At 47.2% G+C, this 70,303-nt stretch overlaps 2 protein-coding genes, 1 long non-coding RNA gene and 1 other non-coding gene across 7 annotated transcripts; 2 read left to right on the top strand and 2 right to left on the bottom strand.

Annotated features, from left to right (window-relative positions):
- Positions 1-8,148: 8,148 nt before the first annotated feature.
- Positions 8,149-8,220, bottom strand: TRNAE-UUC (transfer RNA glutamic acid (anticodon UUC)). The gene has a single exon. It is a non-coding gene; the product is annotated as a tRNA-Glu (tRNA).
- Positions 8,221-10,177: 1,957 nt separating this feature from the next.
- Positions 10,178-36,769, top strand: LOC116839979 (ras-related GTP-binding protein A). 2 transcript variants are annotated; one of them, XM_032806312.2, is made up of 10 exons: positions 10,178-10,256; positions 12,822-12,855; positions 15,399-15,498; positions 16,441-16,507; positions 17,352-17,574; positions 24,023-24,118; positions 25,833-25,955; positions 27,696-27,787; positions 28,984-29,099; positions 31,276-36,769. In XM_032806312.2, the coding sequence occupies exons 2-10, from the start codon at positions 12,829-12,831 to the stop codon at positions 31,287-31,289; spliced, it is 858 nt and encodes a 285-aa protein (XP_032662203.1). In that variant the 5' UTR covers positions 10,178-10,256; positions 12,822-12,828; the 3' UTR covers positions 31,290-36,769. The 2 variants fall into 2 exon arrangements, with proteins under 2 accessions (XP_032662203.1, XP_032662204.1); XM_032806313.2 differs by lacking the exon at positions 31,276-36,769 and adding an exon at positions 30,476-31,014.
- Positions 36,770-38,524: 1,755 nt separating this feature from the next.
- LOC116839977 (uncharacterized) lies at positions 38,525-62,373 on the bottom strand. 2 transcript variants are annotated; one of them, XM_032806301.2, is made up of 7 exons: positions 62,150-62,370; positions 48,103-48,265; positions 46,298-46,441; positions 45,141-45,263; positions 42,890-43,129; positions 41,951-42,076; positions 38,525-39,581 (listed from the first exon to the last, which is right to left on the bottom strand). In XM_032806301.2, the coding sequence occupies exons 1-7, from the start codon at positions 62,290-62,292 to the stop codon at positions 39,294-39,296; spliced, it is 1,227 nt and encodes a 408-aa protein (XP_032662192.1). In that variant the 5' UTR covers positions 62,293-62,370; the 3' UTR covers positions 38,525-39,293. The 2 variants fall into 2 exon arrangements, with proteins under 2 accessions (XP_032662192.1, XP_032662193.1); XM_032806302.2 differs by lacking the exon at positions 42,890-43,129 and having other exon boundaries at positions 62,150-62,373.
- Positions 42,084-49,841, top strand: LOC116839981 (uncharacterized). Of its 2 annotated transcripts, none has more exons than XR_012656406.1 (3): positions 42,084-42,922; positions 43,400-43,553; positions 49,318-49,841. It is a non-coding gene; the product is annotated as an uncharacterized LOC116839981 (long non-coding RNA). The 2 variants fall into 2 exon arrangements; XR_004377290.2 differs by lacking the exon at positions 49,318-49,841 and adding an exon at positions 43,700-45,134.
- Positions 62,374-70,303: the final 7,930 nt, after the last annotated feature.

Here is a 70,303-nt window from a genome sequence, read left to right as displayed (position 1 = left end):
GAGCATCTAAGAAGAGTCACCACCCAAGAAATGTACACACACCACTACCTTGGAAAAACAATTCAAAATGAAATCATGCATTTACTGGCAACGAAAGTCAAACAGAAGATTGTGGCAGATCTGAAGTCAGCAAGATATTAATCTGTTATTCTGCACACCTGACATCAGCCATACGGAACAAATGACTTTAATGGTGCATTTTGTAACAACAACAGAACCGAGTGAAAATGTCTCTGCAATGGTGACTGTCAGAGAGCATTTTCTAGAATTTATTGACATTGATTTTACTACAGGAGCTGGTATGACAAATGTGCTTCTTAAGAAGCTGAAAGGTATGGGAATTGCGATAGCTGACATGATAGGCGCCAACTCCGTAGGTGCTCTGGTGCTCGAGCACCCATGGGGAAAAATTAGTGGGTGCTCTGCACCCACTGGCAGCTCCCCGCCCCAGCTCACCTCCACTTCCGCTCTGCCTTCGCCTCCTCCCCTGAGCGCATCGTTGCATCCTGCTTCTCCCCCCTCTCTCCCAGCGCTTGCACCGCAAAACAGCTGTTTCGCATGGCAAGCCCTGGGATGGAGGGGGTGGAGGAGGAACATGCCGCGCGTGGAGTACTCGGGGAAGAGGTGGGGCTGGGGATTTGAGGAGGGGTCCAATAGGGGCAGGGAAGGGGCAGAGGTGGTGGTGCAGGGCTGGAGGCGGGAGGGTGCAAGCACCCTCCGGAGCCAAGGAAAGTGGGCATCTATGGCTGACTTTAGAAGTCAGGGCTACAATAATGGAGCCAACATGAGAGGAAAGAACAGTGGAGTGCAGACACAGATCTGAGAGTTAAACACTTGAGCTTTTTTTGTCCCATAAAGTTCTCATTCATTGAACTTGGTGGTCAGTGATGCAGCATCAGCTTCTAGTGAGGCTGCTGAATTTTTTAATGTAATTCAAAGCATCTATATTTTTCTCTGCATCAGCTCATCAATGGGAAATTTTGAAGCAACATCTGGGAACATCCTCTCTGACACTGAAGCCACTGAGTGTCACACAATGGGAAAGTCAAGTGGAGGCAATAAAGCCTATCAAACACCAAATTGGGAAGATAGATGATGCCATAGTTGCCATTATGGAGGATAATGCTATGACAGGAACTGTTTCTGGGAGAACAGTGGCAGAGGGAAATAGAATCACCAGAAACATACATAATTTCAAATTTCTGTGTGGCTTAGTGTTGTGGCATGACAACACTTGTTAGAAATAAATGTTGTGAGCAAGAGACTCAAGGTGTTGACTTTGATATATCTGGAGCAATGGAACAACTGGAAAAAGCAAAGTCATACTCACAGTCTTACCGGTCAGATGTGGGATTTCAAAATATTCTGAAGAGTGCACAGAAGTTGGCAGAGGAACTTCACATGAAGCTATCCCCATCCATTCAAGAATACAAGAGTCACTGAAGAGAAGACATTTTGATTACTAGGCACAGGATAATCTCATAAGAACCCAAACAACAATTCAAAGTTGATTCTTTAACCAGGTGCTAGATTGTGCAATACAGTCAGCTGAAGAACATTTCATGCAGCTCAAGGAACAGCATATATTTGGGATGTTAATGATATTCCAAACTCCTCACTATACCTGAAGAGACCTACACCACAATGCAGGGCACTAGAGACAGTGTTGACACATGATGACATGGAGCGATATTGATGCGAGTGATTTAGGTGATGAACTGAAAGCCCTTTCAAGATACATTTCAGCAGGATCAACTCCAAAGGCTGTCTGGAAAATAGGTGCACAAATAAGATGACACCTCTTTCCAAATGCTTTTGTTGCTCTGTGCATACTTCTAACACTTCCTTTAACAGTTGCTATCGAGAATGCAGCTTCTCCAAGCTGAGTTAAATAAAAACAACTACGCTCCATAATGACACAGGAGAGGCTGTCGGCTTGCAACCATCTCAACAGAGCATGAGCTGGCCAGACTGTGGACTCAGGAAGCAGTTCAACTCTTTGCAACCAAGAGGCACGAAAGCACCTCTTTATAGTCAAACAGATAAAAATACCAGTGTTTACTATGCGGACAAGAAAAGTTACATTTGCTGTTCAGGTGTTTGAAGTTAAGTGTTACTTAAAAATTTTGAAATAAGGCATTTTAGTTAGTTTCTCCTTTATTGGGAGGTAGCAGAGCAGTGCAAGAGAGAAGTGAACAGGAAGAAGGCAGAATTGAGACCTTTAAAAGTTTTGGCCCAGGGAGGGGACATGGGGGTGTCATTGAGCCCCTGTCTCAGGTGCCAAAATGTTGTAGTTGGCCCTGCACGTCCCTGCGGCCTGGGGGATGGGGAAAGAGGGGTCTGTGTGCTGCCCTCACCTCAGGCACACCCCCCCAGCTCCTGTTGGCGGGGAATGGAGACGGCGGCCATTGGATCTTCAGAGGATGGTACCCGTAGGGGAGGGCAGCATGTGGAGCCTTTGCCCACCCCCCACCCCAGGGGCCACAGGGATGTGGTGCTGGCTGCTTCCCGGCAGTGCTGCGGCGCGAGGCCAGGCCCGCAGGAAAGCTGTCTTACCCACTGCATGCCGCTGCCAGGGCCGTCCTTAGGCATAGGCAAAGTAGGCAAATGCGTAGGGCCTCACTTTGCCTGAGGGCACCACTCTGCAGGCAGCCAGACAGACGGGAAGCAGTGGAGCATGTAGTAGCAGGGCTGCTGGGTCCTAGAGAGAGCAGAATGCTTGACAGTCTGAGGAATGGGATTGGCTGGGTTCTGGGAAGGGGAGGGGGTAAGCTGGGGAAGGAGCTCACCTGTGAGTGTGACTCTTTCCCCCGGCTGAGGTGAGGTGAGCAGGCTCTGTGGCTCTGGAACCAGTATCCTTTTTGTCCCCATAACATCCATTCTTCCCCCACCGCCCCACGGAGCACCTCCTCCCCAGAAGCATCCCTCTTTCTCTCCTCTCCCCCTCCTCAGGCTGGGTTGGTGAGGTGCTGGGGGATAGATGGGGGAGGGCAGGCTGGCTGCCTGCTGAGATGAAAGTGAAAGTAAACTCATTCCTCGGCATGAGCCGGGATTGAAATGTCACACAGGGCTTGGCTGGGATTAGCCAGATGTGTGAAAAATCAGGATAGGGGATTGGGTACAGTGATCAGATACCCTATTTTATAGGGACAGCCCAATTTGGGGTCTTTTTCTTATATAGGCTCCTTTACCCCCCCCCATCCTGTCCTGATTTTTCACACTTCTGTCTGGTCACTCTAGGTGAGGTAATTGGTGCCTATATAGACAAAGCCCAATATCGGGAGGCCCTATAAAATCAGGACATCTGGATCTGGCCACCCTAGCTGGGAGTGCCTCTCCCCGGGCTGGCAGCTGCCAGCGATCCATCTCATCCGGAGGGAGCTGCACAGGGCAGGATGAGCTGTTGTGGCTCCATGGCGCCTGTCCCTGAGATCAGATCTGGCTAACTTCACCATGGTCATAAGGCTGGTGGTGGTGCCCATTGGCGTGTGGATTGGACCTGAGGGTTGGCTGCTGCTGTTGCGACTCTGCACCCCAAGAGGGTGGATTTTGAGGCTGCAGTTTTCACCATCTCCTCCTCTACTGCAGCTGTTGGACCAGCAGGCTGGGGGGTGAACAAAGCATGAAGCAGTACTGTGTTGCCATTTAGATTGTCATTTAACAACTTTTGTGTGCCAAAAATTCTTGCTAACAATCCTGAATCCAATTTCAATATTTTTTTAAAAAAATCAATATTAGCCAAAACAGAAAATTAAGTTGTTGACAATTATTAGTGACAGGTTTGGTTGAGGCAGGGAGTGGGCCAGTTTTCATCAGAGAAACAAAAAATGTTGACGACTTTCTATAGCCTGTTTATCCTGATAAGGCCCTCATAACAACTGTAATATGCTCATCTCCTTACTAGTGTATAAAGCAGGGCGGCAACTACGGCACACGTGTCAAAGGTGCAGGTGAGCTGATTTTGATGGTATGCAGCGGCAGCTGGCGCGCTCAGCCATCACTGCTCTGGGTTCGCTGCTGCCCTATTGCCAGCTGGGATACCAGCCATCGGCCCCACTCAGCACCTGCTGCTGGCCTGGGGACCCCAAGGAACCCCAGGCGGGCACTGGCTGAGCAGGACCGGTGGCCAAGACCTCAGATAATAACAATAGTTGAGATATCAATCTGAGGAAGTTATGAAGCATTGGTTGTATTCGGAAGAAGCCAGAGATCCAAAAGCTAAAAGTGAAGCACAGTCATGGCCTCTGAATATCCAGCTTCAATGTTCTAACATCTGTCGTAATCTGGTTTGACATTCTTGTTAAAATCTCAATGTAAGCAAAATAATGCAGTCCAATGATGCAGCTTGATGAACACTTACCTTACTAAAACAACACAAAGACTTTTTAGTGAAATACAGAGAACATGGATTCAAAGAAGCCAGGTTACAGCAAGAAGCTTGCACAGGCACTCGGTGTAGAACCAAAATCCATGTGCAAATGTGACATAATTCAGGAAAAAACGACAAATAGAATATGAGGAGCAGATGAGCCATAGACGATCCAGAAAAGAAATTTGAGGTTGAATTTTTTAATGTGTGATGGAAAAAGCAGTATCTGCTGTTGATGGAAAGGTTATACCTTGCAAGTACACCATGAACAGTTGGATTTTTGTATGACATAACTAAATCAACGAAAATAGGAAAAACAAGAGCAACTATATGACAAAGTGCAAGAACCTAGAGAGCCTTCTGAAGCACGGTGATAGTTTGATTTAAATGGACTTGAACTGTACGAGAATTGAGTACACTGTCATCATGTTGCCACACGCAAAATCGGTGATGACATTGTACAGTTATTCATACCCGCAAACTTGTTGACATATATCTAATGTGTACGTTGCCACTCGTATTCTACTGACAATTCCTGAACAGTAGCACAGGAGAACGGAGTTCTCAGAACTAAAGCTCATTAAAAACTATCTCTGCTCTACAATGAGTCAGGAACGTATCTGTCTTGTTATTCTTGCAGTCGAACAAGACACGACTTTGTCTTTGTCATACGATGACATTATACTGATTTGCAGCCAAAAAGTCAGAAAGATTGCTTTTAATTAAAAACAAATCTTTGTTTCAATACCTCTTCATATAAATTTCAATAAAATTTTGATAAATAAAAAAAAAAATATTATTGCATCATTCTGTCATAATCAGAATTTTTTCTATAGTGATTTTCTTTAATGCTAGTCCATCAGCATTACAGTGTGCTTAATTAAGTTAAACTGGTTTTAATAACGTGAATGTGGCAAGTTTTCCAATACTGTAAGCTTATGTTTGTGTTGCTAAGAGCAGATCAGGCACAGGGGACCAGTTTAATAATCTCGCTAGGGCACCATAAATCCTAAGGCCGGCCCTGGCCGCTGCTACCCGAGCTGCTCAGGTAATTGGTGCTGGGGTGGAGCCCACACCCTGCACCCTCCTGCACCCCCACCCCTCCTGCACCCAACCCCTCTCTAATCCTCCTGCTGCACCCCTCCTGCACCTCAACCCCTGCCACATCCTTCTGCACCCCAACCCCCTGCCATGAGCCCCCTTATACACTAGCACTCTCCTGTGCCCCAACCCGTGCCCTGAGTCCCTTCCTGCACAATGGCATCCCCTCCCACACCCTGCACTCCCTCCGTGCATCCACACCCCTCCCCCTACATTGATGGCTCTGCATGCAATTTCCCCACCCAGATGTGGCCCTTGGGCCAAAAAGTTTGCCCACCTCTGTCCTAGAGACTGTTCTAAAACCGAGGCCATAGCACCAATGACCTTGGTGATGGGACACTAGATGGCGATGGCTCTGAGTTACTATAAAGAATTCTTTCCCAGGTGGCTGGCTGTCTAGTGGGTCTTGCCCACATGTTCAGGGTCTAACTGATTGGCCTATTTGGGGTTGAGAAGGAATTTTCCTCCAGGTCAGATTGGCAGGTAGGGGTTTTTAGCATTGCTCTGCAGCATTCAGCATGGGTCAGCTGCAAGTTTAAACTAATGTAAATGGGGGATTCTCTGTAACTTTGAAGTCTTTAAATCATGATTTTCAGACTTCAATAACTCAGCCAGTGGTTATGGGTCTATTACAGGAGTGTGGGGGTGAAGTTCTATGGCCTACAATTGCAGGAGGTCAGACTGATCATGATGGTCCCTACTGTGGCTTTACAGTCTCTAAGTATGAGCACTGATCCTGTGGATCTGTGACACATGGCTACACTCAAAAGTAGCACCAGTATAGTTAAAGTGGTACAACCGTGTAGTGTAGACACAGTTATACCAGTATAAAGATGCTAATGCCAGACTAGCTTTTTTCCATAAATTTGTATTAAATACCTTTATACTAGCAGCCACACTAGGGCCAGGCCTACATTACTAGCTTTGCTAGCATAGCTCTGTAAAAGCAGCAAAGAATCCTGTGGCACCTTATAGACTAACAGACGTTTTGGAGCATGAGAGCTTTCATGAGTGAATACCCACTTCGTCCGATGCATGTGGGTATTCACCCATGAAAGCTCATGCTCCAAAACGTCCGTTAGTCTATAAGGTGCCACAGGATTCTTTGCTGCTTTTACAGATCCAGACTAACATGGCTACCCCTCTGATACTTAGCATAGCTCTGTCATTCAGAGGTGTGATTTGTGCCCAGTGTAGCTGTGTCACCAGCAGCCCTAGTGGAGAAGCAGTTACACTGGTAAAATGGCACTTTTACTGGTATTATTCATTTTGCTAGAGGGGTTTGGAATAAGTTATATGACCAAAAGTGCAGTTTTGCCAGTACAAGTTGTGTCCACACAAGGACCCCTCTGCTGGTGTGGCAAAGAAGCATAGCTATGCTGGCAAAACTCTCCTAGGGTAGACCTGGTCTACAGGTTATAATGATTAAATGTTTTGATAGAAAATCACACCCTTAATGGAAATAATTAAGTAGGTACAAAAACCATATATGGACCAAGGCTCGTTACCATATATTTACAGTAACACACAACTTTCTATCAGTCTAATTGTATCTACCCTAGGAGTTGTACTAATATAATTCTCCTGGTATAAAATCACACACACCCAGCCTACGCAGATAAATCAGTACAAAAACTGTGTATAGACCAGACCTAAGTGTTAGTGAAGCACTCAGAAAATGTAAAGAAGTGCTTAGTATTGTTGCATTTAAAAGTCAAGAAATACAAAGGGGCATTGTCAGTGATGCAGGAGCTCAGGCAGTAGAGCAGTGTTCACATCTCAGAAGAACATCTGCCCCAGGGATGGCCAAGATTATTCTTCCTTTTTATTTATGTATGTATTTTACTATGGATTCTTTTTCATGTATGTAGATTTTAAGCCCCGGGGGGGGAGGCGCCTTTTGGTTCTGTATCTGTACAGCGCCTAGCACAACGAGGTTCTCTTCCATGACTTTGGCTCCTCCTGGGCACCACTGCAAAAACCTATAATGCAGGTTCTGCATGGATCCAAAGAAGACAGGGCTGATAAACTGTTTTTGCTTTCAAACATGATCTGTGCCTGAGGTCAGGTGAAAGCAGCCAGCATTTCCAGATGCAGCACCTCGACCTGGGATGGATTTTTGCAGCTGGGGAAGTTAGGAACTGGTCTCCTGATCCCTTCCAATATCCCTCCTGGGGGGAGCTGTACCAAGAAGGGTGAAAGCACCTCAGATCTACCTGAGCAGGATTCCTTAAATCCAGTATGGGCAGTTTGCCAAATAAACTACAATCATTTATCCCAAACCCACCGGTACTAAGAGGAAATCAGCGAAGGTATTTGGTATTATCTGCATCTCAGGTTGCAAAGTCAGAACACTGAAGAGTCCATTCCTATTCCAGCAAATAAGAGAGAGCAGGGATCTATAACACATCCTGTGCCCAGCTGGGCTCCAGAAGGTCCTTTGCGTGGCTCGGGCTATGCACCCTTGCATGGACCGACGCATCATCGCCTTCTAGTGGCCACATGCCGCCAGCGTCTCGGCTTTGCGCCTTGTTTCCAAGCCCATGTTGCGCGGGTTTTACCTGCTTAAAGCACCGTGGTTCACCCTGTAAAAAGGGAAGTATTTGTTTGGGGGGGTTAGTGTGCCTGATTAAATATAATTTTGGAATCTATGCAATTATATGGGTAAAAAGCGAAACTTCCCATACCGGGAGTCGAACCCGGGCCGCCTGGGTGAAAACCAGGAATCCTAACCGCTAGACCATATGGGAGGTGTTGAGAAGTTCTTGTATCTGCCTTTCTTACAGTTGTACTTTGCTGTTTCATTTGTTTTTCTCGTACTGTAATTGATCTGTTAAGTCCATTTCTACTTGCCTTTGGCTCTAGCAAACAAGGCTATGCATCCGAAGAAGTGAGTTGTAGCGCACAAAAGCTTATGCTGAAATAATTTGTTAGTCTCTAAGGTGCCACAAGTACTCCTGTTCTTTTTACAAGTACAGACTAACACGGCTGCTACTCTGAAGCCTATGAAATGACTGTAGCACTCCCTTATAGAGGCGATAGGCATTAGGGCTAATCATATCACCCGAGGTAAAATTGTCCTCTGTGTCTAAACTGAAGAAAAGTGATCATATGGGGAAAAACTGATGATTCTTGAATAATACTGAGTCTTTGGTAAATGCAAACCTGCAACATTCCTGCAGTGTGTATGCACAAGCCATGTCTAAACAGCTTGATTTGCCCTAATGCACACCATCTAGACATGCCCACATGGGATTATAACAAGCATAGCTTTACACACACCTGTACTCACCTCAGACATAAGTTACATTGTATTATCTGTGCTACTGGATGGAATAATAAATATGCTCCCAGGCTGGGCGTGAACTAAAGTCCTGTACTGAGTCACCCATACACCTGGATCCAAATTTTGCCACTGGACTGGTCCAGTCTCTATCATGGGCTGAATTAAAATCTTGGAGCCAAACACCCCCAAATGGTGCTGATGTTTGGAAATGTCTTTTTAATGGCTGAGACAAATTCTGTATCCAAACAAAATCTTGGGAAAATCTGGATCCAAACTTTTCAGCTAAGGCTCATTTCTAATATGTATACTTGGGGCCTGATTCTGCAACTGCCTCCCCTCCCTGCAATGATCCTACTCCTGAGGCCTGATGTCCCATGTATGTGTAAATCCTACCCTCTGAGCCTAATTCTGCACTTTGTACACGTGCCAATCATACACGTGGGGCTTGCTTCTACTACACTCTAAGCAGGTGTCAGCCATGAACATGGAACTGGATCCTGCACATCACACACTATGCCCACACAAATGCACCAATCATACCCCTGAGAACTTATCATACAGGACCTGGTACATGCACCAAACATACACACAGCATCCAGTTCTTCACTCCATGCACTATTTATTTCATGCATGTTCCAATCGTTCCCATGGGGCCCAATCTTGTATCCCATCAGCTACAACCGATACATGCTAATCATACATGTGACCTGATACTGCACCCCATACATGCATCCATCATACACACACGACACGATATGCACTGCATATGCCACATCCTAGATATGCTCTAATCAAATATATGGGGCCCAATCCTGCACCACATACACAGTCATACAGCCTGCATCCTACACACTGTCTACCACAGGTGCCCCAGTCATGCAGCCAAGGCCCGAGTCTGTACCCTACATGCACACCAGGCTCTCTGCAATCGTACACTTCAGCCCAGTCTTGCAAGGTGCTGAGTACCCATGACACCCATTGACATCAGCGGGCTTGGTGCTGCCCCCCCAGTGACCATGCCTAGGACTGAAGCAATGTCTCACTTACGGGCAATTTGCCCTCACGCAAGATGGCCGCTCCGGCTTCCCCCCCCCTTGGCGGCCTTGCGGCTGTTCTCCCCCTTCCGCCTTCAGTCACCTGACGGGCGGGGGCGGAGAGCTGGGTGGCTGTTCACGTGACCGGCTGAGGCAGCCTAGTCCCGAGTCTCGTGAGCCAGGGGCGCAGGGGTGTCCCGGGGGCCGCATCCGAAGGAGGGGAGACCCCGCCGGGCGGCTGGCTCAGGCAAGGCCGAGGCCTCGGAGACTAGCAGGGGGATTGGCTCTGTCTGCGCGCCGAGCCCTGCCCCCAGGACCCCCCGCTGGGCGCGGGCCGGGAGAGACCCCCCCACCCCGGCGCGCTCGCACAGCCCCCGCTCGGCAGGAACGCGGCCTGGGGCGCAGAGCAGGGACCCCCCGCCCCACCGCGGGGTCGGCCCGGGAGGCGCCGCGCTCAGAGCCAGAGGTAACGGGGCCGGGGGGGCAGCGGGGGAGAGGGAGCAAGGTGTGGGGGCAGTGGGGTCTAGGGAGAGGGGGAGCAAGGCGTGGGAGGAGAGCGAGGTATGGGGGAGACAGGCGTGGGGGGCAGTGGGGTGGCTGGGGTCATGTGATCTCACTGGGGCCCTGGGGCTGGCAGCTGATCAGCTGTTTGGCTGGCTAGAAGCACTAGGAGGAGGGAGGGAGTTGAGAGGAGCCAGTGATGGGTGAGGGGCCTTGGGGAAGAGGTGGGGCAAGGGCAGGGCCTCGGGGGATGGGGTTGAATGGGCACAGGGAGCATCCACAGGGAAAAATAAAGTCAGCATCTGTGGCTTGCATAGCCCAAACACGCACCCAGGCCAACCGCGCCAAGAGCCCATTACGGAGCGCCGGGACCCCGCAGACCCCGGCATCTCAGCAGCTCTGCACGAGCTAACAGGCGGCTCTTAGGGAGAGAGGACAGGCGAGAGAGGCACAGACATGCCACGGAGAAGGCCTGGCTGCGAAGCAGAATGGGCAGGGAGCCCACGAACTGGAGCAATACGCCTGCTCTGGAAGGCAGTCCAGCGAGGGAGAGAGCGCACGACCGCTCTCCAAGAAATGCGCCCGCGAGGGCAGGCAGCCGCCGTAGGCAGAGAGAGAGGAGCAGAGGCACACAGGCGCTCCGCGAAGGTGCCCTGCAGCGCGCAGGAGGGCGCCTAACGCCGCGCACGGACACATAGCATGGCCACGGCTGTAAGAGCGCGCGCGCGACGCGCGGCGAGCTATACGAGCGGCGCGAGCGAGAGCGCAGACGAGAGCGAGCAGACGGGCGCTGCGGGTCAGGCGGTCGGCTTCGAGACCGCGGAGAGGGGGCGAAGCCGGGGCGGGCAGTCGGGGACCTGGCAGGATGGAGCAGGGGTAAGGCGTGGCGGCAGCGGGGGTCTACGGCGGCGAGGTTAGGAGGGGCAAGGCGCGTGGGGGGCGCAGCGGAGTCGGCACGGAGGAGGGAGGGGCAAGGCGTCGGAGGGCAGAGCGCTAGGTCAGGAGGTGAGGAGGGAGGGTAAGGGCAGGCACAGAGGCGCACTTGGAGGGCAGCGAGGTCTGTGAGGAGGACGCAGAGAGCGAGGGGCAGTGGGGAGAGCGGCGGGCAGATGGGCTGAGGAGGCATGGAGCGACGGGGTCTGTGAGCAGGGCGAGTGAGCCCGGCGAGGGCAGAGGAAGAAAGAGTAGACCGCGGACGAGCGAGATGAGAGGGATGGGGGGCACGCGGGGTCTGGAGGAGGCCAGGGGGAAGGGGAGCGCACGAGCCTGGTCGGGAGCGCAGCGGGGGCGGATGCAGCGGGGTCTGGGGGGAGGGGAGGAGGGGCAAGCGTGGGGGGCAGCGGGCTTCTGGAGGAGGAGAGGAGGAGGGGGCAAGGCGTGGGGGCCGCGGGTCTGGAGTAGGAGGAGGAGGGGGCAAGGGGTGGGAGCAGGCGTCTAGGGAGGAGAGGGGCAAGGCGTGGGGGGCGCAGGGTCTAGGGAGGGAGGCAAGGCGGTGGGGGCGGGATGGGGGCACGGTGTTGAGGGGAGCAAGGTGTGTGGGGGCAGCGGGGTCTAGGGGAAGGAGGAGGGGGCAAGGCATGGGGGGCAGCGGGCTCTAGGGGGAGGGGGAGCAAGGCGTGGGGGAGCAAGCTGTGGGGGGCAACGGGGTCTAGGGAGAGGGGGAGCAAGGAAGTAGTATGGGATTGCTGTGGGGATGCGGTGACTAGAAGGGGGTCAGTGTGGCTGGGGTCATGTGATCTCACTGAGGGTATGAGTAACTGGGTTTAAAAGACATGAGGTAGAGCAGGATCACTGACATTAAGGGAGAGTTAGCAGGGTTCAGTGTGTGAATGGCTATGTAACAACTTGGAGCGGGGGAACATTGTTTAGGGTGTAACTGGGGGGGTAGTATAGGGCTAAAGATTAATTTGCTTAGGGTGTAATGTCAGAGTTTGCGGGGTGGTTAGAGGATAATGGGGGATATTAGAGTATGTGGGAGCATGTGACCAGTTTGTCTTGGGGTTAGTATGTACATGAGTGGCTGATGGTGAATGGGAAGGGTCATGGTGGTTTGTGTGTTTGGCTGGAACTAATTACTGTTGGGGTTTAGAGAATGGGTAATATGTGGAACAGTAATGTGGGGGTTAATTTATATGTGGGAATAGAAGTGTTGCTAATTAACAGTGCTGCAGGGGAATGGAAAGGAAAGAGAGTATGTATGTGTGTATTAGGAGTTTGACGTGCTTGCGGATGGTGTCCGGCAGTGTTGTGGGGCTGCTTTCCACCACACACTGAATTTATCTTGCTTATGTCTATTTTTGCTTTTATTTTAATACATAACTAAGAGACTTGTAAGCATGGGCATTTTAAAGATCTCTTTATGAAAGGATGTTTTTTCCTAAAGATTCATTCAGCTCTTTTGCGTGGGACAAAAGTTGTAAAGTGCCTTCAGTAGCTGGCCCTGTTACCTGCTTTGGGATGAAGTTGTTAACTGGACAGAGGAAAGTACAGCAGTGTGACAGAGATGCTTGTCTTTGTCTTAAATCTGTAGGTGGGTGATGCCAAGCACAGCCATGAAGAAAAAGGTAAGAATTGGATTACACACCCTCTATTTCTTTACTGCCTACATTGACAAATGCTGATCAAGTTCCCCTTTGAACCTATAAAAATACCTTTGAGATCCCAAAGTGCTCATCAGATACCTTCTGGTGAGAGTGCTTGCGCTAGTCTCATGATATGATCTTCGTGATTGTCAAGTGACTATTAATATTCAAAGACCCTTTTGCATCCTGTGGTAGTGATGGTTGCTGTGTCCTTCAGTTAACATGATAGAACTTGAAAATGAGTATTTTTGTCAAATATTTTGATAATCAGTGCAGCCGGGCTTAGGCAAAGTGGAACCCTCCACAGCAATCTCTAATTGAAACACCTCACTCGTGGCAAATACTCAGGTAAAAATTTAGTGTTAAGGGGAGAAAATGTGTTATACTCTAGTTTATATGTATGTAATCAAACACTCCTGATCTCTATCAGAGAAATGTGCTTTGGGAAATTATATTTGCACTGAGGGGTTCAAGTGATATCTTACCTGGAGAGGGAAGTTTGGTTGTCTTGGATAGTGATTGGGAGCCAACGATGGAATTGTAGCTCCTCTACTCAGAATTAGGAGTGTAGATATTACAGTGATAACTATATTAGAAATGCCTAAGATTGTTAACTAAAGAATGTGACTACTCTTGTATGTTTTACTTGGATCAGATTTCTCTTCTTCCCCCACATATTGGGGTCTAGTCCCTTTGAAAAGCCACCAGGGGGATTGGCGGTGGAATCTCACACCTTTGAATTTAGAGTCTATTTTAAATTGGATAGCGCTATGCCTAATTATTACAACAGGCTGAGGGCTCATACAGACATTTCTTCACCAATTTTGTTGTGAAACGAGATCAGGTATCTCTCCTTTTGGCCTGTTATATGCAGTCACCAGAAAACACTATACTTAGCGGTTAGCTTCAAAGAGTCTGAGGCACATTACGGGGCCTGTCTGCTTCTTTGTTTGAAGAAGAGTATGTTGCCATTCTTCTGCTGCGAAGTCCACCAAAGCCTGTTAGCCTGAACTGGGTTATGCTGTGGGAGCATATCAACTAATTTGTGCCTTAACCATGTGGTGAGCTGCTTTTGGAAGGGAACTAGTTAGCCTATAAAAGCTGACTAAAAATGGCAAAGTGGGATTCCATGTCAATTGGTTGTCTGAGATTTGTTTTCTAGTTGTAAAGCATGCTCTGAGATCTGTAAACTCTGGGATCTGAGAGTCAAGTGGGTGTCTTGCTGACTTATACTCCATTGCCAGTCAAAGATTCTGTAGGACAGCTTCAGCCTAGAGTTGCATCTTTTCTTTTTCTTTTTTTTTAAAGCCCTGTTGTCTATAATAGCCAAAGGCAGAACTTTGTTTTTGTACTGGAACTTGGCTAACGATTCTTTTGATAGTGTGAGCCAATCCCTGCTGCTGTCAAATCATTTAAGGTTGCTATTGAGCCATTCAAATGATTTCCCCACCCCGCCCCCCAAAAAACAAAAACCTAATCACAGTGTCTCCTGCTCTTTCATGGCCTGCTGACCTGGGAAGCAAGAGATTGGGATTGCATCTGTGCCTCCTGTGTAGCAGTATTGGGTAGTCAAATTATACTGGCCCATCTGCTTTTAAACTTCTTTCTGCCTTCGAGCATGTTCACGTGTAAAAACCATACTTGGATTTTATTTCACAGTCAGGGAGGAGAATCTAATTCTTGTATTGTGAGGTGGACAGTACAAAACATAAGAGTGGTGAGGGGAGGACAGAGGACATTGAATGGTCAAGTGTTTGTGTCTGGTGAAGTGGGTTTTTTTGGTTTTGTTTTTTTAATGTTTGTGATTCAAATGTTTTTGGCTCATCAAATCTTTGTGCTTCTGATGAATCAGGAAGAGCAAGCTTTCATCTTGAAGTGCCAGTGTGTTTGGAGAACGTTTGGAGGCTGAGGAAGTGAAAGATTAAAAATTACTTCAAAAATAAATGTAGCTCTTCACTGGACGTCTGAAATCCAGCAGTGAACTCTGCAAAGTGCCTTCTCAATGTATCTAGCAGAAATGAGCTCGGGTTGACTTCCTCTGTGTCACGTTCATGCGTTGTGATTGGTTTTTATTGGCATGGTGATCAAGATGAGAATGTATAAGCTTCAAGAAGCGCAGTTACTTTTCTTCTGGATTTTAGGCAACTATACAGTCAATACTAGGGAGAGGGTATGCAGTTCCCACAGTGTGATCTGACTGGGGGAAAGGAAGAAAGCAAAAGCCAAGGAAAAGAGGAGTGGTCCATTTGTGTGGAAAGCATGTAAAGTGACAAGAGTTTTATGGTGTGTAATGATATTCATGGTCAATGAACCAGCAAGGAATTAAGAACACACGTCTTCCAGTCATTCGGGCTTTTGTTTGATAGCTTTTTCTGAGGGGGCCAAATCACAATATGCACAAGTCCTCTGTGCATGGGGCTACTGAAGCCTTTTGTCTTTACACCATTAGCATTTAGCCATTAAAGGCCACGGAGAAGCCAGTATTCATTGTGGTTTAACTCTTTTCTCTTGCCTTTCCTTACCAGGTGCTATTGATGGGTAAAAGTGGGTCTGGAAAGACCAGCATGAGATCCATTATCTTTGCAAACTACATCGCCAGAGACACACGGCGCCTTGGTGCCACAAGTAAGAGCTTGGTCTCTTATTGACTCCTAAAGCTTCTGCTCTGGAACTCAGGTTAACACTTAAGACGATCTGCACAGAGATGCAAGGCAGTTACCCACTGGGACTCTCACCTTTCCTCTGTGGATGGAGTAATAGGGTGTCTCCTATGTCTGCTGGGCCCCTCCATGAGGGTTCTAGCTGAAAATCTGTGCCGAAGTACCTCAGATGTGGGTGAGGTGGAATGATCCTTTCCCTTTAAGCTGTGGGCCAGAAAGTGACTAAATGTTGATGCAAATAGAGTTTGCAAGCTAATGCTTTTCCACTGACCCTGCCTGCTCATAAGGTGTTCAGAATAGCTGATGAACCCTCCAGAGAAGACCTGACTTCTCTATGCCAACAAGATGATTTGGGGGCAGTAATAAACTGCTTGCTAGAGAGTGGGGCTCAGTGGTCTTAGCAGAAAGACCTCTGCATGGATGATTATGCAATACGCAATATTTAATATCCATTGAAGGTAGGACATGGAGTCTTAATCTGCAACAAGGGAGATTTAGGTTAGATATTAGGAAACATTTTCTAAATATAAGGGTAGTTAAGCTCTGGAATAGGTTTCCAAAGGAGACTCCATAAATGGAAGTTTTTAAAAGCATGTTGGACAAACACCTGTCAGAGATGGTCTACGTTTACTTAGTCCTGCCACAGCACAGGGGGCTGGACTTAATGACATTATGAGGTCCCTTCCAGCCCTACATTTTTATGATTCTATATTAATCCATGACAGAATATACCTAGTAAAACTGAGAAGCTGGAATTCCACACTTTCAGCTCTGGGCTTTGAAGAGTCACCACAAATCATGTTTTCAACTGTGTTGGATGGTAACTTCCCAATAGTCTCCCTTATCAGTTTTTCTGTGTTTCATGTACATGTGGTACAGTTACTAGACTTCTCTTGTCTCTTTCCAGTTGATGTGGAACACTCCCATGTTCGATTTTTGGGAAACCTGGTGCTGAACCTGTGGGACTGTGGAGGGTAGGTGTTGTCTGTTCTTTTGCTTGTGAAACCCATGGAGGTGGCTGTGGCAACTAGGATGGTGGTGTGATACGTTAGGAGGCTGTCCTTTTAGCTACAGTGGGGTAGGAATGCTTTCTGTGCATCCAGTGAACTGTTGATGAAGGCTTACAGAACTGTAGATGGTACCATATAATTAATAAACCCCACATCATAAACTCAGACTTGGGGTTGGGTGAAGGGGGCTAACTTGATAATCATAGATCTCAAAGTTACCTCTCCATGGGACAGGGGGTGTAGACTGCCTCTCCCTTCCCTCACTGCCTCTTTCTCCTGTCAAGACAATGTCTCTAAGCCTTCCAACATGGATGAGCTTCCTCTAGGGCTGCAGAAATTATTATTGGAAATGGATTACAGAACCTTTTGTTTTGGGGTCATTGCTTCAGATTGGACCAAAGTGGTGGTGTTGGACCATTAGCTTTTGTTAAATGAATTGGGAGTGATACTATCATTCCTGGTGGGTAGCTGTCTGTAGAAGAAGCCCTCTCGTTGACACTCAACAGAGATAGGAAAGGCATAAAGGCTGAACAGTGTTCTGATGAATGGACTTGCTTTCATATAAAAAGTTGATATACTCAAGTGGAGCAGGGATCAGGCTCGTTTGGAAGAGTAAGCTTACAGCATCCATGCTGTACGGTGGTGTTCTGTGGCTAAGGAGAGGACTTCAGTCTCTACAGTTGCTGTATTGATAGCTCAGTCCTCATACCTAATAGACTTTCTTAGCAATGCAGACATATGGGTAAACCATGCTGGTCTGATTGATCTAACTGGAGTCCCTTTGCCTTGCTGCTGTGCCCCTTTTCAGACAAGACACCTTCATGGAGAACTACTTCACCAGCCAGCGGGACAACATCTTCCGCAATGTGGAAGTCCTGATCTACGTCTTCGACGTGGAGAGTCGTGAGTTGGAGAAGGACATGCACTACTACCAGTCGTGTCTGGAAGCTATCCTGCAGAACTCTCCTGATGCCAAGATCTTCTGCCTAGTGCACAAGATGGATCTAGTGCAGGAGGACCAGCGTGATCTGGTAAGGAGCTGAGCATTGCCTTATCAGTGTGGGCTCTGTAACAGAGAGCATGCATAATGATGTTGCCATCTTTCACTTTAAACATAGCTACACCAGCAAGTTCTCCAGAAAGCTTTTTTCAGGTTTGTATGTGGGGAAAATCTCTGAAAAGTTGAGTTGCTCCCAGCCTCCAAACCTATAGTCCCCATGCTACTCCTGGCCCATTTCGTATAATGCCTGTCTAATGGCCTACATAGAAGAGAGACTCTCTGTGCCAAATTACCTGTAATCTCCTTTATGGTGTCAGTTTTAGCATCATTACTAATTTTTGGGATATGGGGGACAAAGAAAAACCCAAAAGGTTTAATCTCCCTATTGTACTTCAAAGGATTAGGTGATCAACTCTGTCACTACTATGCTGCTGGTTCAAATCCAGATCAGCTGTGTATTGAATAAAAATAGATACCATGTGTCAGCTGTTTAGCCTGTGTTTTAAATTGAGGAAGTCTCAATTCCAGTCCTAGTGCACAGATGTCCACATCACAGTTGGCACTAGCCAACACAGAGACTGACAGTTATAAGCAAAGGGGCCATGAACTATGAAGTCTGACCTACCTTCTTGCTCAGATGGAGTCTCTTTACGGGCTGGCTAAAGTACAGCCAAGTATTTCCAATGCTCAGTGCAAAACCTGCAGCAACACTTAGGGATGGAGTTCCAAAGTGCCCAGCAGCTCCTGTTGTTCCTAGGACAAATGAGATTCCCCAATCTCCTCAGTGGGAGCTGTTGGCTGCTGAGCTTGCTCTTCAGTCTGGGCCATGGTAATCTTTCAGCCAGAAAGCTATACCCAACTCCTGGTGTTAGATGAGAAATTAACTTTGTGGGTTAGATACTTTTTCTTTATGCACACCCCTAGCTCTGCGGTTGATCATCAACCTGGTTCAGACCTGGAGATTACTACTTTGGTCTAGTGCAGTGGTTCTCAAACTTTAGTAACCCGAGGACCCCCGTTTTGATTTAAAATTTTTGCCACAGACCCCCAAGCCTGCTGCTCAGTCCCAGACTCCATCCCCCAAAACCCCACCCCACCTTTTTCTGCTCCCATTCCACCCTTGCCCTTCCTCTTCCCTGCCTCTTTCTGCCTCCTCCAAGTGCCACCCTCCCTCCCAGCATCTCGTGCACACTGGGAGGGAGGGGGGAGGAGTTGATCAGTGGGGTCAGTGGCCCCGGACATGATTCCTCCCCCTCCCTCCCAGTGCCTCCTGCATGCTGGGGAACAACTGTTCCCCGTGTGCAGGCGGCACTGAGAGGGGAGGAGGAGGAGTTGATCAGCAGGGTCCATGGACCCCAGTTTGAGAAACGCTGGTCTAGACTACTCAACACACTGAACTCTTTCTTGTCACTTCCAGCTTGATACATCCCTATCCAGATGTGCAACGAAGGGCTCAGAAAAGAGCAAGAAGGCCGCGTGGGTGAAGCCACAGGCTGGTCTTTCCTGGGTAGACAAACTTCAGTGAAACAAATTGGCTCATAACTCAGCAGATACTGGCTAGTGTTCTGAGCCTCATTTTGTCACTCTGGCTCGATCTGGCTGTAACTTAAAGCATTTTCCTTCTGGAGCTTGTTTGAATATTACCTTCCATCCTCCCCAGGAAGGGATCAGGAATGTCCTGGTCTCTGCATAAGTTAAATGAAAGCTAGTTTCATAGGGCTGTGATGCTTTGTATTTCAGTTTGCTGTCCAGTAACTATTAACATCAGTATCCATATGCAGTTGGTGGGTGTAAATTCTAAGCATTCCCTGAAATGAGGAAGGGCATGGGGGAGTGGAATCATGCAGTGACACAACTTGAAAGCATTGCAACCCCTCTAGCAGGAACTCCTTCTAAGTATCTGCTAATCTCCTTTGAGTCAGGGGTTCTGTCTGCTTGCTTGGACCTAACTGTTGACCTGACTTGAAAGTAGTGCCAAATTGTGGACCTTGGCATCTTTTGTGTGTATTGGGTTATGTAGTCAGTTAGGAGGTTTCTGGATGTTCCCTGCTTTCATGCTCCTGAAAACAGACTAAAAATAGCTTGTGGAAATCAGGAAGATCAACTCTGACATGGATCAGCTTTCATGTTGGGGCCCTTTTTAAGCATACAAATCTCAGATGTCTTCTTAAGGTTGGGGTCTCTTATGGATTAGAATATCAGAGAAAGAGAGGAAAAACCTCAAAGAAATCAAAATGCTGTTAATCTTCAGCATGTTAACACAGTGGCCTGGGACAGAAATTATTTTCCCCTATCCCTGTTCATTCCTAATGTCCACTTCTGAGACTTCCTGCCTTATAGATGTGGGTGGAACAGACAGTCTGGATTTTCCTAGTGAATTTACTGTGAATAGTTTACTTTTTCCACACCAGGGGTTCACTGCTAGCTGTTTACCTTGCTTTGTAACGATTTCTTAAGTTCTGATGTCTTGGGAAGTCTTATTTTGACCCATCTCAGCTATTTTTAAACCATAACCTATAAGAGCGGAGTAAGGAGTGGGACTGTGCAGTTACGCAATGACTGCTTAATCCATGGCATCTTAGTTAATGCAGCACACTTCATTGTAGGCAGCGGCGTATTATCACCTAGGCCGCCAAGGCCAAGGCCTAGGCCAAGGCCTAGGCCTAGCAAATTTGAAGGGACGGCAAATTTGAGCACCCACGGAGAAGCTCCCCTCCCCGCCCCACCTTCCCACTCCAGCTCACTTCTGCCTCCTCCGCAAGCGCGCCGCTGCATCTTGTTTCTCTCCCCTCCTTCCCAACACTTCCTGTTTCATGGGGCAGGGAGGGAGAGGGGAGGAGGGGGAACATGATGTGTTGGGGGAGAGGCGGGGCCGGGGCGGGAATTTGGGTAAGGGATCCAATAAGGGCAGAGAGGGGGCGGGGTTGGGGTGGGGACTTTGGGAAGGGGTTGGAATGGGGGCGGGGAAAGGGTGGGGTTGGGGAGGGGCTAGGGCTGGGCGGTACGGCAATTATTTTAGGGCCTAGGGGCGGCAAAATCATTAATCCGCCTCTGATTGTAGGGTTTTTTCTCATCCTCTTTTAACCTGAATGCCTATTAAGTCTATGAGCAGGGTCCTTCCAAATTCACCATCCATTTTCACAAATTTCACCATCATAGCATTTAAAAAACCTTGAATTTCACGGTTTCAGATATTTAAATCTTAACTTTCAGTGTTGGAATAAAGCATGAATATGTATTTAAAAACAGCAAAAGATAAATATGTAAAGTCCTTAAGTCAGCATTTCTTAAACTAGGGGGCCTGATCCAAAAGGGAGTTGCGGGGGGTAAGAGTTGCAAGGCTTTTGTGGGACGGTCGCAGCATTGCCACCCTTACTTCTGTGCTGCCTTCAGAGCTAGGTGTCTGTAGAGTGGTGGCTGCAGGTTGGGCGCCCAGCTCTGAAGGCAGCACTGCTGCCAGCTGCAGGGAAGAGTGGATCTGCTTTCAGAGCTGGGTGCCCAGCCTGCAGCCGCCCAGTGAAGAAGTAAGGGTGGCAATTATGTGATCCTCGTATGATAGGCTTGAGACCCCTTTTTGGGTCAGGACCCTCAGTCTGAGAAATGCTGGTCTCCCCTGTGAAATCTATATAGTATAAGGTAAAAGTATACAAAAAACAGATTTCACAGGGGACACTAGATTTCATGGTCCATGATGTGTTTTTTCACAATAGGGTAGGGCCCTATCTATGGGTATGTCTACACTACAGGATTGTTCCAATTTCACAGAAACCGATTTTTGGAAACAGATTGTATAAAGTTGAGTACATGCAGCCACACTAAGCACATTAATTCAGCGGTGTGCATCCATGTACCGAGGCTAGCGTCGACTTCCGGAGTGTTGCACTGTGGGTAGCTATCTCATAGTTCCCGCAGTCTCCCCTGCCCATTGGAATTCTTGGTTGAGATCCCAGTGCCTGATGGGACCAAAAATTTGTCGCGGGTGGTTATGGGTAAATGTCGTCAGTCAGTCCTCCCTCCGTGAGAGCAATGGCAGACAGTCATTTTACGCCTTTTTGCCTGGATTGCCCGGGCAGATACCATAGGACAGCAATCATGGAGCCTGTTCAGCCTTTCTTCACTGTCACCTTATGTCCACTGGATGTTGCTAACAGACACGGTACTGCAGTGCTACACAGGAGTATCCGCTTGCCTTTTGCAAGTTAGCAAAGATGGTTACCGGCCATACTGTACCGTCTGCTGCTTTGCAAGTTGACAATGACGGTTACCAGTCATGCTGTACCATCTGCTGCTGGCATGGGTGCTCCTGGCCGGCCTCGGTGAGGTCGGCCGAGGGCGCATGGACAAAAATGGGAATGACTCCCCAGGTCATTCTCTTCTTTAAGTTTTGTCTAATGGAGAGTCAGTCCTGCCTAGAATATCAGGTAAGGCTGCTAAAGAACCAGAGAGGCAAATGGCCGTTCTGGGTCAGAGCCCCAGACATCCCACAGAAATAATGAGTTGCATGGCATTCTAGGGGGTGTCCCTGCAACAAAGCCATCTGTTGCTTCCCTCTTTCCCCCACCCCTCCTGGGCTACCATGGCAGTTATTCCCCCCATTTGTGTGATGAAGTGATAAAGAATGCATGAATAAGAAACAACACTGACTTTATTGCCTCTGCAAGCAGAGATCAAAGGGGGGAAGGGAGGGGAGGGCAGCGTCCAGCTGCCATGATATTCCGGGCAGGAATGAATCTCCATTAGACAAAACTTATAGAAGAGAATGACCTGGAGTCATTCCCATTTTTGCCCAGGCGCCCCTGGCTGACCTTACTGAGGCCAGCCAGAAGCACTCACGGGATAGCGATGACAGATATCAGTCCTACTGTGCCGTCTGCGTCCGCAGGGCAAAGGAAGGGAAGGGGATGCTGCTGTGTAGCGCTGCAGCATTGCGTCTGCCAGCAGCATCCAGTAGACATACAGTGATGTTGAAAAAAGGCGAGAGAGGATTTTTTTCCCTTTGCTTTCATGGGGGCGGGGGAGGGGCAATGACACATACCCTGAACCACCCATGACAATGTTTTTGACCCTTCAGGCTTTGGGAGCTCAGCCAAGAATTCAAATGGTTTACAGAGAGTGCGAGAACTGTGGGATAGCTACAGTCATCAGTCGCCCCTCCCTCCATTTGATTCTTTGCTTTCTGGTATGCTTGTCTCAGCTCCTTAGTTTCACACAGCACTGTGTTGAGTCCCTGTTGTGGCTTCTGTCCATCATGGCCTTGGAGATTTTTTTCAAATGTTTTGGCATTTCGTCTATTGGAACAGATTCATCTCCCAATACAGAGATCAGATTCAGTAACTCCCATACGGTCCGTGCTGGAGCTCTTTTTTGAATCTGGGACTGCATGATCACCCGTGCTGATCAGCTCTCCATGCTGGGCAAACAGGAAATGAAATTCTAAAGTTCGCAGGGCTTTTCCTGCCTACCTGGCCAGTGCATCCGAGTTCAGATTGCTGTCCAGAGCGGTCACAATGGTGCACTGTGGAATAGCTCCCGGAGGGCAATACCTTTGAATTGCGGCCACACTAACCCTAATTTGAAATGGCAATACCGATTTGAGCGCTACTCCTCTCGTCGAGGAGGAGTACAGATATCGATATTAAGAGCCCTTTATATTGAAATAGAGGGCTTCGTTGTGTGGACGGGTACAGGGTTAATTCGGTTTAATGCTGCTAAATTCGAGAAACTCGTAGTGTAGACCAGGCCGAAGAGTGAATTTAGAACTCATGAAATATAACATGACTAATGATCATTGCCAGAGCCAGGCAGCAATTGTGCACACTTTTCCTGCACAGATCTGCCAATTCACCTGGTTCCTAACCTGTAGCACCCACAATTTTTCAGTCCTGAGATCTCACTCAGGTCTGCTGATGTAACTCCGTCTTGATCTGCAGCCCCCTGTTCTTGCAGTCATGGGTCCCTCAGGCAGCTCTGCTAGTGCACTTTCATCCTGGCCTGCAGCATTCTCAGCTGCTTTGGGATTGGAAAACATTGTGCGCCTTTGTTCTGTTTTGAAATGCAAAATTCTTACTATAAATGCAGTAAAATAACCACAGCAGAAGCATTCACCAAAAACAGAAATGTGTGTGTTCATCTAGGACAGTGGTACTCAGACTGGGATTCAGGAGCTGCAAGTGGCTCTTCGATGTCTCTCTTGTGGCTCTTCGCAGCACATGATATTAAAACACTGAGTGATTTTAATTATTAACCAATCTAAGCTATTAACCAGCCAGGATGCTTTCGCTGTGTTATTAACCAATTGTTGATAAAATAATAGTTGGTCAGAATAACCAAGAAAAAAGTTATATACATAAAAATAGTAAATGAAACAATGAATTCACACTACTGTTGCTCTTTTGGATAATGTTAATCGCTGATTTGGCTCCTGAACCACTGAGGTCTGAGTATAGTTGATCTAAAAATATCAAACTTCTGTCTTCCAGATTTTTAAAGAGAGGGAGGAAGACCTGAGGCGACTGTCCCGCCCCCTGGAGTGTGCATGCTTTAGAACGTCCATCTGGGATGAAACACTTTATAAGGTTTGAATGGCTGCTTTTCTTCATGTGTGGCATTTCCATTTATCTTCCTCCTGCTCTACTGTTGTGTAAACTGCATTGTCAGTCACTACAGAGTTCCATAGCTTTAACTTCAAAATGTTTTCTGAAACAAGTGGTTCCATTCTGGCTGTTCAAGGGCTGGTGCTGATGGCAGTTAAATTGCTGGCTTCTGCCATCAGTATTATGGTTCATAGTCCTATATCTTCCTGTTAACATTGCCCACACTCTCTGCCCAATTCATTTAGAAGGAACCTCCACCTCACTTACCACAGTAATGTGTTCAGCCAAGTGCAGAATTGTTTCCATGATATATTTTCTAGGACATTGTCAGGTATTCAGTGACTAAAGTGACTGGGCTTCCACATCTGCCTGGGAGACTACTTCATACTCTGGAAGTTTGTCTTGATATCTAGCCTAAACTTTCCTTACCTTCATGGCTTCCAGTTACCTATTAAGATCTCTCTCCAGATATTGGGGTGATGGATGTTAAATGGGTCAAATTGAGAGCAAATTACGGTTCTAAGTGTCACAAATGTGCCACAACCATCTCAATGGGCAAAGGTGGTGAGAACCCATCAGCCTTCTTGTTAGACTGACATTAATAGGCGTTGATTTTCTGGCAATCCCTTTGACTTCAATGGGAGGTGAAGCTGAGCACCTTTTAAAATCTATCCATGAGTACAGAGAATACCTCAGGATACAGTATGTAGCTTCAGCCTGAATGAAGCTGGTCCAGGCTACACCCTCCTGAAAATAGATTTTCTGTGTCTTTAGTGTGTACACTGATCCCATACTGTAGGCAGTTAGCACATTTCCCATTTGAGAGCCAACGAGGTACAGATTGGCTAACCTTTCTTCTTAAATTGATCCCTGCAGCCAGTCAGTCATTGTGGATACTCTTGTTTATGCTTCATATTGACATGCCCAGAGGCAGAACTGCATCATTCTAGATATAGTCCCATAAGAGCTTATATTGAAAATGAATATTTTGGCCCTTCTGCCTTCAGACAAAGTGAAACCTCAGCTGTTCCCTTGAGCATCAGAGAAATGCCTATTAAATGTATAAAGCTTTGGTTTTGCCCAGTTTGCTTGTATGTTGGAATTCTAATACACAAGCAAATCGCTATCTGTATACTGTGCTTGGCATAGGCAGTGAGGTGAAGCCCCTACAGACTCAGGGCCTGATCCTGAGATGTGCTGAACTTCACTGGAGCCAGCTGTAATTGAATGCTTGGCACCTCTTGGGATCAGTCCCTGAGTTAAGGCAGTGGTTCAGAGTCTTCTGCTGTTACTTCTATGGGTACACAGCAGAGATCTGCTTATTTACAAGCAAGAACATGGAAAACTGTGAATCTTTAGCTGGGAGCATGGGTCCAAATTCAGCCCAGACATCACCTGGCAATTAGATGGTATCAGACTAGTCCCTGCAAGATTTTTGCCCCGTGTCATAATTTGACATGACTGGTAGATTGTTCAAGAAAAAGTGTGTGACTGGAACACGCGTGAGGGCCATAACCATAATTGAAGTGTGTGGGCACAGAGATGGGAGAAGCTTGCATAACTCATGTCTCTGCTATCATTGACTGTAGCCTGAATTCGCTGACTCTTACAAGCACTTTGCATAACAAGAGAGGGAGGATGGTGATGCCCTTATGCAATCCTCATAGCACTCACTTTACATTTTGTTTTCTGACAGGCTTGGTCCAGTATAGTCTATCAACTGATTCCTAATGTCCAGCAACTAGAAATGAACCTGAGGAACTTTGCTCAGATTATAGAAGCAGATGAAGTTCTTCTGTTTGAGAGAGCCACTTTCCTGGTGAGAACTGCCATCCCTGCTCTTTGCTGGGTCCATTTGCTCCTCTGCCCTGTCCCTTAAGGGGGGCAGATTCATGATTCTAAATTGCTTAGGGTTCCTTGTGTGAAAAGCATTGTAGAGTGCAAAGCATTCAGATGGGGTTGTTGACCGTAACGCATGCTAGGTGGAAGTTCCAGGTTGCAGAACTTTTCATTCAGTACCTTTATGACAAAGAGAGTAAGGGCTTGCTTACACAGGGAAGCTATTCTGAAATAAGGTAGGATATGAATTTAAAGCACAATAGCTATTTATGTGGATTAAGCTAAACCGAACAAAGGTGCACTCAGTGTGGAATAAATGTGTCCACGTGAAAAAATGAGGCGTCCTTGTGACACCTTAGAGACTAACAAATTTATTTGGGCCAAGGCTTTTGTGGGCTAAAACCCATGGGTGAAGTGTGTTTTAGCCCACAAAAGCTTATGCCCAAATACATTTTTCAGTCTCTAAGGTGCCACAGGGATGCCTCGTTGTTTTTGATGATACAAACTAGCACGGCTACCACTCTGAAACCCGTGTCCCCATGGAGAGTTATGACGGAATAGCTATTCAGGGCAAGTTCCCTGTGTAGACAAGACCTAATTCTGTTGCTTTTGACATGAACCAGATACTCCTGTGACATTCCTGAAACACCCTCTAAGAGCAGTTAGGCTGTGAGCATTGTTAAATGCATGATTCACCTTTACTTCCTCCAGTCTGTAAGGAAGTTTCACATCTCCAATGCCTGGTCCGTTCTTGGAATTTTCAGAGAATTTCCTTCTGTACCACGCAAGGGTAAAACCTTATTCTGATTTGAAAAATCTGCAGATTTTCACTTCCTCCCAGGTGGTACTTTAACTATTCAGGGTCGCTGTCTTGCTGAGTTCCTGATCCAGTATAAACCTAATCCTGAGAGCTGGGTGAAAACTTTCCTCAAAACTTTCTTCTTGACACAATGTCCTACTTTTAAAGGAAAACTTTTGTAGAAATTTATTTTGTTTGAAACTTTTCGACAAACAAAGTTGTTGTTTGGGGGGGAGGGGTTGGTTTTTTTGTTGTGGGGTTTTGGGGGGTTTTTTGTAATGGAAAATTTAAGGAACCACATGTCTCGAAAATTTTCTTAGTAAATACTTGCCATCTTCCAACATGCTCTACTAGTTTCTGAGGGGTTTTGTAAATGAGTATGGCATTAATGATCGATGTGATTGACAGCATTATAATGCACCCCTATTTTCACATAACTCTTGAAAACAGCTATTTTTGGGACAGAAGCTTCATGTTCACAGCTTAAAAGTGATATTTTTACAAAAAAATATAAATTTCTGGATGTTTAGATTCTCTTTTCTGCACTCTCATATCTTTATAACTTCCCCTGTGGACTTAGTCCTTCTTGAGGAGAAATTCTTTTGAAATATTTGAAGAAACTGTTGAAAAACATCTTTATGCAATCATACTGCACATGCATACAGTGTGAGGGTTTGCTGAGTCCAGATACATGCATGTTTGTTTGAATATGCAATCAGATTTTTTTTAATTTAATAATTTAAATTATTTAAATTGTATTCTTGACAACTTTCTAAAAACATTGTGTCTGTTCTTGTGGGGGCATGTTGAAGCATGGGCAATTGCAACGCAAGGAAGAGGAGATCCTCAGGACTCATTACGAGATGTGGTGGTAGATGGGAACTTCTGCTTTGATTGCTGAGTTAGTGTTTTTCCTTGCAGGTTATTTCCCATTATCAGTGCAAAGAACAGCGCGATATCCACAGATTTGAGAAAATCAGCAATATTATTAAACAGTTCAAGCTGAGCTGCAGGTGAGATGGATTATCTGTGTAGTCATGTTACTAAGAAATGGAAATCTTTAGACTGTGGGTGAGTACCATCAGCCCGACTTGTCTGTGTTGATGTCCATCTACGCTGACTAGACATAAATGATAACTCTGTCAACCAGACATGCCTTGTAAATTCTCTGTAGTGCATCCTGGCCTTGAAGTGAGTAATGGTTCTATGGATAATAGGCCACCAGAGAAGTTCTCTTATTCAAAGAGGTATTAGAATGTATCCTGTCTAATCATGACTCGGTGTTTCATGCCTTTCTTCATCTTTTTTTTTCTGGTGTTCATTGAAAGAGGTTTGTTCTGAAACATTTTTCCTCCCATCCATTTTCTTTTGAGTTCTGCAAAGAAGTTATAGTACTGAGCTTGTGACCTACTGGCAGTTAATGACAACACTTTGTGGCACTGCAGATTTAAGATAAACGCTTAGTTTTGGCGCGAGAACCAAAAAGCTGGTTTGAGAGAGGAAGCACTTGCTCAAACAAATTTAGCAACAGTCACAAAAGGAAGGCAGAAGACTTAAGACAAAGTTAAACTCTGAAATAGTTTCCCTCCCCCCCCGCCAAATTGCTCCACTGTTGCCCTTCCATCCCTAATACTTTAAAAGATTTAGAACACTCGTAGGGTAGGAGCAGCTGAATAGCTACATGCATGCTTTAGTAGGCTGTTTTCAGAGTCTTCAGTTTACTACTCTCTTCTGTTGCTGGTCCCCAGAGTCATTCTGCTATTGTTGACTTTCTGTCTGTGCTGAATGGTTCCAATGTGGACTGGTCAGGAGACACTAACTGTTAGGCAAACAAACAGGTGGCAGTTGCTGTTGTGAGGTGCAAAAGCTTTTTTTTTTTTTTTTTTTTTTTATTGAGTTAAATGTAGAAAGAGAACACTAACCTACCATGGCTAGTCAGTACTGAACAGAGGGCCTTGCTTAAAGTGTATTCAAGTTTTGTAATGTGAAGTAAATCAAAAAGAGCCACAGATTTTTGTATCTGTCAAAAACAAACAACCTAGTGTCACATACTGGCTTAGTTCTTATTTTACAAACAAAGCTGTGCAGTTATGTACACATGATATGTCTAAAGTGATCTCTAGATATGAGGTTCTTTGTAAATAAAGCACTTGCTTTTGAAATGGTCACATAACAGGAGTTAATTCACTTTTTTCTTTCCTCCTTACAGTAAGCTGGCTGCTTCTTTCCAGAGCATGGAAGTCAGGAACTCTAACTTTGCTGCTTTCATTGACATCTTCACATCAAATACATATGTGATGGTGGTCATGTCCGATCCTTCCATACGTAAGTTTAATAGAGCATAGGCATCTATTGTGTCGCTTTGACAGGGACCAAGAGCTAGTTAAACTTGCATTGGCTCTTGATACCATAAATGAGCACCCATCTACACTGTATAATCAGCTAAGCCCCCAGGACAGTTGAAACAGTTTAATTCTGGAACTGTGGATAGGACTAATACGTGTTAACTGTGCTGCACCGTGGTTTGGGAACATGGGTTAAAAGATGGTTTGATCATGTAGTGCAAACAGCACTAGACTTTGCAAATCAAGTTCTTCTCTGCTGTTTCTCAACATGGTGATTAATACGGATGGGAGTTTATTCAGGCAATGTCAGTTAACATGTCTATTCTAGTGGAGCTGAGCACAGTAAATATTTTTTGCCAGATCTAATCTGGCAGCTGGGCTGTGAGTTTTGGGCGTAAATTTTGAATCTGAGCATTTTCTATGTGAATTGTTGTGCTTTTAGTTCTCCAATTATGGCTGCATTTTCCTCTTTAACTCAAGCAATTTATGGGTAAAACTACATTGCTTACAGCCAAAGAGTGCAGGCCCCCTTGTATCTTCTTTGGTAACATGTTTTCCTATTGCTCGCTATGAAACTGTTTTTTGTATTACACTATTTGAGGATTTTAAGTGAGACAGCCATCTGGCACATGGTTTCCCTGAGCAGAAAATACCTTTAAAAAACTACTTTTCTGTATTTGGTTAGCCCCATGCGTTTAATCCTACCAGACTGGGGGCTTGCTACCAGCTGTGACATCCTTTTGGAAGCCCACAGATGGGAAGCTAAGAAAAAGCTAAAGCAACTTTCTTCCATAATCACAATTCCTGTTAACAAACCTTGCATCGGTACAATGTACCTCCCTTTGGGTCTCAGACAGCACCACTCTGGGATCATCCAGCACAGCAACCCAATCTTGCCTGCTGTGCCCCTTACATTACATCCTCAGTGGCCTGGGAGTAGCAGAACAGATCTGGTAGAGCTCACGGTTTAGAGTAGTGGTACTTTTTCATAAGCACTAGGCCCTTTAGGAAGGAAGGTTCTGTTTTCATATGTTAGTTTTCCTCTCTAGAGTTTGATCAGTGAAATCTGACATTGGTCAATGTAAAATATTCCCTTGTCAGTGCTAAACAAGGTGACATCTTGCCGTGTTTGTTTCACTCCTGGTGAAACCTATAGCTGTGGAGCTTTAGGGGAAACACGAACCAAAACCACACAGAGCTTTATGGCTTCAGTCCTGCTGCTATGAACCAAAACTCCTGCGTTTTGCACTACAGGGAACCTTCCTAGCTAACCTTTCCAGGCAACTTTTAACTCCTGGTGATCTAATTACTCACATCCTTTCTGTTTTTTCCTCTCTTGCCCCTTCTTCCCACTAGCTTCTGCAGCTACATTGATCAACATCCGCAACGCTAGGAAACACTTTGAGAAGCTGGAGAGAGTGGATGGACCAAAGCACAGTCTGCTCATGCGTTGAACACTGGCTAAACCACATGGTCTTTGGGGGAGAAAAGTTGGAACTGCAGTTTTTTTAGGAGAATCTAACAATGTGGGTGTCTTTGTGGGCTTTAAAATGAGTGTGCTGCTTACCACCGCAATCTTCTTTATTTTTTTTCTCCTTTTAACATTGGACACTAGTCACTGGGATGATGTCTGGATACACAGTGGACCTTTAAGAGAGACTTCCTGGCACACTAGGGGTTGGGGAAGAAGCAAGAGCAGGTGATTTGCACTTGGCCTGATAAGCCTAGTTGCCATAGTCACGCACACTGAAGCCTTTGTGGATGTTTTCCTGTATTCCAGATGATCATATAAATCACAAGGATGGAATATTACTATTTTATCAGCAAGTTGCTAGGATACATTTATAAATTTCTCATTGTCTTCAGTCATGAAAATAAATTTTTGCTACCAGGGACTTTTGATTCCCAGAGCTCTGGAAGTGGTTATTTTTTCCTTTTTAAAATCTTGTGAAGCTTTGCCATTGGACAGGCAAACAGGTACATAGCTGCATTTCTCCTTTCTCATTACCTGGGCCTTTTTTAACCAGATACTCATTTGAGAGAGAGTTTCTACTGTGTACAAATTCATTTAATCCAGAAGAATCATAGTGAGAATGACCGTTCATTAGTCATCTTAATCTTTTTTTTTTCTGTTCTTTTTTTCTCTGTGATTTTAGGCTTGCGCGAATGAAGATCATCCTTGTTATATGGAAGTAGCTGAAAGTAATACTCCCACTTAACAAGATCGTAGTCCTTGCATTCAGGTCTTCCTCCTCCTGAGCAGGGAGATGCTGAGAAGGGCAAGGGACAAGTGTATAGAAGTCCGATGAGATAACAGATCTCATTGCCCCGCTGAAAATGTTGCACTCAGTCATCTGTGATCTCAAAAAGGCAGTCTGACAATATTAGACACCAATGTGACTCTACATTATGGTCTAACTTGTTTTACTGGACTTGTGCTTGATTCTCCATTAAACATAGGAAAACAAAAGCACTATCAACTGGGAAAATCTATAACCTCTAAGAGTTGTTGAATGGGCTGATATTCCTTTGAGCAATTATTTCTGCATACAGAGTGATGTTACTCTAGGAAAAAGAGGACGTATTGAGTCTAAAAGAGGTGTGGCACTTGTTTTATATAATCCCTTACTCTCTCATGTTGTCTCAAAGTCAGCCTAGTAGAAGGTAAGTTTTTTATGTGAGCACTAAAATGTGAAGTGCGTATCTTCGCTTAAGACAAGCTAATAGGATGCCGCCAAATTTTTATCATCTCTAAATCTTTGCATTATTTTATACTAGTACCCCAAACAGCCTGTTTAACAAGCATGTTTATATAAAGATCCTGTGTGACTAGCGCGATCTTCAATCCAAAGAGCTGTCATGCCAGCATCCCAGCAAGAGTGGAATTGTGTATTACCCATGTGTATATTGAAGAGTCAGGCATTTGAGTACCTGGGAGACTTATGACTGGATTATGAAAGTACAATAAGGTTCTTAGTTGTCTGTAATCCTTCTAGGAAAAAGGATATGGAGGACAGTGGCAGGACGAGGAATGTGAAGTGTTGGTGTGGCATATACCAGCCACTACAAACTCAAGCTGGCCCCTACTTCTAGCAGCAAGCAGTGAAATTGCCATGCTTCCCTCCACCTTATTGACTACTATCTCTGTTCTAAATTCAATCAGTGGAGTTGTTCCTGATTTTTTTTTTTTTTTTTTTCCCCACCCAAGAACTATCCTCAGTGCTTATCTCCTGTGCTAACATGCTGGCTGAATTCAGGGAACTTCAGCTAGTGAAACCTCCAAACAATTAGCAAGAAGGATTCTGACCCTGTACTTGAGAGCTTTCCTTCTGCAAACTTCAGACATTGCAGAGGAAGCAGAAAATGGCCTGTAGCTACAAATTCTGAACATTCTCCTCTGAAGGCTGAGGCATCCGTCATTCTGACTTAGATTTAATCTCACCATCCCCTGATGCAGCTAAACAGTACTTTCTTCTGGGTAGAGCAGGTTGGAGCTGTGTGTTGGGGAAAATGTTTGAATGCTGGATCTCTAAGGATGAAATATTATGAGATGGTGGCAGAAGTAGAAAGTTCCACAGTTACTTTTCCATGATTACTAAAATGAATGCTAAAAAATGGAAAAGTAGCTCTGAGTTTAAAAACTCTTTCTCTGGTTCCCATGCAGGAAAGCTTAATGAGGCTGTGGCTAGCATGTGAAAGCAGAACAATATTGAAAATGTTATCTGCCCTGGAAGTGGTCCTGTGATATAAGTTCTGTTCCTCATTCCACATACCTGTGTTTACTGTACAGATCAGTGTGAGCCTGAAAGGAAGCCCAATGCTCAGTTTTGCACACTGTAAACTCCTCAGGGCAGGTCTTACGATAGAAACCCACAGTGGTGTTAACTGGGGCACTGTAAGTCATGTGAGGTGCACGTGTGCTTAGTAAGGGGCCTTTCAAACAGGCTCCTATTCTGTGGCTGCCAGGCTACTGACACATGCACTTTTCATGCTAGTGTGCCAAAGCAGCAGCATCTGGACATGGATCCTTCAGCTGGAAGGTCTTTTATGTCAATTTAAACAGATGCGAATTGCACACTGAATTGTGATGAAAGTGGGCTAAACTGTGGTGGTTTTTCCTTACTTTTCTGAATGGTGCCATCCCCCAGCTGCTGCAAAGGCTGGATTGCTACTGGATTACTCTGTCAGTACTTTGGATGGTATTTATTTCTGTATTTGTAGTCCAATAGCAACCATTAGTTTAAAATCTGTTGGCACGCTTTAGTCAGAGCTAGACTGCTAGAGCTGCTGGCAGGGGGCAGTGTTTAGCTTTGGCATCTGTGAGGCCCTGCCACATGATGGCTGAAATTCCGAAACAGCAGCTGTTACAGAAGCAGTGTTTCACAGACCCAGATCAGCTCCTCACACACAGCTGTTCTAACAGCATTTAAATCACCATTTCAGTACCTTTGTGGCTAGCCTGGCTCCACCTCATGGATGGAACAGAAGTCTTGGTGAAAGATGTAAATGCAACTCATGTTGCAGGAACTAAATTTTAGCGGGCTCTCTGCCAGGGTGACCAGATGTCACGATTTTATAGGGACAGTCCCAATATTTGAGGCTTTGTCTTATATAGGTGCCTATTACTCCCCCACTCCCTGTCCTGATTTTTCACCCTTGCTATCTGGTCACTCTACTCTCTGCTGCCTTTGTTTCTCAGGTCTATGCAGGATTTAACATTACTCTGTGATGCCTGCATGCTAAGGGAACCGGTTAAAGATGGATACCGTGCTGCATTGGGTTAACCACTCAGATACCGGCTATATAAAAACACTCTTAATCCTCGCTGTAAAACCCCAGTGTACCTGGGTAGCTAATAACTTTTTCCTTCTAAGCTGCTCCTCCTGACCCTTTCTTCCCACGTTATCTCAGCTCTATGCTCCTGTGCAACCTGTCTTTAATCAAGACAGTTTTGCCAGGGCTGAGGCTGGGGCAGGTGTCATAGGCTCACTGTTCCCTTCTAAATTAAAAATACAGGTTATGATAGTCTTTTGGTACAAGTCTTAGGGCTATCACTTTTTGTGTTGTTCTGTAAACATTTGCTTCCCCCTGCGCTCTGAATTAGGCTACAGCATCGAGGAAAAGACTTATTATCCAAAGCAGAACTCTTACCCTTCTTTAAATGTGGCTTTATAAAAATGAGTCTTCACTTCCTATAAGAATTTTGCAAGATCAACTGATTTGATGATCACAAAGGTGTGTATGGTGGTTCTCAGAGAACCCCTTTTATTTTATAAAACTGCTCCTGCAGCCCCTTGTCCCTGTATAGCATGGGGCTGTGGGCATTTAATGGATGTCAAAGGCTGGTCATTGTCCTTGAAATGCAGCAAACATAGTTTGCAATTTTTTTCCCATTAGTAGGTAGAATGCTTAAAATTCTAGCTTGGTTCTTGTTCCCTACCTCCTGTGATGATCAGAAGTACAAAACACTGAAAGCAGCATCTCTGGTTGGGTGCTAGAGCCTTATTTCCTGATATAAGCCACCCTTACCATGGTCTTATTGAACAGTTGGCATCTCCTCCTCTTCCCCACTGTGTACTTGAAGATTAGCAAGTCCTGTATGGGCTGGCCTCTCACTGTGCCATTAGAACTGGCATTGAGTTTGCTGCTCATTTTGGATGAGTGGATGTGGGCCATCCAAAGACTTACTGGCCCAGGACACGCTCTCTGCTGAACTATCAAATGGTCACTATTATAACAATAAACCACATTCAGACTTTCACCAGCAACTGTTGGGCCTAAACTAGTACCTGATTAGACTTCTTATTTCAGGGCATTACAAGCAGTAGACTCTGGGTACATAGAAAAGAATAAGCTACTATTCAGTGGTGCTGCGGAAGGGCAAATGAACTATTTACATGTTTGATGTAAAAAATTCTAGGACTCAAAGAACCTGCAGGTACTCTACATAAAAAACCACCTTATCATTCTGCCGTCAGTGTTGATTCAGCCCTTTGTCCTCCCTGAAGTTCCATGCTGTATGTGGTTTGTGACTTTAATCAAGGACTCGTCTATTCCACATGGTTCTGTGGCGGTTTGCTGCAGTATCCTTGCCCTCAAATTCCTCCCATGTCCCTCGCTTGTACAGTGTGCTCTGTATTGATGGGTTACTGTGCTGCATTTCTGTCTATGTATGAAGTTTGTGATGCACATTTGATTGAAAGATCTTGTATAATTAGTGCAAGCAGGAAATTTACAACCTCCTTGATAGTCAAATCAGGTTTTTCATGTAGGGAATCGCCCCATAGCAAAGTAAGAGGCTTTCAGTACAATAGGGCAGGAGGCGGGGAATCCTAGTGAGCGTATGGCTGCGACTTTTGTACCTGGGATGGTTATGCAAATAGTGGGATGCTGTCTCCAACAGAACTGAAGGGTGGCATGTAAGCAGTGTTATCAGGAAGTCTGTATTTGTGCTGATTTTACGACTTGCATACATGCTCAGCACACCAAGAGTTATTAGCAATGTGCTGCATTTGGCTGGGCTAGAAGGGTCTCTGACCTGCAGAATGATCCAGTTGGAGGGGCTGAGTGGCTGTATCATAAACTAAGATTCAAATGGCCAAATCACAACTTCAATCCACAGGTTGTGGTGGGCAGGGAGGGGAGTAATTTATGGCTAATGTGCCTGCCCTCCCACATCCTGGTCCTTGCCTGGTATCCTGCTGCGATCTGTATCATGGCTTGCTGAGTTGTCCTTTGCTGTATGTTCAGTAGTGACCAGATCTGTGGTTGATGATGTTGAAACTGGAGGCATGGCAAATGCACATGAGGTTAGAACTAATTTGACTGGGGGAGATTAGATCACTGAGGGCTGCAGGTAATGGGGGAGGTTTGGCCTATTAAGTCTGAAGCTCTGTGCCACAGGAGCAGCCATTAAGCTGGTGTACCCATTGTGGGGTGACTTGATTGTATTCAGTTAACACAGCAAAGAGGAATAATGCTCTTCACTGCAGCAAATACTAGCGGAAATTCTCTGGTCTGTGTACTGTAAAGGGTCACATTGGTGCCTTCGCTGTCTTTTCAGCCAGGACTCTTAATACCCACCCAGTGTTACTACCTCATATAACCATGCACTCTCTTTTCCCCAGCAATGGTGAGCAGTCAGGACTGAGCTGCTGGAAGGAGTTGTCCCGTGGAGCACAGTTGTAAAAGTTGATATTTTGGTTTAGGAGTTCCATTCCCAGCTCGGACACTGCCTCTCTGTGTGACCTTGGGTGGGTCACACTGTCCCTTTATGCCTCAGTTCCCCCATCTGTAACATCAGATAAGGACAGCTTTCTCCCAGCAGTTTTGTGAGTGTGAATGAATTTCTGTGAAGGACTCTGCCCTCTTCTACATCCTTCTGCAGGAGGATCACAAAGTGTTGTTGGGTTTAGCATAAAATGGAGTGAGGGAAATGGGTTGAGATGGCCATTGAAGGAGAGGCTTAGTTGTGTAACTGTGAATCTTTTGGGTTTGTGTCGCCACCATGTGTGGCATTTGAACAAACTTATCTGGGAAAATGCATCTTTCTAAAATACTACAGGAGTTATGCCAAGAGGCAGGGTGACGGCTGGGAAGAAGGGGACACATGCTCTTCTATTTAATAAAGCGTTTCTACTTAATAAGCAATACTGAGATACTTGTCATGCTGGTATTCAACTGCCAAGATACAAGTTTGGGGGCAAAAAATCATTTAGAAAAGGCTCATCTAATTATTTTTAAAAAACCCAATGCCTTAGGAAGCAGCCGCACTGACACCGCCTTTGTACTGCCAAGGCAGATGGGTTGAGTGGAGTATTGGAAGTATCAGTGCAAAATGAGGTATGCTCTGCAGAGACAGGCATTGGAGAATAGATGGCTTTGCTCTGAGACAAAAAAAAAAAAAAAAAATCAAGCTCAGCCGAGTTTAGTGGTGCTAGGTCTATCAATGGCTAATAGCCAGGATTAGGAGGGATGTAAAACCATGTTCTGAAGTGTCTCTGTTGCCAGAAGCTGGGAATGGGTGACGGGATGGATTGTTTGATTACTTGTTCTGTTCATTCGCTCTGGGGTACCTGGCATTGGCTACTGTTGGGAAACAGGATACTGGGCTAGATGGACCATTGGTCTGACCCAGTATGGCCGTTCTTATGTTGCTGACTAGCAAAGGAAGATGGCATTCAGGAAAACTGAACCTTGCCAACCGTTAATGGGAGGTGCTGGGCTATGATGCAACTCAAGGTTGAGATTCACACTTGACACCAAGGGCAATAATGCTTTGTTAGTTGGTGACTTCCCTACACGAGCCCAAAGGTTTGCCCATAAGACCGTCCCCCTTTGCTGAACCAGGATGACCCAGACATTGCTGTTTGGATGTTTTCCACACAGCTAGAACTTCTTGATGCACATGCTGGATTTTCTCAAGTGCTTGTTTCCCTGATCTGATGGCTCTGACCTGGTTATCTGCACTCTAAGTAGTTATACCACCTTTATCACTGTGGTATCTGAGCAGAGATGTCCATTCATCTTGTAAGCACATGCATATCTTGTGCGTCACAAATAACATTGAATAAAATCCTCCTGGCATTGCTTTGGAAAGCAGGTACCCTGGCCCAGTCAGTGGCTGCCATTCAGGGCTGGTCTACATTAGGGGACAGGATCGATCTAAGATACACAACTTCAGCTACGTGAATAACATAGCTGAAGTCGAAGTATCTTAGATTGAGTTACCTACCATCCTCACGGCGCGGGATCGATGTCCGCGGCTCCCCCTGTCGACTCCGCTACCACCGTTTGTGTTGGTGGAGTTCCGGAGTCAACAGGAGCACATTCGGGGATCGATATATCGTGTCTAGATGAGACTCAATATATCGATCCCCGAGAAATTGATTGCTACCTGCTGATACAACCAGTAGTGAAGACGTACTGTACCAACGTACCCTCAAAGTTAACTGGTTCAGCTGTTAGCAGTACTTAGGATCATGAGAGCCTGATCTGCCTTAAACAGGATTTTAAATCCCTTAATGGAATTTGAGGCTTTTAGCCATAGGTCAGTGGTCTGGATCTAGCCAACCCGAGTCTGTAACTAGTTGTCCTCAGTCCAGTTCCTAATGGACAGCAGTCTACCTCACAAACAGACTAGTGTGGCCACAACTAGCTGCCTGCTGATCACTTCTTTAGGAGGCAGAGAGAGGCCTTGCAGCCAGAATTCTCCCCTAGCAGGGGACTGTTCGGGGCAGGCTTGGGGAAGTTTGCCCTGCTGCTGACCATGCTTCCATTGCAGGTAAACAGCATCTATCTCCAGTGCTATGGAGCTGGTTCCTAAATCCATAACTGTTTGTTAATGAAGGGAAGAACATGTCTTTGCTCTTGTATCTTACAAGCACATAGAAAGCAGAAGAAATGAAAGCATTTGTATTTATTTTAAATCACTTATATAAAGTACCAACTCTATAGGATCCAGGAGATTTGGTTAAAATAAATAAAGGTAACAGTTGTCCCCAGTCCTTGCTGGCTGAGTTTAAGGCTGCAGTGGGGAGCTGCTGAAATCCCGTGAGAATTTGAATAAAGTACTGAGAAACACTTTGCTGGAGCAGCAGCTACACTGGGAGGCACTGCTAGAATATAGGATGATTTACAGCTAAGGACTCAAGGTGGGGTCGGGTTAGCCCTTTTCAGACACTAGCATCACCCCTACAGTGTCCAAGGGCCTTTTGTTCTCAACACTCTTCTTGATGTGGGGGGCAATACGTGCTTTTTATCAAGCTTTCCCTGCCCCAGAATTACTTGCAAGGTGGATTTAAGCAGGTGATGCCTGGAAGCAAGATGAAGCTGCTTGGATGGCTCTAAGAGATGAGCTCCAATCCAGGTACAAACCTTCCATTCTTATTTCAGTAGCTTGGAGAAAAATAGGGAGGAAGCAAGTAAATTAACTTAGGCTTCTGCTCTACGGGGCTGCTGAAACCTCAAGCCCTGATTGGTCTGAGCTATAACCAATGGAAGGCGTGGCTGCTGAAAGCATCTATGGTGTTGAAAGCATCTCCTGATGGCCTCTGCAGAACAGCAGTGCTGGTTCCTGTGGCTGGAGACATGCATCCAGCATCAGATGGCTGCTGGAGAGACCATGTATGTTAGCTTAAGAAGTGCTGCCTAGAAGATGTATGTCTCTCCTTCCCTAGTAGTCTCTGCTGAATGGGGATGCCTGCACCTCAGCATCTCGCGAGTGGTGCTTGGCACACTCCCCCTGCTTGTGGCTGTGCTTCTCACAGTGCTTGCTGCAGTTGCCTCGTTTGGATGTGGAGGAAGTGGAGTGCGCAGGTGAGGCGGGTACCACTGGCCTCTCTTGGCTGTTGCAGCGATGAACAAGGATGGGCTCCTTGGGGCTAGTCTTGCTCTTCAGGAGGCGCTGAAGCAGCTGCTTGTCTGACCGCTCCTTTCTGAAGTCATCCTCAAAGATCTTAAGCTGCAGGGAAGGCAAAGGAAAAACAAAAATGAGCAGGGAGAGGCAGGTGAGCCCAGAGGTGGCTCTGGCCAGCTCTGTTCAACTTGAGGCACTAGCTATAGTGCAGCTAAAACTACGAACCAATTTTGAACACAGTTTAAACTCCCTGCTGATTTCGGGAGGATTGGCAGGGATATAAAACCACGCTGATTGGGGGAGGGAATAATTCCCATCCCCTCTCTTCTGATCTATTTTCCCAAGTGGGCAATGCTTTCCAAAGATCAGAATAACAATTCCAGCTATTCAGCTACCTAGCACTTGGCATAGTGATTGGAATCTATATAAATACACAGGTCAGGCCTGACCCCAGCTCATTCCTCTGCAGCTGTGTTGGTCCACAAAACTGGGTGACTAGGCAACCAAATCACAGATGAAATTCAATGTTGATAAATGCAAAGGAATGCACATTGAAAAACATAGTCCAAACTATACATGCAAAATGATGGGGTCTAAATTATCCGTTACCACTCAAGAAAGAGATCTTGGAGTCATAGAGCAGATGTTTTCAGAAAACTATCCACAATATGCAACAGAAGTCAATAAAGCTAGCAAGGATAGATCGTAAGATAGAAAATATCATAATTCCATTATTTAAATTCAGAGTATGCCAACACCTGGAATGTTGTACAGTTCTAGTCACCCCATCTCAAAAAAGATATATTGGAAATGGAAAAGGCACAGAGAAGGGCAAGGCAAAAAAAATGAATCAGACAACAGAACAGCTTCCATAGGAGGAGAAATTAAAAGGATTGGGACTTTTCAGCTTGGAAAAGAGATGACTAAGGGGAGGGGAGAATATGATTGAAGTCTAAACAATCAGGAATGGTGTGGAGAAGGTGAATAAGGAAGTGTTATTTACTCTGTCATATAACACAAGAACTAGGGGTCACCCAATGAAATTAATAGGCGGCAGGTTTAAAACAAACATAAGGAACTATTTCTTCACAGTCAGCTTGTGGAACTCGTTGCCAGGGATGATGTGAAGGCTGAAGCTGTAACTGGATTCAGAAAATAACTAAAGTTCATGGAGGATAGGTCCATCAATGGCTATTAGCCAAGATGGTCAGGGACGCAACCCCATGCTCTGGGTATCCCTAAACCTCTGACTACCTGATGCTGGGACTGGGTGACAGGGAACGGGTCACTTATAATTGCCTGTTCTGTTTATTCCCTTTAAAGCATTTAGCATTGGCTGCAGTTGAAAGACAGGATACTGGGCTAGATGGACTACTGGTCTGACCCAGTATGACCGTTCTTATGTTCTAGATTGCTAGATCATCAGGGATTAGGAAATAATCCCATTGTAGCATCCACATCCATGGTTCGTGAGAATCCTCTGGCTTCAAGAGAGTGTTTCAGGACAAGTGGGACAGGCAGCCTTGTGCCATTAAACTGCATGGAGCCTGGCAGTGCACTGCAGCGATGAATGGTTGGTACAGACTCGCTAAACTCTGAAGATCGGGGGAGGCTGCAGATGTAAGAAGAGACTGGCTGGAATGAGTTTCTTACATCGTTTTTAAAAACCAACCCTTTTCATTTTTTAAGTAGCCTGGAGCTGAAAGGACATTCGGACTGTGGCTGGTTCCTCCATTTAACTGCTCACAAGGAAAGGGATGTCTTTCTAACTGCCAGTTCAGCCTCGTGCTGGGATTAGAAAGTCAAGCAGGGTTCTCCTCTGCACCTGTTGTATTTACTGGGAATATTCAGCCCTAAACTGAGAGCAGAGCATGTCACTTTAGAGGGACCTTAACTAACAAAGTTGGTGATCCATGAGCCGGACCCAACCCCAGCTCATTCCCTGGTAGTTGTGTCAGCTCCCCGGTAAAGTTTTGTCATCAAAAGCAGCAGATCTAATCTCTATAGAACCAACTGGTGCTCAGTGGTGGCTCTAAATACACATCAGGAACAGATCTGTTGAGTGGGAAGGTGCTCTTCTATCTTCACCACTATAAGAAAATGGAACCTGCTAACAGTTGTAACTTGCAAACCAAGGGACAATACGGAGAATCACATCTCATGCTTAGGGTGGTCCCTTCAGGGTTCAGAAAGGATTCCCCTGCACATACAGCTACACTAACTGGAGGCAGAAAAACTTGCAAGGTATATCAGGGACAGTCTTCCCCATTTTCTCACGCTTCATGCACTGGTCAATGCCAGAGGGGCCTAAATCAGCAGGATCAGTGATCTGATTCAGTATGGCAAGCCCCATGTTCCATCCATTCTGCCCCCATTGAGAGAGCCTCAAATACAGCCTAGTTGCTGGCTGTTGCTGTTCCTTCCCTGCAGCTGAGTTGCATTAACAGGCTGACCAGTGGACTCAGGGGACTCACCTGCTCTTGCAGAAGTGCCATCTGCTGCCTCATCTCCTCCTCCTTCTTCCGTAGCTTCTCGTTCTCTGCTTTGATTCGCTCCCGGTCCTTATGTTCTGTCCTGTAATCCGCCTCATAAATTTTTGTCTGTGAAAGCAGGTAGAGATGCCTGTCAGTAGGGCCTTGGAAGCCCTGTCACGGCCGGGTACCAGACCAGTACACTAGGGAGGGATGATCATTCTACAGTCTTATGCCAATTGTCATGCAAAACTCATTGTCACCTTTTGGGGACTGGTCATGCTAATATCTTCCCTTTGCTACTCCAATAATACTATCTTGTTCTTATATAGCCATCTCAAATCACTTAGGGATCATTATCCCCAATTTAGTGACATGCCCAAGGTTACCTAGCAACCCAGTGGCAGAGCTGGGACTAAAACCCAGGTCTCACAAGTCCTGGACCAGCACGCTAGCAACTAACCAACACTGTTTGAACTCTAACAAGGTGGTGCTTCCAGGATTGCTCCACGCTGGGAGGATGGGGGAGTAAAATGATGCAGCGGGGTGGTGTGAGCTGGTGAAGGAGCAGAGCACAGCGCCAATACTCAGTTCCTCCTGCAAAAAGTTGGAGAGAAGTAGTGTACCACTCTTAGGTGTTCGCCTGAGACTAGCTCCCTCTCCCACCTGCCTGAGTAAACATTTCAGTGAGGTTCTCTCTTCTCCCCTCCTCCTCACAGCAGTCCCTTTCCCCCTGAGCACCCATCCTTCACGACTGATGCTGAGTTACCTGGAAGGGTCAGCACCGCCATGCTTCACGATGGACACTTGACAAAATTACGGTATTTAGTGACGGACATTAGGGGTGAGGGTGGGGTGTTATGTCATTGTCATTCCATTTTTTGAAAAATTACCACAGACTTCAAAATTTTTACCACGGACACATTGCTGACCCCTGGTTACCTGGCATTTCAAGGCCTCCAGCTGGTCCTTCAGGTCAGTCACCTCTTTCCCAGGATCCGAGCTATTATTCACCTGAGCCAAGTGTTTGCACTTACTGGGCTTGTGGGTCTCACCCCCTTGCACTTTCTGACTGGCTTCTTCATGCTTTTTGGGTGAATTCTCCTTCAAGCTCTTCCTGGGAAGTGGGAACTGGGCATCTACAAATTCCTCCCAGGGCACAGATGCCAATACCTCAGAGCCCTAAGGAAGGAAAGGCTTAAAGGTCAGCTGCTGGCATCATCCAGCCCACTGGTGACCAGCTTCTTAGAAATGCTAAATGGTCACATTGGGCCCTGGGTGTTTCATTCTCTTCCTGGTCACAGTACATTAGGATAAGGGACAGTAGTTTGGTCTCTAGGTGACAATAGAGGGAGGGGCTGGGTGGGGCTGTGTTTGACACTGAATCTGTTGCTTATAGCGAAGTCATTCTTCGGCAGCAGAGCCTCACAAGCCACCCTCCCATTCCTGTAGCACTGCTGCAGGAGCCAGCCTACAGCCTTCAGGGAGCCAGCAAGACAGGCCAGTTCAGAGTGGCTGCATGTAGCACCGTGATATGGAAATAGCTGAGAAGCCCTAAATTAGGTCATGCCCATGGTAGGAGATGGTACCATGCATGAGTCAGCAGGTAAGAAAAGCATGAAGATAAACTTAAGGTCTCCAAGTGCCCAGCCTAACAAAGGCGTTCTGTGCTACCAGAGAAGCTTGCTCCAGAAGACCTACATTTACTGTCAGTCTCTCCCAGGAGCTTTGAATCTCCTTTGCATTTTTCAGTTTGTTTCAGATACAATTTTGAATCATGAGCTGTTTCAACAGGAGGGCAACTGAACTGTTCAAGACCACATCTCTCTGCTACCAGCAACTCCATCTAAGAGCCACCTGAAACAATGGGCTTAGCAAAATAAGGCTATTGTATGATATAGGGAAACAGTTGGTCCAGTGGATAGGTGTGGCCTGGAAGTTGGGAGGTGTGGATTCTAGTCTCAGTTCTGCTGCATGACTGTGGGCAAGTCACTTCCCCACACTGCCTCAGTTTCCCCTCCTGTTTAGAATGTAAACTCTCTTGTGTATGGCCAGGGCTTAGCAGAACAGGGACACAGCCTGGGGCCCATAGATGTTACTCTAATACAAATAACAACAAAATAAGATGTCTGCACTGGCTTTCAAGCAGTGGTTGAAAGCTTCAGCATGTCTGTAGCTGAAATAATCTAGTACTGTTTGGCTGGCCAGTGTGGATGGGGCCAAGCTATAGTGGAGCCTAGATCTAGCCTTGATTCCTAGCCAGGTTTGAGCACTTTTGTTTTAGTACAGTTGGATCCCCATCCATGCTGGCCAGCCAAACTCCGGAGCACATTTAGGTGCAATTGTACTAGGTGTGGGTTATCTGTACTTCAAAGCCAGGATAGATGGAACCGGAGTCCTTCGGAAAGTCAGGAGAAGAAAGAGAAATTATAGGTGCTGACTGGCTGGTGAAGTCACATGATGAGGCGTATACATTGTCAATAATTCTTCCACTCTTGTTCTAACCCCACCCAGAGAATGCTGGTGTAGGCTGGGTGTTCTGATCTCCATATCCTCTAAACCCACTCTCAGCACCAGGCCATGCCCAGTTGTTAGAGGACGGGATTGTGGACTCTTTATGCTGCTGAGAATATTTTTTTGCTTCTTTCATTCTGATTTTTGCATCCCAAACCTCAGTAATTTTGGATGAGTCAAACTTACTTAAGATAAACAGACAGCAAGTGTGAAAAATCAGGACGGGGGTGGGGGGTATAGGAGCCTATATAAGAAAAAGCCCCCAAAATTGGGACTGTCCCTTTAAAATCGGGACATCTGGTCACCCTAAGCTTGCTTAGTGCGTTGTTATTAATAGGGTTGGCTACATGCTGCAGCAACTTGCATGGCTCCGGGACATCGTCAAAGCCATGGCTGTGCATCAGCACTGACCTGGTGTCTTTCACACCTAGCAATATGACAAATGCCAAGCACAGGTGGCCTTTGAGTCTACAGCTAGGAGCTGGTCTAAAGGGTGTGAGGTTCCCTGCCCTCCCTGAGTGAAAATGGAGGTGGTGGCTGTTTTCTGTGCAATAACAAAGCTGGATTCTTCCAGCCCAATGAATCACTTTCAGTTGTGTTTGTAACACTGCAGCTTTGGTACAGTCCCCATTCTTAGACTCCTTTATGGGAGGAGGAGGAGGGTTTACAATGAACTTACAGCCGAGGTCCTCTTCTCCCTGCCGTGGTGCTGTCTGCCTTCTAGCTGCCTCACGTACTCCTGTAAATGCTGGTTCTTCTTGAGCTCCTGGATGAGGGTTTGTTCGTAGTACTCCCTCTTGTTCTGCAAGGGGGATGGACACAGTCAGACCAGCATCTAACATTCAGAGGAAGCAGACAGGCCCTGGATGCTACTTGCAGCATCCTAAATTCACATGTGGTAGGAAAGGGGTTTCTGTTCATTGATCTTTCTCCGCTCAGCCTTACTGTGCCACTTCCTGGAAATCTATGCTAAGAAGGGAGCTGCAGTATGTCTTTCACAAGCAGCAAACCTATGTCCTTTACCTCCCCACTTCCCTCACAGTCAGCTAACTCGCTGGTGTCTTTGGTGTCACCAAGGGGGTAGTACACTGGACAAGGCTCTAGCAATGGCCAGCTTCATGACCTTAGGCAAGTTGCTCTGCTTCTCTGTGCCTCAGTTTCCCTAGCAAGGAGATAATGATACTGACTTCCTTTGTAAAGTGTTAAATAAAAAGTGTCTTCTGTGGGCTCTGAATCAGGCTCACTGGGCTTTTCTCTGTCCCCGTACAGTTCCTCTAGATGGTATGACTCCCTGAGGAATTTGATATTAGAGATGAGGAGAGTAGGTTTGGAAAATGAGCTGGGTATTATGTATCCCTTCCTCCTGCCACCGGTATTTTTAGGACTAGGCAAAGGCCCATCAGATTCACTTCTCTTGTCATCTAAGACAGAATTGAATCAGGGCTTTTCCTAGTGCAAGAGAAGTGCAGTAACCCAGGGGCTCACCTACCGCTGTAGTTCTGACTGCAAGGGAGGCTGGTGCCTCTACCCTGGTGTCTCATTTCTACACTATGTAGTGTCTCTGCATGAACACAGAATGGCACTGCTCTGCTTTGAGGGGGGAGTAGGGAAGAGCCCCTGGGGGAGGCAAGAGAATATTGCTACTCAACGGAAAAACTGACCTGCCAAGTAAGACTCGGGGGGAGGAGATTGGCTGACTTGAAGATCTACACCAAGCCACCGTCTCAGGATTTGCTGCCTTAGTCCCTCCCCTATGCCGGCATGTGCTCTCAATACAAGCCTAGCCCTAGGCGCTCTGCTGCATGCCCAGAAAGTAACCGGGGCTCCTATGCTCACCTGTTCGTGCTCAAGCTTCATGGAGAGCCTCTCCGTCTGCTGCTTGAGGATATCCACCTCCTGCTGCAGGGCCCCCATCTTCTGCTGCAGCCCCAAGGTAGTGGTATGGTAAATTTGGTCCCACTCCTGATTTAGCTTCATGAGCTGCAAGAATGGGGCAGAAAAGCCATGGGTGAGTTTAATTGTCCTTCTGTCCACACAGGGAGTGAGTGTTCTCTGCGCCAGACTAACCCCCGACAGGTTATGCTGCACTAATCCATCACAGGTGAACGTCACTCAGCCATTCTGGGCCGAGTGAGAAATAGCTTCTCGTGTTGCAGCTTCTGGGGAGATGATGAGGACAGAAGGGATTGGAGATAGGACCTGCCCAGGACACTTGTCCTAACAACTCTGCTCTGGCTATGGGCTATTTAATTATTATAGATTCTAGCCTCAGGGCACTTCCTAGGCATGTAACAATGGAAGGTCCCGACCCCAAGGGGCTTCCATGGGAGTAGGACTGAGCCTGGGAGATGTAAGTCTAGGGACTTGTCTTCACTAGAGCACTAACTCCTGTTGGTACATGACGCTAGGGAGTCATGGTAGCGAACACGACGGTACCCAGTGTAGACTAGGGCTCAGCATTAATTCTGGGGGTTGTGGTTAAGCTCATGCAATTGTAACCCACACATCTCCTGAGTGTGGTGATTTGGCCCCTCTAGTGGCTCTGAGACCACTTAGAGATTAATGAGTCTGCTACAGCCTTAGCTAAGAGCCATGTGGCTTTTCATTCATGCAGTAGAGGCTCACGCATTTAGCTCCATAGGGCCCAGGTTGGATCCTGCCCGCTGACGACTGGAGTCTGTCAGTGTTACACAATGACCAGCTGGCAGACAAGATCCAGCAGGATCACAGCTTGATTTGATACAGGGGAGCTCACCTTCTGCCAGTGCTGCTGCCTTGGACTCTGTACTCTAAGTCCATGATGTGACTGCACTGTCACCTAGTGCTGACCAGTCAGTTGCATGGTCCCATGGGAGGGAAGATACTAACAATAAAGACGTGGCTCCTATGGGGATGTAATTGCGCCCACTACTGTGATATGCGTGGGGCATGACTTGGAGATCAGAGCACAGCTGGACACACAAAGTGCTACTGGGAAAAGGGGCAGATCTGGAAGGGCTCTTAGTGTGTGAGGAAGACTGCACACCTGCATGCAGGAGCTATTCTGCCCCCACCCCACTAGCCAAGGAGATAATGAGGGAGCTGTTCATTTGGACTGGAAGGGACCTTCTGGGTCTTCAAGTCTGGTCCTCGCTATCATGGGCAAACCCTGGAAGGATCAACAGTTTCCCTTTGGCTGGCCCTGATTGACATAGCATAGCTCAGTACAGGGCACTGGAGAGGAGGGGCTGAGAGTTGATCACACTGCAGGGGACAGATGGGGTGTGGGTGTGCACCAGCCATGAAGAGAAGGCTCAGAGCACGCCTGTAGCCAGGGGCAGCTCTAGGTATTTTGCCTCCCCAAGCACGGCAGGCAGGCTGCCTTCGGCGGCTTGCCTGCGGGAGGTCATTGGTCCCGCAGATTTGGCGGCACGCCTGCAGGAGGTCTGCCGAAGCCACGGGACCAGCGGCCTCTCCGCAGGCATGCTGCAAAAGGCAACATGCTTGCCGCCCTCGTGGCGACCGGCAGAGTGCCCCCCGTGGCTTGCTGCCCCAGGCACGCGCTTGGTGTGCTGGTGCCTGGAGCCGCCCATGCTTGTAGCTTGAGTGAGGCGGTGTATGGCCCAGGGAGCTGAGGTGGAGGGTGCCTGTGCTTTCTTCACCTCCTTGTTGATGCGCCGCAGCTCCGTGTTCTTGTTGAGCAGCAGCAGCTTCTCCTCATCAGCCGAGGTCACCGTCATGCTCTCTGAGATGTAGGTGATAATCTCCTCCGAGTCGTGCTGGTTGGAGATGACAGGCTCGCTGAGCACTCGCAGGTCGCCCTCCCTGCCAGCATCACCAAGAGAGGAAGAAAGTCAACAAGGGGAAAAGGAAGAAACAGGCACAACTCCCATTCTTCACTGAGGTGTCTGACTCCAGATTAGCGGCCCCGGCTGCAGCACCTACTCCTCTCTGGGGCCCTCACCCCAGGGTGCCCCTCTCCACCCACTCCCTGTGCAGGCATCCTGCCAGCACTGCCCTGATGCTCACATCAGCATCCTCTCCAGGGAGTGACATGAGGGTCCCAGCTGATGCCCTGCTCTTCCCCCACACTGGCTTCCTAGGAGCAGCACCCAAGAAACACAGCAGGGCTAGATGTGTGCACGGAAAGCTGTCCCCTTACCTGGGTGTCAACATAGGGGGCTGTGACCCACCCTAGCTTAGCAGGCTCCTCAAAGCCTCCAGCTAGAGAACAAGTTCTCTCTGATGCATTTCTTGTCCACTAGAACACAGTCACATACTGAAGAGGGCTCAGAGTAGTAGAGTTACATTGATTTCACACAGAAATTGGGGAAGTTCTTGGTAAGCGGCATTTACATATGTTAGATTTGCATAAACAACTTCATTGAAAAGGGGTTTTGAAGGGGAATTCAGCTAGGGAGAAGTGTGTGAGACTGAGACACTATGAGCCTAGGTTCACTCCTGCAAGCCTCATTCTGCAAGCTGCTGAGTCCTCACATCTCCCAGGGCCACCCCTCAGCCCTCGCACACAACAATGTGTCACCAGAAACTGTCCCTTGGAAGATCTGCGAGTGGAGCCGTGAGTGGGATCCAACAGGTCACTGCTAATGAGCAAGCTCTACCCACTGTCATCCCGTACAGTAATTCTCAGTGTGTTAACGTCATACTGGCTTTGCAGGTTATCTGATTGAACTATGACTATGTAGATCATTGTTGCTACCACTGTTATATAACTACAAGAAATCTTGTACAAAATGTGGCATGTAAGATGTCTATGGAAAGGCTATGTTTTGCTGAATATGATTGTGCTATTTGTATGCATGTATCATTCTTGTAGCTGAAGTTAAGAATACTAACTATGTACCTGTATTTTTAAGGAGTTTGCTTCTGGGTGTTTAGCCAACAAGGTGTTTAGCCAGCACATTATGAAGGAACTATTCAAGTAGAATGGCACATTAGAGAACACTTAACTTACAACTGAAGATGCCTAACTACACTTAATGGACTTTTCTGCTATGACTAAGCCAAGTCATGCATGGACATGTGACTTGCCTATGTAACTCCAAACTCCATCTTTTACCTGTAATTTTCCACAGTAAGAACAATGGGATTCCCTTCCCTTGAGAAGAACAGGAGTACTTGTGGCACCTTAGAGACTAACAAATTTATTTCAGCATAAGCTTTCGTGAGCTACAGCTCACTTCTTCGGATGCATAGAATGGAACACACAGACAGGAGATATTTATAGATTCAGAGAACATGAGAAGGTGGAAGTATGCTTACCAACAGGAAGAGTCTAATCAATTGAGATGAGCTATCATCAGCAGGAGGAAAAAAACTCTTGAAGTGATAATTAAGATGACCCATAGAGGGTGTGAGGAGAACTTAACATAGGGAAATAGATTCAGATTAGTTGTAATGACCCAACCATTCCCAGTCTCTGTTAGGCCTGAGTTAATTGTATCAATTTTGACTTAATTTGAGATCAGCGTCTCTTTTTTGAGGTGTTTTGAGTTTTTTGTGCAAATGCCCCTTCAAGTCTGTCATCTGAGTGATCAGCCCCGCCATCGGGGGCTCGTTCACCTGCACATCTACCAACGTAATATTATGCCATCATGTGCCAGCAATGCCCCTTGCCCTGTACATTGGCCAAACCGGACAGTCTCTATGCAAAAAATAAATGGACACAAATCTGACATCAGGAATCATAATATTCAAAAACCAGTGGCGAGAACACTTCAGCCTCTCTAACCACTCAGTGACAGACTTGAAGATGGCAATTTTGCAACAAAAAAACTGCATAAACAGACTCCAAAGAGAGACTGCTGAACTCGAATAAATGTGCAAATTAGACACAATTAACTCAGGCCTAAACAGAGACTGGAAATGGTTGGGTCATTACACTAATTGAATCTATTTCCCTATGTCTCTAAGGTGCCACAAGTACTCCTGTTCTTTTTGCGGATACAGACTAACATGGCTGCTATTCTGAAACCTTCCCTTGAGAGAAGCTATAAAAGCGCTGGAAACATCTCCATCAAACTTCTGGACTATGGACTTATACTAATGGGAGCATTATAACCAAAGGACTGAGAACCTTCCAATGATTTGGAAGCAACCAGAGACTTGTCAAGCCAGTAGTTTATTTCATCAGGGCTACAAGCCTGATCCAAGAACTTTGCATTTATTGTATGTATTTGATTCCCTCAACCAATGTTAACTCTCACCTTTCTTTCTTTCTTTCTTTGCTTTTCTTTTTTCTTTTTATAAATAAACCTTTAGATTTTAGATGCTAAAGGATTGGCAACGGCATCATTTTTGGATTAGATCTGACATATATTGACCTGGGTGTGTGGCTTGTCTTTTGGGATCAGAACAACTTTTTATCTGATTAAATTGGTTTTAAAGAACCACTCATCTATAAGGCTAGTGTTTTTGGTGGTGATACAAGGACTGGATTACCTAAGGAAACTGCTTTTCTGACTCTTGTTAGCAAGTGTGGTGAAACAGAAAGTTGCTGGTTTGGCATATCTCATGGGAGAATAATTACCAGTTTGGGGGGGAGGGGGGTTCTGCCCTATTTTTTGGCAGTTTGTCCTGAATTTGGTATTCTCAGTTGTGACCCACTGAGGCACAGTTACACTCAGCCTACCCACCCCACAGCCCAGCACAGTGCTGTAGTGAAATGTCCTCTCACTGACTCCATGTGACTTTTGTAACCTAGACAACACCACCGTGCCTTTGCAGTTATGCTATGGGGGTACTGTAGAGTGCACGTGACACAGCTGGAGTGTCAGGTTACATTTGGAGGTCAATGGGTGTTGATGACACCTGAGGTACTGTTCAAATCTCTATAAATCCAACACACACACACACACACACCTAGTCCTACGATTTCAAAGGATCCATTTTTAACTTGTTCAGGCTCCTACACAGTTTTACTTGTAGCCTTCCAAAAAAACAACCCATCTGCTTATGAGTCAGTGGTTCTGTCCAAGAGGTGTTGTCATGTCTGACAAAGGGATTTAAACCTCTCTGTCACTGAGCACACGATAGCTGTCTCCTTTCCCCACGTGCTTCCAAAAGCAGAACTAAAAGAGGATCTGTCTGTAAATTTACCTCTAAGCGGGGGAGGGGAACGGTCACAACTTATGAATCAAAGTCAAATCCCTTCTCAGTGCCAGCAGGGCAGCCCCATAGAGTCTTTACCACGAGCTGAGCTAGCTGGGGACCACCAGCAATGGGAGAAAACAGCCTGGTGGAAATCACAGTGTGATCTCTTTTTTTCCACTTTATTTCATTATTTCAGCTGCCCTTGATGATTGAAACTGGAACTGCTTAGGACAGCAGCAGCAGCTGCCTCGTGGGACTCAAACAGCCACTCGCAGTTCACTGGAAGGGGGAATTGGAGCAGAAGTACAAATATTAACATATATTTGCATTTTGTGAAAACACCGAGAGGTTTGAATTTCAGTAATGGGCCAGGGCTTGAGATCATGGCACTAAAACCAAGTCTGAGGAGTAAGGCAAGATGAGAATCAGAAGAATCCTATGGGCTGCTATCTCTTGGCCTGCCAGATCTGGAAAGGATTGCTTTGTACCAGCTGGGAGCTGGAAATCTCAAAAGCTTGCCTGGCAGATTCACTCATCTTTCCCGGTCCTTCTGGTTTATGTATTGTGAGACCTTGCAACCTTGTTTTGTCTCTTGGACTAGCTGGCCAAATATAGCAAGTGCTAGACCATATTCCACTGCAATCTTCAATTACTGCTGTCCCAGGCCTTTTGGGATTCATTCAGGCGTTGATGGAAGAATGGCTTAAACTGCAACAGTGTTTTCGTTAGGCATAGCTTCTCCGATGGTCACTAATGATGGCCGCTCTCTCAGATGAAACACACCTACTAATATCCAGCACAATGTGTCATCCCAATTTGCCCTTTGGGTCCCAAAAGCTGCAAACTGAGCTGATGAGTGCCCAGACCTTAAGGCACTGCCAAGCTTGTGTGTCTTCCCAGGGAGAAAACCTAGCTCTTGCATTTCTAAGATATGTGTTGTGCCTTGCAAACCTGTTCTAGTACCAAAGCAGTATTTCCACCATTGATGCCCATGCTCCAGACAGGAATCTCTACTGTGGGCTATTGCTTTTGCCTTCCAGAGATAAATGCATTGTGGGTTTGCCAAAGGCAACAGCCCGTTGGTGCAGTGAGCCCATAGCTCTGCTAAGGTTTCTGGGCTTGTTTCTCACATGTACTGATACAAATCCTCCCTCCTTTGCTTGCAGCCCAGTGAAACCTATATTGCTTCCTTGGCCTAGGCACAATGCCATGCATACAGACCGGGCATGTAGCAAGTGGACAGCGTCGTGACTCTTTCCCTTCATGCCCCTGGGATGGGATGTCTTGAAATGTCTGTGTTCCATTCCCAACTCCCCTTCAAACCAGTCCAGTCTTACCCAGGTATCTTCACTGGAATAAATCAGGAGCATGGATGAAGTCTCTCCCATTCCAGGTACCAAATGCATGTGTCTACTGGATGCCAGATTAGTCCACGTAACCAAGCTCCTGGGCATGAAACCCACCTTACCCATCACTGACTTTCTGCATTTGCTACGAGGCCATCTGGCTGGACAGGATGTGTGTGTTGCACTATGTGTGTGTTGCACTTAAACACAGATGTGCAGGCTCAACTCCAGGATCTTTACCACTATGTTTATGTTGAATCTCACATCCAAAGTCTCACTGCCTAATTCTTCAGTCAGCATTTTCTCCTGGGTCCTTTGGTGGGATTGACCATGGGGATGCTTTGCCGGATCTCTCTGAAGCGTTTCTGGTACTGTCTTTTCCATCGAGGCAGTGCTCAGTGCAAGCAGCATTTGTCTCATACACGTGACAACTCTTAGAAATGAGCCAGGCCTTTCACTTCTTTCCAGGATGGTCCTTAGACCACACACCAGCCAGTCATAAGAGCCTGGGCCAGATCTATCAGAAGAATGGGAAGCGGGGTTTGGGAACTGGAGCTGATCAGAACTGTGATCCTGCAGGTGTGCTGAGGGGCAGCACTGAAGCAGGTTCCCTCCCGCCCAGCCCCCCCCCCCCTCTCCCAACAGCATCCCCGTTCTCAAAATCAGCAAGCCCTCTGCAAGCAGGTACTCAGATACCTCTCAGACTCCCCCACATGCCCTGTGCCTCCAGCCACCCCTAAAACTCAGAGCTTACGTTATTGGCAGCACAGCTTCCTCTGCCCAAGAATCTGTTTCCAAGGCAGCAGCTTCACCAGGCCAGTCTCATGGCGGAAGGAAGTCGTGATGCTAATACAGGATGCACAGGCCTCAGTGACAGGAAACTCTGACACGAGACAGTTAGGACTTGAAAAACCCACCCTGTTCCCAGTTACTTGAGCAACGATGGGGTTCCCCCTGCTGGGTAGAAAGCTCCGCTACTCATCATACTTCCAGTAAGGCGCACTCAGTACAGATGTTGCCAAGGAGCCCAGTAAATGGGCAGGAAAAGTCCACTGGGGTGGAAAGGTTCCTGTGTAAGGGGCCAACCTTTGTTAGTTATGTGACTAGCCAATACAGCCTTTATTTTCTGGCTTCTAAGCTAACCAAGTGCTGGAGGAAGAGATCCTTTTATCTCCATGGGGACTGCAGACCTCTCCTTATCCGCACAGCAACCTTCTCCCATGCTGCCCTGCCATGATGCCTGTGCCCTGGGATGCTGTCACTCGGTGTAACAATACTGAAATAACAGCGCTGTTAAGAAAAAGCAGCCTGTTTGCTGTTAACAGTATGGGACTGCAAACGGAGGGCAGCCCCTGGGCTTGGATCACTTGCCAGATCATCCCTTGGTGACCAGCTTGTGGCCCTCGTGGAGTCCTGCATGGGGAGAGTCCTCGGCAGTAACGATTGGAGGAGATCTGCCAGCAGGGGATCTCAAAGCACTTTACAGAGGGGGCTTGGTATTGTGACTCCAATGGGAAACAGAAAGGCACAGAGAGTGGCAGGGCCTGACCTCATGCAGGGAGATACGGATAGAAGCCATGATGCCCAGCCCTCTGCCCTGCCCGCAGTAGCATCAGCAGAGTCGGTTCTCCTGCAGGGATGGAGACCGCACTGGGGACATGCCAAAGGCAAAGGAACAGAGCTGTGTTTTGGTTTATTTTGGAGCTGGTGGGTGCTGTCTGTCTTCTCACCCCGCTCCCTCATGTGAGGAACCTGACAAAGGGGACGGGCTGTCATCAGCTGGTACATTCTCATACTCAGTCTTTCAAACCATGGCAATAAGAGAGCATGGGAGTCTGGGTTCCCAGCAGGTGTAGCAGGCAGAGTCCAGGCAGTTGGCACTGATTTCTTGTGCTGGTTTTCCAAGTCCATATTCCCAGTGGCTGAACCCCGTCCTTCCTTTGTTACTTACGCTATGCCAGCATGGCTGGCTGGAGGGATGCAGCTTAAGGGAAGAGGCAGAAAATGTGTGGGGGCGGAGGGGAGGACAATACAGCAAGGAAGGCCAGCAGGGGTACTCCAGAGACAGGGGAAGGGGGCCAGTAATACAAGGAAAGACACTTTTTTTTGGAAACATGGAGCATGAAATCCAGAGCCCATTTCCATGTTTCTACCAAAACTCAAAGGCTTGGGGCTGGTTCTCATGTCATCCAAACCAGCCCTCCCATTCCTAAAAATAGCCTCTCTACTTGAGTCCGTGGGGGGAGTATCACGGTAATGGTGCAAGTGACAATACTTTGACTGGGTACCTGGCTGTGTTGTGCTACAACAACCTGTTGTGTGAGGGAGCTTCAAAGTGCATCTGCATTGATCTCCAGCACCCTGGGAGTTGTCAAGTCAGTAAGTACATCAGTTAGAGCTCAATCTTCATTGTGTAATTTGTTCTCACGCAGCCTGTCAGTGGAATAATCAGTGACATTCCTGGTGGGAGGAGGTGTGTTACTAACAGGGAACTGGTTATATATATATGTGTATGTGTGTAGTTTGGTGATCCTACTATCAAACCTGATGGACCAGGGGAATTTCACTCTCTCACTGGCTCTGCGTTGTTCCTGGCTGACTCACCCCAGACACAATGAGCACTCAAGTGCTTGCCTAAGAAAATCTATTTAAAATTTGAGCCAGTTAAATGGGTGCAAACCCCCAATACAGACACACACAAACTGGTTTAACCCTTGCTTATATCGATTTCAGCTTAAATCGGTAATTTGCGGTCCATCTACATTAGGGGGCTGCCCTAGTTTGTCTAGATTGAGTTTTAAATCCTATATATCTCACTGTCCTAGTATGGACAAGGCCGCACGGTTTGTTTCCGCTCAAGGCTGACTGTTCACTCCTGGCATGTGTGTTCTGGGCCCATTAGTTCAGATGTTTAGAGGGCTGGCAGATTAAGCCGATCTCTAGCTGGGAGCTATCATGAGACTGCTGTGTGTAGGGAGATGTAACCGTGTGTAGCTATCTCCCTTTCCTGGGAGTTGCACATGAACATTCAAGGAGGGCTAGGGTGAGCTAGGTGCTGGCTCTGAACTGAGGGGCAGACAGACACCTAGTGAGTTAGTGACTTTCAATGGGAATTAGGTGCCACACCTGTTATCTGCACCTTGAGGCCCCTAAATCCCTTTGGAAATCTGTCTCTTAGGCACCATTGACACTACCATAAGCAACCACCCTTTAAAAGAATATAAACTCCAATGTGGTCAAGTGGGGCTGTAAATGGAGATGAGACTGAGCCAAATCCACACCCCAACATGCCCAAATGTAGGGGTATAATGGAATCTGGGTGCCACTTCGGCCCATCTCCCACTCTAATGACAATTTGGCCAGCGTGTTACACCCAGAGAGGCACCATCTGCAGGCTGGGATGAGATAACCAGAGGAAATGAGGGGTAGGTACGGTTAGTACTATCCACGCTGTCTGACACAACTGTATGTTCCCTTCTAGTGGCTGGCTGAATAGAGGATAGTGGCCTGCTACTATTACTAACTAGTGGAGTTATTCCTTTAGCGCAAGTGGTAGAAGTTTGTGCTTTTGGCAATGAAGATCCCGGAGGATGATCCATGGTGGTGGGGTTCTTATGTGTATTAGACACACCAGGCTTCAACCTGAGGGAGGGTTTAGGATTCTTGAATGATACTCACATAGGGTTAGCCCTTCACACACTACGCTGCCAACCTGTGATCAAGCCCCATTGAACCACAACTGTATTTAAACTGGGCTTCAACTCAGGCTTGTAGTTTGAGACACTTCAGGCTTAATGTTCAACAGTGCGGAGCATCTTCATCCCCCGCTCACTTTAGGTAGAGTTACGAGTGCTCAGCACTTCTTTGGATCAGGCCACAGTGTCTCGTGTTGAACACCCAAAATCACAGGGTCAGTTTTTTTTAAATTTGGGCTTAATTCTGTCTGCCCTGTAAAAGCAGCCTGGGTCTCTGCTTGGAAAGAGCATATAACATTCACCCCATCAGTTCCTTAAATATCAGCTACTACTACCATAATGTAATGAGACCAGTCCTGCACACCCTGACTCTTGTGGGTAACACTCACTCACACAAATAGATGCACTAAAATAAAGCCAACTCATACGTATGAGAACTTGCAGGATCTGGTTCTCTCTCTTCCTGTGTAAGTGAAACAGGATTCTAATCAGAATGATGTGATTTTCTCATCTGGCATCTTGTGATCTACTAGGATCAGAGCCATCTTGGTGCTTTGAAGATGTGCAGTAAAGCACGGAGTCAGTGCTGGGCAGTGTTAATACTACCTATGATTTCAGGAACAGTCAAGTCTTTCAAGTATCAGCCCTGGAACCTGTGATTGGAAAGAACTAAATAATTGCTGGTTGCAGGTAAGATTTCACCTATGCAAAAGAATCTCTGTTGTTGTTTAAATAGTTTTGAAGACCACAGCTGGGAAATCCCCCCTGACAGGTGCCAGAGCTTTAACTGCAATCATGTCATGGTGTCTATTTGTAATTCGGCATATTCTCAGAGGCTCTCTAGCTAGCTTCCCCCCAGCACACCCTGCATGAGAGTAGCATGGACTACATCTCTAGCTAGATTAGCATCGCTGTGGGTTATTTGCCCAGGCATAAACCAGTCCAAACTGAGAAGTAGGACCCATGTGAGGGCCCTCAATTTTTGGATTGGGCTGTGAGGTTCAGTCTCTGCTATGGGCAGAAGGCTTAGACAATGACTTCCCTGTCCACAGGGTTCAGCGAAAAGCTGGAAGGTAAGAAATGTCAAAGCATATTAAACAGATCAGTGAGTGCATGTCCAGTGAGCCCTATGATTATGCACTGTCACAGGAGAGGCCTAGATGTGGGTTGGGTTTTTTTGGAGGGGAAAGGGGGTTCTTACCAGAATTAGCACTGACCCTTCCTCCACACACACACCACATACATGCCTTATAGGCAGTCCCAGCAAGGAGGACAAAGATCGAACTGGCTATGAAGACAGAATTCCCCTGTCATGCTCAAAGGGTCTGTCCACACCAGGATAAAAGGTGTTTTTAAAATGAGTGGGCTGTTGGCAATAGGAAAAGAACCTAGCACCTCTGGATATACAGCCATAAGCCTCTACTTGCCTGAGCTAAAAGGCCTTGTTGGGCAAGTCAGGGTGTAGCCAGAGATCACCCTGTATGTGACACAGCCACCACTAGGGGGTGACACACACAGTGCCGCCTTGAGTGGGAGTGGCTTACACTAATACTAGCCCATGTGTTCAAATCCCAGTGTAGACAGGATAGAGTAGCAGTTTACTGGGATTGCAATGTGGGTGTCCCCTAAATTCTCTGCTAGGGTTTGCGTCGCCTGGGCACCAACTACCACGTGCCGTGGCTGCACTAGGATTTTATGATGTGTTAGCTATCAGGTTTTACACACACACCTAGCGTGGAGAGACCTAATGGTGCCATTAGGGCAGGAATGATGCACACTAGTGGGGAATCTTAGACACTGCCTGCGTTTTCTGCCCCTGTTCTTGGGATCAATAGGACATCAGTCTCCAGGGCTGCCCAACCGTGCAGCACCTTTTACAAGCACTGCAGACTCTCCTGTGTCATCTCTTCCAGGAAAGGGGCCATTTTTTGTTATGTGTTTGCACAGCACCCAGTATAATGGCACAAGGGCCTCCAGCTGTGGCTGCAGCACAAGCAGTAACAATAAATACAAATAGGGTTGTCGAATGTTGCACAGCTCACATGGCAGCCATGCATTAGGCAGCCCTGTAACACATTCCTGCATCTCAACTGACACCTCTCACATTCTTCTGGGAGGATTTTTCTGCAGTTGCATATTTTGGCCACTACAGGCTGCTGTAGCACTCACCGGGCAGTCAGACCCCTACTCCTCCTTCACTTTCAGCTTTGCTGCCCCCCACGCCTCCCTAGCCCCAGCAGCAGCCCAGCCAGCTTCTCACTCGGATTCCCACTCCCCCACATCGTCAAGCCCCCACCCCAGCCATTGCTCAGGGCAGGTGTGTTGACCAGAAAAGCTTATGCATAGTCAAATTCCTTTCAACTACACACATGATCTTGTTAAACCATTTGCATGAAATGTCACAGGTGGAGCAGAACAAAACTTCGCAGGCAGGCTGGCTGGAGACTGGGCATCTTGGAACTGGGAATGTGTCACCACACTGGCCTGAGACAAGAACCAACCTTCCTTCCCAGGCACTCCTTGAAACTAGAGGGGTGAGGAGCTGGCCACTCGATTACCTCTCCCCTGCAGTAGCAGCTCCCACTGCCATCCCAGACTGGAGGGGTTGTGGGAGAAATCCTGGTGATGGTGGAATCAATGTAAAAACTCCCATTGAAGTCAATGGAGCCAGGATTTTACCCCATGTTTTCTTTTTCTTTCTCCCATGACCTCAGCCTCTTAACATCTGCCTTTGCTGATCCCTACAAATTATGCCCAGCTGGCACTGCTTAGGCAAATGGTCACTTGTGATTACTGAGACCTCCCTGATACTAACTTATATGTACTCATTTGTCTCTAGAGGAATCTTATTCTCCCAACCTGTCCTCCATGACTGCCCATTCACCTACCACCTTCTGTCTAAATCCCAGATTGTGAACTGCCTAGGGCAGAGGCTGCTTTTGTGTTGTCTGTCCAGTGCAATTGTCATTTGTATTGCGATAGTGCCAAGCACGCCCCAGGACCCCATCATGTCAGGTGCTGTACACACACAGAGTTCTATTGAGGCCCTTGTTCTTCCTTCATCACCGCAATATCTGACCTTCCAGTCATGCATTAAGCATGTGGCTTGTTCTCTCTCGCATCCTCTCCCCAGGAGAACTGTGGGCACAGTGGAATGATTGGTTTTGGGAGGGGTTTGGTTTGGGTTTTGTTTTTAAATGCTGATGCTGCTCTGTGTGTGTCAGAAAGGGCAGGTAGGAGTAGTCCAAATCCTGACTCCACCTGGCATTTAGAGTGGAAGGTAGCTTGTGATGGCCCTTAGTTAGACCAGCCTCTGAGAAAAGTCAGTCTCCTGCATAGACAGATGGTCCCTGCTCACTGAGGCCCTGGTCCCTGCGTGGGAGCCTTATGTGCTACTGCAATCGAAATAATGATAATGTAAATCTCTGGTGATTGTGTGGTATCTTGTGTATGAAAGAAAACAGGGTGATGTGTGAATACGGGGCCTGCTTGAGTCTATGAGAACAATGGGCCTCCTAAACAATGCTTGTAGGTCCTGGAGGTTACCACACTCACCAATCATTGGCTCTGTGTATACTTCACAGAGGGTTTATGCAAATCACTTCTCACTGATATGAAGAATGTACAGGATCCATATGCCCAGAGGCATGTAGCTGATCATTTTTGTTTGAGTTTCAGGTCAGTAACAAACATTGCATGGGGCAGAAAGCTGCTATTTACTATCTTCAAATACCTGAACAAAAGCATATGTGTGTGTGTGTGTGTGTGTGTGTGAGAAAGAATAAAATTTTATGGGCCAAATCCTTAGCTGCCGTAAATTGACACAGCTCCATTGAAGTAATTGGAATGACATCGATATATCGCAGCTTAGAAACTGGCTCTATCAATCTATCTAGTGGCGCCAATTGTAAAGTAAACTAAAATGTGAATCTTGGCGTATCTAGTGCAGTATAACGGCCGTCCCAGGTATTTCCAATGCATTGCGATGCCATGTTTGTTATGGGGACAGATTCTCAAGCCGTCAGTTCCCATTCTGGCTCCTAAATAAGGATCAGTTCAGCAGCCAGGAACTCCCAGTGTGACTCTAATGCCAGATTTTCAGACTGAGATTTTCAGGACTCAACATCCACCCAACATGCTCTTTAAAAATCTGGTCCTAACTGTGTCCCTAAAATTCCAGCTATAGTGATTTTGACCTAGATTCTCAAAGATATTTAGGTGTCTCATTCCCATGTAAATCACTGGGTACCTACATTCCTTTGGGGATCTCGGTCATTCTGCTCAGAGTGAAGCTGTTGATCAAAAACAATTTACTTCCCTGAAATGTTATCCCAACTTCCAGCAAGCTCCTGTCCATGCTGCATTTGAAGCTATGCTAGGTAGAAGTGTTTGATGGGTGGTAAAGAGCAGGAACATAACTACAGAGAAAAGTTACCCTCTAATCCCACAGCACTGTCCTCTGGGTGTACTGAGAATCAGATCTGAGAACAGTAATAAATACCTAGATAGATGCCTTTCCTGCAAATGACAATGCTCTGCTCCTGTCAGCTCAGCCAAGCCACCACAGTGATGGGAAGCTGAGTGAGGTTCTAGTCTGGTTCATCTGTCATTATTGTTATTAATAACTAAGTTTCGCTCCAAGAATCCTTATTACAGGTGATGATGATGCACAATTTAGAAAGAGCCCAGGGTGATTCCCAGGTTTGTAAGACTGTCAGACAGAAACTCATCTCTTGACTGGGAGACCAAGCCAACTGAGACAAATAGGGATGTGCGCAGAGCCACTGGTTCAGTTACTTCTCAGAGACGGGCTGCCCTTTAAAAATGGTTGCTGGAAACACGGATCTAGCACAGTCTTCCTGATAGATTCATAAGACTGTTTTTTCCTTCAAAGAGCTGGTCTCCAGCTACGCCAGCAACGTGGGTTTATATTGTGATTCTTGGGGAGGTGTGTGTGTTGGGGGCCAGCGAGCACAGGAAGCATGTTAGCAGCCATCCGGGTTCAGCAGTGAGCAGGGAAGCTGCCAAGCCATTCAGAATTGGATTCTGGCTCCCACAGAACAGAACTCCCAGTCCACACCTGCTTCACAGCAGCACTGATGTCACAGCTTTGGCCACAACCACCAACCAGTGCCTGTTGGCCTGGTTACATGCCTGTGTGTATCTGTGTATATACCTTCTGCTCTGCATATATGTCATAACCTGGCAGCCTAAATCCCTATGTCTCCCCTTCCCACACGGCCACCAGCCTCAGCCCTTCTCTCAAACTTCCTGCTGCTCTCAAGGCACCACGAAGCACCCCCTTAAAAAGCCCCCCTGGAGGGTCTCTCTGGCCCCTCGCGCCGAAGAACAGGGCAGGGCGTTAAGAGGTGGTAAAGGCTGCCCCTGGGGCTTGTTTCACTTCTCAGCTCCCTTGCCGGCTCCCAGCTCCCCCCTCCAACAACCGGGGGGAGGGGGTCACAGCTGATGCCTGTCGCTCCTTCCCGGCTAAAGCTCTGATGGGACCTAAGTCCCCCCCTCCCAATAGCCCCCGGCCCCGCCGGAGCTTTACCTACCTGTTGAGAGCCAGAGCGTCTTGGGGTCTGGCCAGCCCGGGGCCCTGCTCTAGGCAGAAATCCAGCTGGAGGGCCCCTCTCTGCAGCTCAGGCAGGAGCTCTGCTTTGTCGTGCGGCAGGGCGAGGAGGGGGCCTGTCTCCATGCTCGGGCTGAGCTGTCCGGCGCGCTGGAGGGGCGAAGCCGAGTGCCAGGCAAGGAGCCGCCGCGGGGCACGCCCCTAATGTCACGCCCCTAGCGCCCCGCTCTCTCCGTGTCGGTGATGTCGCACGTGGGTCCCGCTGCGGATCGCAACCAGGAAGCCTCGCTCCTCGCTCGGCGGCGCTGTGGGAGTTTCACCGAGGAAGAGGAGTCATCGTCAGCTGTTGGGTGAGCAGAGAAAGTTACGCCCGCAGCGCCTGTGAATTTCTCAATGGCAGGGAGCCTGTTCCATTCTCCCTCCTCACACACCCCCGCACAAAGGGCAGAGGGTGTCTGCCCACGCACTCAGTGTCGCAACAGTGGGAAGTTTGCAAAGAAACTCAAGGTCCCCGAGATGCGCGCACATCCCACCTTTGGCCTTTCCAGGGGTCTGCGAGGGGAGACCCTTGTTACATTTTCCAGGGACGTCATTTCTGGGCTATATTTGTACCCTGAATATTTTCACTGAGAATTTCCCGACATAACAGTTCACATAGGATGCAGCCACATTCGCCCAATGCAGATGTACACGTGTGGTAACACACGTTCATACACACAAGTCGTACACACATACAACGCATACCCACACGCAGACTCTGACACAATTCATACACACATACAGTAGTACCTGCAACACCCCAAAAGGGACGCACAATGCTCACACACAGGCACAGACAGAATTCATGCAGAGATGCAAAAGCACAAGTGCACACACAGCTGATTACACAAATTATACTTGCACGCTATAGACTGCACACAATTCATACACCAGGTGCAGACACACAACTCATCCTCATTTCATAGCTGAGCAACATTTTTTAGCTGACACTTGCCAATCTGCAAAAAAAATGCAGATTTGATTACACCAAAACATCAAGAATTTTTGTTGATTCTACCAAACAGTTCATTTCTGAAAATAAATGCTTCCCAAAATCTGAAATAATTGAAGAGTTTCATGCGGGCATCTTCAAAATGAAGCTTTCATTTTTCAATTTTTCATTTGGAACTAATTTTCATTTCAAATTCTCCTTTAATTTTATTTTTAAGTCAAAAATATTGAAAATTGGTCACAATTGAAGTGAAATGCTTCATTCAACTTGAAACTATTTTTTTTCTTTTTGATTGGCTGAAATTTAAAAAACAAAAACACCATTTGTTTTCAATCCAGCCCGAAACAATTTTTTTTTGACATTTTGAAATTGCCCAGTGAACTGAAAAATCAGTTAGTTGCCCAGCTCCAGTCACAGACGCAGAAGAGCACATGCAATTCCTGTCATACATGTGGACACAATTGGTGCTTAAAATGGACAGAGTTGCAAGGGGTCCAAGACCTGAAAAAAAACCAATCAAGCCGGGTCACTGAAGGGTGCACTGTAAGCTCTGACATACCAACCGCCTGAAAATTAATTTCAGCTGAGGTGTGCTAGACCCTCTGCTTTTCTCACACGGTTCATCCGCCACATACTGTAACAAGCAAGCAAACAACTGAAACCAATGATGATGCAAAGAGTTCTGAGTGGAGAAAGCAGCCCAGTTACCCAGTGATAATAATCTCGATGTGGGTAAGAGTGAAATTAACCACAAAGCAGAAAGGGGCGTCAGTGGGTGGCCGAAGAGTGTATATTGACAAGGCATAAAGGTTCGGCTGCCGCAAAGGACAATCATACCAACCCCAAGTGATACAACTGCTCGGGATTTTGGTATGAGAAGAAACTCCAGTAAATGACGCATTTTCAGTAAGTTTGGCTGCTCCACGCACTCGGCAATCCGTGTGATCCAGGCCGTCCCCAGTACCATTTGTATAGCACTCTCCCTCGTCCACAGCCGGGGCCACTTAGTGGAAGGAGCACCCAGGACCATCATACTGAGGCCAGGGTGGGTCCAATCCAAGGACAGCTGAAAGCTGACAAGTAGGCTGGTAAAATCTAGAGATGGGTTCTAGCAGCTGATCCTGGATCCCAATTGTCTTTACGTTCAGGGGCATCTGGTTCTGGGGTTGTGGCTCAGGCCCTCCCTAGGGACTCCCCACCCCACCCCAAGTGTGGGCATTTTCCAGCACTGCCTAGAAGGGGTTAACAGAAGGAGTGGGGGTACACTCACTGGGGAGGGGTATCCTTGTGCTCACTCCACTAGGTGGGCAGGTGGAGAGGGAAACTGTGCCCCCTCTGCTTCCCCGCTCCCACCCAATTTAACTGCTGCTGCTTACAGCATTTGCAGAGACATTGCTCCCCTGAGACCCTGTGAGGGACCTTCCATGTCATGAGCGCCTGGTGCCAATAAAGCTTCCTTTAACAGAAACCTGGAACTGCTTAAATGCTGAGGGTACATCCACACTGTACACTAAGCCCAGGCTGTGACCCAAGTTTCAGCTCAAGCCCCCATTTGGTCCACACACAGATCAGTCTGACTCGGGTCAGCAAGCGCTCAGAACCCCTACAACCCCGCTGGAATAGGGGCGGGGAGCAGAGCGTAAATCTTGCTGTGACTTGGGTCCAAGGCCTGACATTTTGCAGTGTGCACCAGGAACAGCGGAAACCCCCTAAAACTGGGATCCACTAGGACCTGAAATATGGCTCCACCCCCCACGCTGCTCCTTCCCCTGAGGCCCTACCCCCACACAGGCCCTACCCCCCTGAGGCCCTGCCTCTTCTGCCCATGACCCCACCCGCTGCTTGCTCTTCTCTGCCCCCTCACCATAATACCGGATCCTGCCCCCAATCTTTACAGCTCTGCCCCTGCCCCCAACACCTGTATGAGGTAGGGCTCCCTGAAGCTCCATGGTCCCTATTGTACAGGTGGGAAACTGAGGCACAGGGTGGCTAAGCAACTTGCTGGTAGTAGAGCAGAAAACTGAACCCAGGTTCTCTAATTCTCACCCTATTACCCTAACCACTGGATCATTCTACTTCAGGACAGGAGCTACCAATCACTCACTGTGTGACTGTACAGCACCTGGCACAATAGGACCAGATCTGGGTCAGGCCTCTAAGTGCTACTGGAGCATGAATACTACCAGCACTATCTAGGCAGCGACTAGCCAGGCCATCCATGATGTGGATCAGTTGTTGCTGGCTTTGCTGCCTTTTGTTCCACTCTCAGCACATGATAGCCGGACAGCCACCAGTTTCTGCTTTTGGGTTCTGCTTTCCTCCCCTGTCCAAGTCACACAGGAGCAACCCAGGGGTTTTGCATCTGATGAGTGGCCACGGCTGGGAATTTCCAACTCAGCAGCCTCCGAGGTGAGAGCGCGCACGCAGCCGAAATGCAGAAGCACCCGCACCATTTCCTGGAGCCCTGCGTTCTGTGACGGCCCTTATTGGTAAATAACACTTCACGCTGGAGCGGCTGTGGAATCAACGGGGGAGGGAAGGAAAACAAGGTCTCCACCACCCACAAACCCACCAGGCTTTGGGGGAGTATCAAAGTGAATGAGACAATTCCCACCAGACCACCCACCCACACATGTGCAGCTTATAAATAGATCAGGGTGGCTTGTTCCGCTGAACTGGGGAGTCAACCCCTCCCCTGTCTTCTAGCAATGCCGCAAAGGGAGGGAGGGGCTGGAAGAGTCTTGGCCTTGTTTTTTATCTGTGTGTAGATATATATAAATACAGACACTTTGTATTCACATTTAACCCTTTCTGTCCTCTTCCTCCAGCTCTGTTTGGGCCCCGCCTCTTAAAGGGGAATGCCATTATTTCTTCTTGAGATGGGATGGACATTCAGGGCACTGCATTCTGTAGAGCTGATTCTCAATTACTCCAGTACTGCTTGGGGCAGGGAAGCCACCCTGTATTCTGGGCTGTGCAGGAGCCTACTCAGGCCCTGGTGCAAATTAGAGCAGCCTCAAGGCCGCGCTAACTTACCCACCCTTTCATGGTCCCTATTAGCCCTGGAGAGCTGGGAAAAGCAATAGTCCAGTGCATCCTGGCCATGTCTGCAATCCCCCCACCCCATTATGCCAGGGGCTGGTGCAGAGCCTTCATACCAACTCTGTGCTGGATGGGAACCTGCACCAGGGGATCCTTAGGGAGCCATCTCTGCCTACATTACATTCCCTTTACATTGCTGGAGTGGCATAAAGGAGCCTCATATAACTGAGAATCAGTCCCTAGGCTTGTGGGCCCAGAACTGCAAATGTATTTAGGCACCTAATGCCCTTTGATTTCAATGGGAGTTAGGTGCCTAAATATCGCTTGAGTATCTGAGCCATGCTCCTTAGCACAATGCCCCTAGGACCATCTCAGCTGCTATTCAGAGCACAGTTCAAATCTCCATGGATCTGTCCCACCTGCTGGCATCCGAGCATCTCATAATCCCAAGTGGGTGTTGCGAGGCTGTATTGTGACTGTGATCGTATGAGGGTGGCATGCCCATAGGCGACCAGGCATAGTCTGTATCATAAGATTCCAGGAGTGTTGCTGTGTGTGTCACTCTGAGGCCTAGAATGTCTGTTGAGTCAGTGTGAAGCGATGGAAACAGCTAGCAGAATGGCTGAGAGCAATTTTTGTTCTGAATATCACCAGGTTCAGTTATCACTGGGATCACAGTCTGGGCTTTCAGCTACCGTACAGCTCGAGTCTATGTCTGCTCAGAGTCCTAGAGCATTGTGATATCACAGGTGACTCCACCAGGCACTACACTGACTCTAGAGCTAATTTGGATGCAACACATTTCATTGGTTGTGGGAAGGAGGCTCTCTCAGATGATTGCTTATCCCAATTGCCACAGTTTCTGCAGCATGGCTTTCGGTTCCTACACTTCAAGCGCTGCGCCCAGTTCCATGCAGTGCTAACACTTTGTGCCAATGCAGTTATTTTGTCCACTGTGGGAGAATTACCTCTCTGCAATCCAAGGCACAGAAGCAGCAAGACCTGATTCATAAGCTTCATGGCTGGAACTTGATCCCTAAGTCCCAGAGATCCCTAGGCGAGTCTTTCTATCCCACAACACATTGTGAAACATTCTCAGAAGGCTCTGCACTAGATGGTTGTACACAGCACACTGAGATACCTTCTCATGGTGCACCGCACTTTGCATTGACACGAGCACTCCTGGTGAGTACATGCAGTACCAAGTGTGCGATATGCTAACTGCAGTGGCTGTACACTGACCTTAATTGTGTCACAGTCTGTAGTGTAGACGTGGCCTCAAAGGTGCTGAGCAGCTGAAGCTCCAGTGGATTTCAGTGGGAGCTAGAGAGTGTGCAGCACTCCTGACAATGAGGTCCTTGACTAATGGCAGCTGTCGGTCCCCCACTGCATCCTGCAGCCCAGTTCTCCCTACTGCTCTCTCCTCCTACCTTCCGCTCTGGATTAGCCTCATCCCACTTGCCTTCAGAATCTGAACCCCAAGGCCCAAAGCAGCTGATGGGATCCTGGACTGCAGCGAAGTGAGGTGAAGGCCTCCTGGAATTGGGAATTTCCCAGGGAGATCTAGCTCTGTGCTGAAGGCCAAACCACAGCTCCTCACACAGTTTCAGGCCTTGGCTACACTGGCGCTTTACAGCCCTGCAACTTTCTCGCTCACGGGTGTGAAAAAAACACACCCCTGAGCGCAGCAAGTTACAGCGCTGCAAAGTGCCAGTGTAAATAGTGCCCCAGCACTCCCAGCGCTGCAAGCTAATCCCCATGGGGAGGTGGAGTACATGCAGCGCTGGGAGAGCTCTCTCCCAGCGCTGCCGCTGCGACCACACTCGCACTTCAAAGCACTGCCGTGGGAGCGCTCCCGCAGCAGTGCTTTGGAGTTTTGAGTGTAGCCAAGCCCCCAGACAGGGAAGTGGGTAGCTCACCTTGGAGCTGATACTAAATGTCTCTTGCATGCCAGAGCTCAGTAGAAGCCATGCTTTGCCAAAGCAAACTGGTGCCAAGTTTCCCCCACGGCATGTGATCTGGCCTCAGTCTGAACAGAAACCAGGCAGGCTTCTCTGGAGTATTTCCAAAGGCAGTGACACAGAGGGGTGATTTTTAGCTGGTGTCGAGATGTTAATGAGTAATTGATGAGGGGTCCCACACTTCATAGCCCATATAGGCCAAGCTAGTGGCACACACTCTTTCTGTCCCTCTGTTCCACCTGCACACACTCCCCATGTGCCATCCTGCTGTCCCCCTCTATTTCAGGGACTCCCTGCAACTCCCCTACCCTATCCCCCATACCAGGGGCTTTGTGTGTCCCCCGTCTCCCCTTCTGTGTGCCCCTCCACCACATGCCAGGGACTCTGTTTTCTCCATGTACCCTTCCCCCATTCTCCTCCCCTGTGAGGGATGCTGTGTGCCCCCATTTCCCCTTCCTCCCTGCGCCAAGGACTCTGCATTCCTCCCCTGCCATTAAGGCTTGTCTATGCATGGAATTATTCCAGAATAGCCACTCCATGTGTGGACGCTCTTATTCCAGAATAATGGTACTTTGTTCCTATCCAGCTTAGCCTGGTTCAGCGGGGGAAGGGAGGCATTCCTCAGTGGGTTATTACTTTGGCGTATAGTCAGTGCTAACTCAGAAGAGAGAGCCCCATTTTCTGGATCACCTGCCAGCCATCCCCATCCAAAACCTGGCTGTGTACAGGGAGAACCTTAAGTGAAGGCACTGAGACCTGCTAGGAACTGACATCCTGGATTAGCCCAACAGTTCATCTTGCCCAGGGGCCTGGCTTTGACAGCAGACAGGCCAAGCTGTTTCAGAGGAAGGTGCAAGAAAGCCCCTGAAGGGAGTTACGGGATAACCTGTCCCCAGGGAAAGTTTCTTGCCAACCCTTAGTCAGAGGCTGGGGCTTATGCCCTGAAGCAGGCAAGTTTATATCCCTTCCAAAACAATTACTTTGTTAATCCTTCCTGTTATAACTCTGGATGTTCCTATTCACTCACTCACTCACTCATGCCCGTCACCCCAATCATACCCATGTTCCTATTAGCCATATCAAAACCCATTCTTTTTTAGGGAGGATTCTGCTAAGCTTTTGGCCTCCAGGAGATCTTGTGGCAATGAGCTCCATTGGCTAATTATGCACCATGTTTAAACATCCATCCTTTGATCAGCTTCCGATTTGTTAGGAGCTTATAGTCTACTGAATATATTCCTTCTATTTGTATGTATGTATCTTTCTTGTATCTGGAGCTAGAAATATGAAGTATAACTCTGAGGTCCTATTGTAATTATACAAAGTGTGGGCCATTAATGCTGGTTTGGAAGCCTGATGGCTCCCATTGACTAGGACAATTGGTTGTAAATGGTCTGTTTACTTGCAAACCTTCCTGGGTGCGTGCTGTACAAATAGGAATATATTCAGTAGACTATAAGCTTTGTAATGATACTTTACAAAAGATCTTTTGCATAAAGCATATTCCAGTTACATCATATTCACACTTGTAAGCATCTTTCCACAAAACATATGGAGTGCAGTGTCACACTAGGAACGTAGGGAGATAGCCATTGTAATGCTGACCAGCTGTGACCACATCCCAAATGGGTAGGACTGGTTACAGAGGCTATACTAACTCCAAGCCCTACCTAACAGCACTCCCAGGCCCTCTGACAACGACCCTGGAGCAACGCAGCAGGTAAAGCCACCCTGGTTCTTCTGCAGGAGGAGATGACCAATACAGTTGGTCGTGGAATGTGCAATCAATATCATTGGATTTAAAAATACTCCTAATTACATAACAGGCTTCAACTGTGTGGCTGTGGTTAAATTGGACTGGGAGACAGAAATAACTTTCTGGGAGATCAAGTCAATCTCTGCTGGGGATTCCCCCAAACTAGGGGATTTTCCATCCCAGCGGCATTGGCTCTAGCAATGACATCATTTTTAAAGCCTTTTCCAGATGCATGAAAAATACTGAATTAGATTAGACAGAAATCATAGGGACGGAACCTCATCAGACCAATCTGGTTTGGTATCTAGTCCAACCAGGGGGCCATCTAATCTGGAATTCCGCCTCTCACAGTGGCGCTGATATCTTTGGCACAAAACCTCCCAATTT

The sequence above is a fragment of the Chelonoidis abingdonii genome, chromosome 8 (genome assembly GCF_003597395.2).
Source record: "Chelonoidis abingdonii isolate Lonesome George chromosome 8, CheloAbing_2.0, whole genome shotgun sequence".
Classification (NCBI taxonomy): Eukaryota; Metazoa; Chordata; order Testudines; family Testudinidae; genus Chelonoidis; species Chelonoidis abingdonii.
Note: the sequence above shows the minus strand (reverse complement) of the source record. Positions and strands in the feature narration are given on the sequence as shown.

What these genes read in the sequence shown, in the direction of transcription:
- LOC116839979 (XM_032806313.2), top strand. Translation starts at nt 12,829, where the DNA reads ATGCCAAGCACAGCCATGAAGAAAAAG. An exon ending in GGGATGAAACACTTTATAAG is followed by an intron (nt 24,119 to 25,832) that starts GTTTGAATGGCT and finishes GTTTTCTGACAG; the next exon opens with GCTTGGTCCAGTATAGTCTA. An exon ending in CAGTTCAAGCTGAGCTGCAG is followed by an intron (nt 27,788 to 28,983) that starts GTGAGATGGATT and finishes TCCTCCTTACAG; the next exon opens with TAAGCTGGCTGCTTCTTTCC.
- LOC116839977 (XM_032806301.2), bottom strand. Translation starts at nt 62,292, where the DNA reads ATGGAGACAGGCCCCCTCCTCGCCCTGCCGCACGACAAAGCAGAGCTC. An exon ending in GACGCTCTGGCTCTCAACAG is followed by an intron (nt 48,266 to 62,149) that starts GTAGGTAAAGCT and finishes TGATGCTGGCAG; the next exon opens with GGAGGGCGACCTGCGAGTGC. An exon ending in TGAAGCTTGAGCACGAACAG is followed by an intron (nt 45,264 to 46,297) that starts GTGAGCATAGGA and finishes TCCCCCTTGCAG; the next exon opens with AACAAGAGGGAGTACTACGA.